Raw genomic sequence first — 72,089 nt, 5'->3', positions numbered from 1 at the left:
AACATAATTTACTAACCTTCTTCAAGCTTCAAGTGATCGAATGTTTTTGCCCCATTTCTTCCTTTCAATCCGGCCAAGAAGACAAAGATAAAGCTTTGTTTTCTTCACCCAAATTTTCACTTATTTCTTTATTCATTAATTCATTTTTGTATACTAAAATGTTAATAAACAAATTAAAAGAAAATGCATATTATATGAGTTAATCATTATCATGGCTGGCCACTATCTCTAAATGGTTAATTAGACATGCAAGTCCACTTTTTTAACAACATGCATTAATAGGCCACTTTTACATTTTCCTATCACATTTCACAATTGTCTCACATAAGTCCCAACTAATAAATTTCACTTACAAATGACAAAATTAAAGTATGAAACTTTCACACATGCATATTCACATATAATAAACATAGAATATGACGGTTAATTATTTTTAAGACTCGGTTTTGTGGTCTCGAAACCACTTTCCGACTAGGGTCAAATTAGGGCTGTCACAGTCTAGGTAAAACTCATAATCCAGTCAATGAATTTTCTAATTTAGATATTCCAATTGCCAAAAGAAAAAGTGTTAGAAATATTGTCAAATATCCCATGTCTAACTTTGTATCCTATAAAGCCTTGTCTTCAACATTCTCAACCTTTGTTTCGTGTCTCGATACTTACAAATACCCAAAAATGTGAAAGATGCTTTACAGGTTCCTGAGTGGAAGAAGGCTATTTTAGAGGAGATACGCACTTTTGAAAAAATAGGTACATGGGAAACAATGGAATTACCTGTAGGGAAAAAAAAAGTGGGCTGTAAATAGGTGTTCACAACCAAATTCAAACCAGATGGATCTTTAGATAGATACAAAGCCCGGTTGGTGGCTAAAGGGTACACTCAAACATATGGGATAGATTATCTTGAAACGTTTGCTTTAGTGACCAAATTAAATTCCGTTAGAGTTCTTTTATCAATTGTTGTTAATCTTGATTGGTCTTTACAGCAGTTAGATGTGAAGAATGCTTTCCTAAATGGAAAACTTGAAGAATAAGTTTACATGGATCCTTTTCCAGGTTTTGAAAAAAAAATTAGAACTTGAGTATGTAAACTCAAGAAATCTTTGTATGGTCTGAAATAGTCTCCTCGAGCTTGGTTTGAACGATTCACTCAAGTTGTTAAAAAACAAGGTTACTCACAAGGGCTAGCTGATCACACAATGTTCTATCGACATTCACAAAAAGGTAGAATAGCAGTTATTATAGTTTATGTCGATGATATCATTCTTACAGGAGATGATGTGGATGAAATAAGGCGTCTCAAAGAGCATCTCGCATTGGAGTTTGAGATTAAAGACTTCGGTCCTTTGAAATACTTTTTTGGAATGGAAGTTGCTCAATCAAAGAAGGGTCTTGTGGTCTCTCAAAAAAAAATATGTGATTGATCTTTTAAAAGAGGCTTGGATGAGTGGTTGCCGCCCAGCTGACATACCAATTGATCCAAATGTAAAATTCCAAAATAAATAAGGTCGATTAGTTGATAAAGGGCAGTACCAAAGATTAGTTGGTAAGTTAATTTACTTATCACATACAAGGCCAGACATAGCTTTTGCAGTGAGCTTAGTGAGTCAATTTATGCACTCTCCAATGGAGGAACATGAAGAAGCAGTGTTTCGAATTCTAAGATACTTGAAGAGTTCACCGGGAAAGGGCTTATTCTTCAAGAAATCCGAACAAAGAGGAATTGAAGCTTATGCAGATGCAGATTGGGCAGGCTCAATAACAGATAGAAGATCTACATCAGGATACTGTACATTTGTTTGGGGAAACTTTCTGACTTGGCGAAGCAAAAAACAAAGTGTTGTAGCAAGAAGTAGTGTAGAGGCTGAGTTTAGATAAATGGCTCAAGGAATTTGTGAAATGATATGGTTAAAAAGAATTATGGAAAAGCTGAGGAAACCAATAACTTCACCAATGAAGTTGTACTGTGATAACAAAGCTGCCATTAGTATTGCTCACAACCCAGTCCAACATGACAGAACTAAACATGTTGAGATTGATAGACACTTTATCAAGGAGAAGATTGAAGAAGGCCAAGTGTGCATGCCGTTTGTTCCTTCAAAACAACAGATTGTTGACATACTCACCAAAGGACTCTCTAAGACAAACTTTGATTTTCTTGTAAGCAGGTTAGGCATGATTGATATATATGCACCAACTTGAGGGAGGGTGTTGAAATATGTATATATTTTAAATTTATTTAGGTAGATAAATCTTATTTAGGTAGATAAGTTTTATTCATATTCTAGGACTTTTTTTATTTTGTCTTTTAGTAGTTTATTAGAATAAGGGAACTATTTTCCCAATTAGGATTAGGACTCTTTTCTCTATTTAAGTTCAATTCTTCAGTTAATAATATAGAACAGTTTTATTAAAAGCTCTCTTGAAAACTTTCACATACCACTAAATGGAATAAAGCTAAATGAGCTTCAAATATGAAAATCCCAACCCTAAACCTCTTGTTCCCCCCTCCCCCCAAAAAAATATAATGTGGATACTGATGCACCAGGCATTTCTGGTCTATATATTTTAGTTGCATCATGCTCTAGTTGAAACTGATTTAAATATATTTCGGAGCCCATTATGTACACCGGATAATCATCCACTAAAAGTGGTGGAAGATATTGTGTATATGTTGGTGGATAAGTATACTGATCTGTAGGTATACAATTTGACTGGAGCATGCCACACCTAAACACATATTGGGGGGCAATCATTTCTATTTGCAGCAGTAAATATGATTTCTCAGGCTCTATATACCACACTTGATAATCTTCAGATACACTACCCCTTATTGGAATTCGATCCAGAATTCGATGTTGTCAGTTATTCCACATTTCAATCCAATGCCTATGTACGATAAGCCAATTCATGTCCTTATTACCGCGCATAACAGTTTTGTATAAATTGTCCGTATTCTTTAAAAATCTAGGCAAACACTATTAAAACTCAAACTATGACATTACTTTATCTTTAGGATGCCACTCAACAATATGAAAAACAAATTATTGGTGCAAAAATGAACCACAAATGTCGATTTACAAATGCTCTTTTTGGGATGGGAATCACCATCTCATGCTATGTATGCAACATTCATATAAACTACAAACAATTATAAAAACTTATTAAATTTGACAACCATTTATCATACTTCTATATAATTCCATTATATGAAGTAATTAATCAAATAGTTACTTCTTCTATAGAAAATACATCTATTTGACGCAGATAAACCCGAAAGCTAGTGCTTTTACCATTATTAGGGGTGAGCAAAACTCGATTCGACTTTAAAAAATTGAAAAAATTTGATTTTCGAGTTAAACGAATCGAGTTATTCGAATTAATCGAATTATTCGAGTCAACTCGAATCTTTTTTTGGAATTTCGAGTTCAAATCGAGTTTGGTTTTTAAATTCGAATAAACCAAATACCAAATTATAATATTTTATATTTTTACCCCAAACTCCCAAACCTATTTACTTTCCCCTAAAACTTTTACTCTTTCCCACTTTCTCCTAAAAACTTTTACTCCTCTCTCATCCCACCTCTCTTCTACCCCAAACCCATTCCCCCCTTCCAAAAAAAAAAAATTACTCTCCCTATTTACTTTCCCCCCAAAATTTTACTCCTCAACCCCAAAACTTTTTATTTCCCCTAATTAAAATTTTAATTCTCACATTTTACCCTCAAATCAAAATTAGAATCATTCAAAAAATCTCTAAACCTAAATAATAATACTTTTATTTATATCTACTATTTATATTATTAAATTATATGTCACATTTTTACTATTTATATTATTGAATTTTTAATCATATTGAATCTTTATAATTTTTATTAAAATTGATTTATTGATGATGCTATAAAATATTCATGTTAAAATTTTATGTTGGTATGAATTTCACATTTTATCTTTAAGATAACTTTTATTAAAAAGCATATTTTTACATTTTATATATTTTTAATTTCAAAATACATAGTGACAAGAATCAGAAGATAATTGAAGCAAATAAGCAAGCAAATAAGCTAACCCGTATATAAAAGATTAATAAATTAATTATGAGGGGATGAAAGTTAATAAAAAATTTGATTATGGTGGGTGATAGTGATTATAAGGACCCAAAATCTTTTTTTTAATTTAACCCAAACAAATATATTCGATTCGATTTGATTCAAATTCCATCTCACTCGATTTGATTCGAGAAAATTTTAAATCGAGTTAGGATGATAAAATAGGATTCGTCAACTCGATTAACTTAAAATCTTTTCATTCGATTCGATTTGAACAAACACTTACCACTAATCATCGTAACGTTTATCAAGCTTCTGCATATTCAATAACAATGCAATTTTAGGTTAGTTTTACAATTTGAAATTAAATACATGAATATTTTATTTTTGATATTAAAAAATTATCATATCTGCACTACAACAAAACAAGCATACCGCAACACTTTTTTTTACCTAAGGCGACACAAAAAAGGTTTGTATAGGTTTCGCGACGCTTCTCTCAACGCTTTTAAAAAGATTGTCTATAATACAGTTGGCGTAGGCTTCACGACACTTTTGAAAAAGCATCGGCATTAGTCAACATAAGCTGACCCTTATTGAAAGGTTAGGAAAGACCTAGTCAATACCAACCTTTAAAAAGGGTTGGGATAGGCCTAGTTAAGGCCAACCTTTGAAAAAGGTTGTGATAGACATGTCTAAGGCAACCTTAAAAAGGTTGGGATAGACCAGTCTAAGATAACTTTTTAAAAAAAGTTGGGATAGACCTTGTCTAAGGCAACATTTAAAAAAAATTGTGATAAACCTTGTCTAAGGCAACCTTTAAAAATGATTGGGATAGAATCGTCTAAGGCAACCTTAAATAGGTTAGTATAGACCTTGTCTAAGGCAACATTTAAAAAGGGTAGGATAGACCTTATCTAAGGCAACCTTTTAAAAAAGTTGGATAAACCTTATCTAAGGCAACCTTTAAAAAAGGTTGGGATAGATCTGTCTAAGGCAACCTTAAAAAAAGGTTGGGATAGACTTGTCTAAGGCAACCTTAATAAAAGGTTGGGATAGACTTGTCTAAAAGCAACCTTAAAAAGGTTGGGATAGATTCGTCTAAGGTAACCTTAAAAAGGTTGGGATAAATCTTGTCTAAGGCAACTTTTAGAAAAGGTTAGGATTGACCTGTCTAAGACAACGTTAAAAATATTGCATAGACTTGTTTACAACAACCCTAAAAAGGTTGGGATAGACCTTTTCTAAGGCAACTTAAAAAAAAGTTCGGATAAACTCGTCTAAAGCAACCTTAAAAAGGTTAGGGTAAACCTGTCTAAGGCAAACTTAAAAAAGGTTGGGATAGATCTTTGTCTCATGTCCAATGTTTTTTTACGACGTTTTCCCCGATTTTTAAGAGCCTATTTTGGTGAAATATGATAAAATTTGTATGTATTGGGTTTGGAAAAGTTTGAGTCAATATTAATTGAACAATTAATTAACATAAAATGATCATATAAATACAAAATTACCATTGAATAATGCAATTAGTAATTTATATACAAAATCCTAATAAAAGTAGTCAACAAGTTGCGAACATGTTGTCAACCTATTTCACATGACATCAAAAAATTATATAAAATTCTAATAGAAGCAGTCAACACGTTGCAAACATATTGTCAACTTGATTCCTATAACACCAAAAAATTATGGGACAACTACATTCATCAACCACTATAACACACACACACATATATATATATATATATATAATACATAATATGCAGTATGACTCATTCATCATCATCCGAACTGAAGGTTTTATCATCAAGTCTGCTAATTGAAATTCAACTGCAAAAATAACAATGTACATTTTCTATTTATACGAGTTAGATGAGAAACAACATGAACAAATGGGAAGAATATTTTAATATTAACCAAAAAACCATAAATTGAAGCTAAATAAATAATTTTCATCAGTACATCCACTAATAATTAGTTGATAAAGAAATGAAGACATCAAATAAAAACCTAGCATTCAGTTACAACAATCAATGTCTATTAAACCATTAACAAACTTATTGACAATCTAGTTATAAAATAGTCACCTTACTATGCTTACTATGAAAAACCTTGTACTTACTTGACATTCCCTTTGCCATACACTCATTGGTGAGAGCCTTATACATTTTCTCACGAGCATCCATCATATCCATGAACTTTGCCTCTCGAATTTCAGTTAATCTCATAAATCTTTCTTCTACTTCAGCTATCAAACAAGCTTCTTGCTCCACGGCCTCCGTATGAAATTGAGATTCTGCTTCCTCGAGTAGAGTTTTCTCTCGAACTACTTGTTCGACTTAAATTGTTTGTATTTGCTCAACATGTTTAGCGTTCATCTCTTCAATCAATGTACTGATGGCCGATGTAGATTGGCTTCCTCGAGTGACTGACCCATAGCCAAACAACCTAGATTTAGTCATCCCACGTCCATATCCCAACATTTTTCCATCCTTGTCAAGGCCAAACACTTGTGTATAGACCTCATTTTCTAATGCAATATTATCTTGAGGTGCAAAAGAACTCTTAGGTGTTGGCATAGAGTCTTTAACCATCTTGCATGCTTCATCCTACAATTCTCTTTAATTAGAAAAATCTATTTAAAAAAATAAAATTGATGATGTCAAAATAAATATAAATAAATAATACCCATTTGTTTCTTACATAAACTTGTTCTGTTGCCTCACTGCTCAATTTGTCACTTCCATCTTTTTGCAAATGTTAAAATCTAAACTGCTCCAAACGCGAGGGTTCGCGGCCTTCCTTCTCAGCCTATTATACAACAAAACTATAGTTGTTAACAATATTCACCAATGAGCGCAGGATAATTAATATAAGTTACATATTGATTAATATGTAATACTTACAAATTGTGTATTGAGGGTCGCATATCCTGTACTACCAGAAGTGTGTGCATAACCCACCTTTGTTCGAGATTCCTGATTATGCCTATTGTTTAAATTAATGAGAAAAAAATATGAGAGTAATAGGAAAGCTAAGTTTATTATGCCTTATTCAACAAATCACACATTTATGCACCCTGTACTTTGATTATACCGTAAGTGGAAGCAGGAAAAATAAGACATTTAGTCTAATAAAAGTGCATACCGCAGTTTGCAGTATTCCTCATCATCCACTAGCCACTTCCATTGATCATCATGCACACCATGAGGATTATTTTCGTATATTTCTTCAATCGGTCGACCTTCTTGGACCATCTCTTTGTAGTATCTAGTTTTCAAAGTCGATTTAAACTCCTTCCGGAGTTTTCCAACATGTGAGAGGATGTCAGAGTCCTCCACCTTACCTTGGAGATCAAATTTTTCCTACACATATAACAAAATAATGTAACAAGTACTCATTACATACAATTTCAAATAATGCAAAATTATTGCAATACATTAAATTAGAAAATGATTATGTACGATATACATGAACAATTCTCGATATGTTTTCTAACACATATTTAGAAATTTGTTTCCAATGTTTTGTATTCAAAGGACAGATAGAACCAGTCCTTGCAATTGTACCGAGAAATTCAGCCAATTTGGACGTTTCCTTCCCAATAAGCTAGCCATATTGGTTGGCATCTACTACTATACGAGTTCCAAGTTGATGATTCCATATATCTTTCATGTTTGTAGGCCCTCACTTTCTCTTAGTACCCTCAGTAGCCTCTGTCAAAAGTAACAATTATATTTTAGATATGAAAATTGAAAAAAAAATATGTATCAATATGAAAAAATAAATATGATGCAGGAAAATGTGAAGAGAAAAGAAAAGAATTTAAAATGTTGGATGGAGCTAGATTTTCTTTTATATAACATAAAATATATCTTTCCTTTTTCTAAAATTTTTGGAATTAAAATTAAATTTACAAATTTGAGGACTAAATTTATTGAAATTTTTAGGATTCGAACTATAATGATAGATTTTGTAAACATTTAAGGTTAAATCATTGAACATTTTATATTTAAAATCAAATTAATAGAATGTATAAACGTTAGATGACTAAATTTGTAATTAGAACAATAAAAAAAGCCCACATCAACTTCCTGTCACTAATGAAAGAGTGATCAAAATATTTAATTTCGAAAAATTTAGTAACTAAACCAGAAAAATTAATAGTTTAGTGATTAAAATAGAACGAAAGAAACAATTTGGTGACCACTTTTTTTAATTTACCCATTAAAATATATAACAGTAAGGGCACTTGAAAAAGAACAAAAATGATAAGGTGATGAAACATATTTGGAATATTTTTTTAAAGCGAGGATTACAAATAAAATTATAAGTTGGCAGTTCCTGTAAGGCTTCAGAATTGGTAGTTTAGTTACAAAGTTTGTTACAAGCTTGTTACTCGAGCAGTTGTATCAAACTTTCAATACACATTATTTTCATTAAACACCAAAACTTATCGTTTCATTAAACTCTCAGGCTAAAAATGCAGTGGTCAACTAAATATTTGAGATAAAATCTCTTTTATTTCTCTCAAGCCAAACATTTGTGAAACAATCAAACACCAGACAATCAAAACTAGCCCTATTCCAAATCCTGCCCACTAAAGAATAGCTAAATCTGTTGAAAAACAAAGAGAAATGTAAAAACCCATCATGTTTAACAAAGCAAATAAATGGTTCGAAAATTGTGAAAAAGTATAGTGCAATAGAAGACAAAGAGGAATCCATGAAGGAAAGAAAACAAAACAAAAAATCCGTACAATAATGGAGTGCAAAAGAAACACAGTGACAAAATTGTAGCAAATAGAAATATCAGTGGGGCAAAAAACCAAACACAAAGTTAAATTCAACTTAATCAGAGAAAGAATAAATACTAGTAGCAGGTAATAAACTAGTTTAAAACCAGAGAAATAATAAGTGAGAAGGCAATAGAGGTACCAAGCGGAGTTGCAAGTACTTCTTCTGCTGATTGAGTTGGAGTTTCATCTCCCGTGCTTTGATTATCGGTAGTAGCACTTCACAAGGTGTTCGAACCTATCGAAGAACCCCTCGAAGAGAATCGTATATCTTTTAATGTTTGCCTTTTGCCAATCATTTTCCTAGAAAACAAAGTGGTAATGGTTAACGATGAAGCACCCAACAGAGCACCGGAAAAGTCATGGGTTTTGAGGAGGAGGAAAAATCGGGAAAAATATGAATTTTCAACTTACTATTGCTGGGAAACTTGAAACCTACTGTAAATTTGGATCAAGGTTTGCTTCTTTATTTACTTACATTTTATTGTAGCTTTTAGGGTTTGGCCGACAATTTCAAAGTCAAAAGATGGAGAATGTCCATTCCATTGGCTTTTATATATTTTGAAAATAATCACAGCATTTTATTAAAAGCAGGGCCGAATCAAACCCAATAAACCAAAAAACAAGCAAAATAAACAAAAAGACCAAATAAGCCCCCCAAAAAAAACAGCCCCAGCAAATATCCAGCAAAACGACAAAAGGGAAGCAAATATTTGAATATTTGCATAAATTTATATTCTATTCTATTTTCAAAATAATAACCTAAAATTTGATTTTTATAAATAAATTAAAATTAACAAATAACACATCAAACATAAACAAATAATATATTACGAGCTTTTGTAAAACATGTGTATCCAAATATACCTGGATAATTAACTGCACATCATTGATATCTAATCCTCTTGCCGCCACATTTGTAGCCACTAATGTCATGAACTTGCCTGACCGAAACCCATTTAAGGTGACCTCACGTTGCGCTTGCTGTATGTCCCCATGCAAAGCTCGAGATCCAGACAACAAACTAGCCAGCTCCGAAGCAGAATCTTTTGTCTCAATGAATATAATAGTACGTCCACTACTGAATTATAGCCAAATCATCAACCGGAATCTAAATTTTCAATTGAAATTACTTTAAAACTACAAACTGACCTGCTATAACAATGAATAATATCTGGGATCAACTGTGATCTTGCAGACTTAGAACAGGGTAAGACAATATGCTTAACACTGGTACTAGCCTTCATCTTCTCTTTACCAACAAGATCAACAGTCTTCTTGTTTTAAGAAATCTTGCTGCAATCTGGCAATGAAAAAGAATAAAATTCATGATAAAAAATGAAAAGGAAGAAATCCAAGTTAACATTTTTATTTCAGATAATAAAATACTACAACACATGAACAATTAAGAAACATACACCCTTCACCCAGTCTGGCAAGGTCATAAATATATTCAAGTGCATATATATATGAGTGATTTTAGCAAAAGTAAAAGAATTAAACTCTTAAAAATAGCTTGCATATTTACGGTCATTCTCTACATATTTACGGTCATTCTTAACTTCATTTTCATTTTCATTAAAATAAATCCAGTACTGATAATGAAGCTTATGTGTTGAATAAGACTATATTTGTGGCTTCTAATAGTATATAATTTCATAATTTCTATAACCCAAAATGTCTTCAAATATAAAAATGAACATACATGATGTTATTATAATATGAATGTAATCTTCATCTAAGTGTTCTATTTCTTTTGGGCAATTCATTCTACTATACTACATAAAAATGTCAATTACACTAAATCTTTGCACTTCAAAACATCGTTCTCGTTCAAATTAAAACTAAAATTATTAAGTTACAATATGATGATCACACTGCAGATATTCATCATCTTCTACAAGGGTTTCAACACTTAGATTGAACAAATCTCTTGGCTTTATTCCAATAACATGGAACCATCCTTCACTCTTGCCATCCTCGACATAAAATACTTGTTTCGCTTGAGAAGCCAATATGTATAGATCGTCCTAATCATAATTCTCTGTATGGATAAGCTCAGAAAATTTCACCATAATAAAACCATTTGCATCCTTCTTCATACTCCTAAGAGATTTAATATTCACCTAATCACATCTAAGCATGATAACGCAAAACCTTTCATAATAGTTTAGCTTGATAATTTCAATGCAATTGCCATAATAGTTTCTCCCGTCAGCAAAAACCATCACGTCACTATTTTGTGTCTTACGATGTTGCTCAAGTTTTTTAGTATGGACCCTAAAACCATTAATTATAAGCCTATCATATGTGGAAATCATCTTATGTGGTCCTCGAGCAAGAGCAATTACATCAGCATCAACTTGTTCAACTTCCATATTTGGAATCTAACCATATAGTGGGAAATTAATTAACTATTATTCTATGATCAAATTTCTACAATGTTCCCTCATTACATAAATAATACGATAAATTATTTTAATAGTGACAATTTACCTATTTCACAAGCCATCTTGGAAACTTTTCAACCAACCATTTGTCCTCTGTGCGTTTACTAATTTGAATGCCACCATAAACAGCTCACTCAGACTCCAAAAATTCCCTATAATATATTCAGTATTTTGTGAAAAATGTTGTCAAAATGTATACAAATTAAGAAATATTACTTTATTTGTCTATTGGTTAAGAAAAAGAATCGAATGACAAGATTTTCCTCAAAAAACTCATTGACAGTATGGTGATAACTTATCGCTATGCAATAGAACATAACGGTTTGCTCGTGCAAAAGATCGCATGTCCAATATCTTCGTGTTCATGGTGCCAATTGGACGTCCTCTAGAATAGAAAAATTATCGTTTTTGAATATTCCCATCATTCCTCGGAGGACAGGAAAATATAGTCTCCACATCAGAAAAATAACGGGAGCAAAATGTAAGACATTCTGAAACTATATACCCTTCAGCAATGGAACCTTCGAGATAAGCCCTATTTCGCACCGAAGCTTTCAATCCCATAAGATACCTACATCACATATATTTATTTTTACATACTTATTATATTCTATATTAAAATAATAAAAATAAAATATTGTGAAATATTATTGATATATTTCATATACCTTTCGATCGGGTACATCCACCTGTATTGAACAAGTCCACCAAGCTTAGCCTCTATCGGCAGATGAATAATCAAATGAATCATGATTATGAAGAAACTTGGAGGAAATATTTTCTCCATTTCACAAAATGTTAATACGACTTGCATTTGAAGTTGACCAACTTCGTGTGGATCAAGACTTTTTACACATAATCTCTTGAAGAAATCTGATAGATTTGTAATAACACTTAGCACCTTCTTTTCTACAACTCCTCTTAAGCATATAGGAAGCAAATCTTACATGAGAATATGACTGTCATGACTTTTAAGGTTGTTCAACTTGTGCTCTTTCAAATTCACGCATCTAGATATGTTTGATGCATAATCATAGAATACCTTCAAGTTCTTCACAATAGAAAGAAAAATATCTCTTTCCTTTGATGCAAAAATGTAACACGCTTGTGGTAGGTACTCTTTCCCATTTCTCATTTTTGGATGAAGATAACTTCGGATGCCAATATCTTGTAGGTCATTGCATGCCTTGATATTATCTTTACGACCGCGTAAGAGATTAAGAAGGGTGCCAACGACATTGTCACATACGTTCTTCTCGATGTGCATGACATCCAAGTTATGTTGAAGTAGATTGTAACACCAATAAGGCAAGTAAAAAAATATGCTCCTCTTCTTCCATAAAGTCTCGTCTTGATTTATGAGATTTGCTTCATCTTTCTCTACCACCAATTCTTCAAAGTTAAACAAATCACACCCCTCATCTACATCAAGTTCTACCGACCTTTCATCTAGTTCTTCTTTATCCCTCTTTCAGGCTTTTCCATAAATAAAATTGACACCTTCAAATTCCCTTAAGATATCTTCCCCAGATCGTGGTATAAGAGCTACCCCATACCCTATAGTGCCACAAATTCACGACTCTATTTTCAAAATGTGTGTTCAGCTAATAACCATCGACAATGACCCATATAACAGAACTTCCGACCATACCGTAGCCATCGAGATTTAGTTTTTTTAGCACATACTGGGCAAGCAATCCGACTTTTTGTACTCTACCTTAAAAGACTAGCGTAAGCTGGGAAATCATTGATTGTCCAAAGAAGACAAGCTCGTAAAGTGAAAGATTCGAAAGCTGATGAATCAAAAGCATCAACTCCTATCCACAATTGTTTCAAATCTTTAATTAAAGGCTGCATGTAGACATCAATGTCATTGCCAGGTCCTTTTTCACCAGGGATAACCATTGAGAGTACCATTGATGATTGTTTCATGCATGCCCAAGGTTCCAAATTATAAGGAATAAGAAGTACGGGCCATGTATTGTGACTTTTACTCATTGTTCAGAATAGATTGAATCCATCGCTAGTCAAACCTAGCCTAACATTGCAAGGATCAGATGCAAAATGAAGAAACATCTTATCAAATGCATCCCAGGCAGAACTATCGGCTGGATGTCTCAATATACCATCTTTGGTTTGTCCTTCTTTATGCCATCTCATGGATTGTGATGTCTTGGAGGATTGAAATAATCTTTTAAGTCTAGGAATCAAAGGAAAGTATTGTAATACCTTGGCAGGCTTAGGATGGTGACCAATGGTGGATTAATAGGTCCCAAGAATGAAATTCAATGTTATGCCCACAAATGAACATACTTAAGCAAGTGACAAAGTCATTAATTTTAAAATTGATATTTCGACACATCTCTCGGAAAAGGAATGCTAATATTGCTACTCTCAGCTCATCCGAAGCATGTGGTTTGAATCACCTAACAATTTTAGGTACATAAGGTGTACCAACTCGGCAATTTTGATTGGCATCAACATATCTCCAATAATGTATATAATATACATGTTTGTGTTGTATACATATGATTCTCATCAGCTACACATGGAGAAAGGTTTTGGAAAGTTTACTCCAACAATTTTATTTTCAAACAACCGCTACTCACTTGATCATTTAGTGGTATCGTGCTAAACATCTGGAGGCAAAATCATACCAGGATTAAGTTTTGAATTGGTGGTTACTGGTTCACCATCATTTGGAAGCCCTAGCTAAAACGCAACGGCTTATAAGGTAATTGTGCACTCTCCACATGATAAATGAAAAGTGTACATTTCTAATGTCCATCACTCTAGCAATGCACACAACAACAACGAGTTCAAATCAAAACTAGTAATTTTAGCAATATGATCAAATCCAACAACTCATTTATAGCAATTGGTGCATGATAGGGCTCATAAGAATTCAATCGTAGAACACAACCTTTATTTTGTTAATTTTTTATAAAAGTATTTCATCAAACAATTTTTATTATATAAGGTTATTTACGTATTATTCATAAGAACAAAAATTTTATTACCATATTTAAACATTCCATATATATTGTACGACATTATATCTTAGAAACAAAGATGATCATGATAATACCATTTTTAAATCAGTAAATTTGTAACAAATAATTTATTAAAATATTTGAAAATACACATAATCTGAAATTAAATTTCTAACTTAACATATATTCAAGTAATATACATCTACTATTATGAGTTTGAAAAAATAATATTGGAATATTAAGCATATTAACTATTTACTTTAATATTAATAATGTACCTAACAAAATATTGAATATGTACTTTAAAGTTAATTATTTATTAAATATATAAAATAATCTCATAACTCACACTACAAATTAAGATATAGGCATGCAAAATGTAATAATATATTTTAAATAATCCACGGAAAATGTATTAATAAATCTAAAATAATTACTATCTACATATCCTCTATAAATTAGATATTAAAATAAATAACCCAACATTCATCTTAAAAATTATTTTCCTAATAAATGAACATTAATATTAAAATAAAACATTTCAACAATAACACAATCATCATTACAAAAAAATATAAACAATCAAACCCGTATTATATTTTATTACGTTTATTAAAACAATACAAATATTCTTAAAATATAAAATATAAACTAAAAAATAAAGAATACTTTCTATGTTCACTTACTTGCTAATTAATTGAATGAAAAATAATAATAAAATAAATTTAAATAATAAAATGACCAGCTGAGGTTAAGGGTTGGGAACTGTTGTTAGGGGAATGGAGACATTAAAAAAAAATTACCTATTTCTAATCAAGAACTTTTTAGATAAAAGTCTTATTAGAGATGTAGGGATATTTAAAGGTGGATTAGATAGGCGATGACGGTGAAATTAAATATTATAGCGTTGTTGTAGCCTGAAATAAAAAGTAAGCTAAATGCGTTGCACCACTCATCTAAATCTACCCTAAATGTATTTTTGATTGAGGTTGGAGATTATTTATTTTTACCATTTCACACGTGTAAAAAATATTAATTGAAATGATTAAAAGGTTAATTATTTTTATCATTTCACTCTTTTTGAAATTACTTTGTTACTTCTTTGCACTAAACTGTTTTAAATATATATATATATATATATATATATATATATATATATTGAATTTTGTTATATGGAGTAATTGTAGAACTATCACTTGACACAACAGTTTTACTGAATCTTGACACATAACATGTTGATTTCATAAAATTTTATTTTAAAATATTATATAAGAGAAAAATTACGATATTTTTGAAATAATTAATAACACGTAATAATTTTCTAAATTTTTTTATTTAGATATTTTTACAAAGACACTAAACTAAAATATCAATACTGATGAAGAGAAAACAAAGTTATTTTCTTACAAATTCCATCATCTCCTTTCCCCTTCACTCGTGAACCATCTTCTCCAACCAACATAATTCTTGAAATAAAAGCCAAGCAAATTTGTTTTCAGTGGATTGAAGGGACTTTGTTTGTCGTTGCTTTTCAAAATGCTTTTGGGGTCAAATGTAAAAGCAATTTGCTTTACTTTTCGAAGAATATTTTTTTTACCTTAGATGAAAATTTTAGCCCGTATTTATAATACAATATATTTTATGTAATATATATTTAGTATACAATTATTTCTTTATTGAAATTTATTTCAATATTATATATTTAAATTTGTAATAGTTATATTTTAATATTTAAAATATAAATTATATATTCAAATTAAACACTACAACTAATATTAGTTTGTTAAAAATATTTAAAATTTATATTTAATATATCAAAATATTAATAATGAATTACAATAATTTTTTTATATTCTTATTAAAATATCATAAAATTAACGAATTTAAATATTATTTAAATATATATTACTTCACAATATCGTCAAGATTTGATCCAGAGTAATAATCAGAGTTCTTGTCCAACATCTAGATGGCATAAATTTAAACATTTTCATCTCTTCCCCTCTCCAACATTTAAAGAAAATTATTACATCATGCATTGAAATTTTGAAAAAAAGCATAAACAATAATCATAATGCAGAATGCTAGTGCAAAATAAGAGAGTAGTTGAGAATAATACCACAGATCTATTAACATGGGGAAATGGCAAGACATTAGGCATGGTGGTGGGAAACAATGACAACATTTCCAATTAGTAGAGAAATGAATGCTACTACCAATTCTCCTTAGCAATCTTTGCCTTCTCAAGTATAAATTTACCTTCCTTGTACTTCTGCGATGCCTCGTAAGCTCGCTCGTATTTCCAACCTAACAACTCACCGCAATCACCACAGTAAATATCCGCAACTGTGTGGAGACCCGTTATGAGATGCCTGTCTGCTTTTGCTCCTACTCTTATATTCATTGCATGCGAAAACAAAAATGCTCGCCCACTTCTTCCCTAACAACAAAACCAATGTACTTTACTCCCCTAAGCTCCAACACCAAATTTTCCAATATTATGGTTGAATCAAAGCATAATGAAGAAAACTCTTAAAAAACCTGACTTCACATATTTAGAATTTAATTTCTCACTTTTATTTCAAGCAATTTAGTTCCTTTATTTTCTGATTTAAAAATACATGTCTAATTATTGACAATGTTAAAATTCTTCATGTTATTTACACTTATTACAATATCATTTTTTTAATTACATGGTTACTGAGTATTTCTTTTATTTTAAAATATTATATCAAAAATTTAATAAAAATTTTTAACAACATTAAAAACTGAATTTAAATTTTAAGACTTGGAAAAAGTAAAAAAAAAATTAAATTCTTTGAAATAAAAATACAAGATTAAAATTTAAATATACCAACACTATTCCAGCCTATTTCTAACTACTTTATGAAGTGCTTCAATCCGATGATCATGGTTTTCATCTATGCTGAGAACTATAGTTACTATATCCGGATGACATAATTTCTCCTGAGTTTTTAGGATTCAATATTCATATCCCACACTCAATTCAACCAAATCCAAATAACATAGTCTCTCAGTTATGCAGAAATCTATGCCCAATATAAAAGGGAAACTACCAGTCTACTAAAATTTCGAAAAGACACATTCAGAACCTTGTAGTGCTGTACCTGAAAAGACTTGGAAATGATATCGTCGTGGAGAGAAACATGATTTCGACAATTATAGCAGCTGTACAATCGTGGACCCAAGGATTCAGCCATTGATCAACAATTTGGAGGCTTCGACACCCAGGAATTTAGACCTAAACAAGCTAACTTGATCAAAATTTGAAAAGATAGGGAGTCTTCACCCAAAAGTCTAAAACAGTGCAATTAAAGTATTTTTAAGAAATTAATTTAGGCATTTGCGTGCAAGATTAAACCACAGTAGACTGCAAGGAGAGAGAAGATACTATTAATTCGGATTAAAGAAATGGATCTGACAAAGACAGGATGGGTATTAATAACTACAATAAGAACAAAGCTACCCCATTTCAAGAAAAATAAACAAAAATGGATGAGGATCTGAGGTGTAAAATGAAAAGATGGTCCTTCTTTATTTATTTCCTCTTGAGTTTAAAATCTGAGAAATGTTCAAATTCTTTTCTTCAGAGTGTGAAAGAAAGCTAGAATTTTCAATAGTTACTCAAGATTCTTGAGAAATTATTTCTTATAATTAATTGCATTTGATCTGGATAATACAATTTCATTCGTAATTAACACTAACCTGACCTTTTAGAGCGACAGTGGGGCTTCATGGAAGAAAATGAAAAGGGAGGATTTCGATTTTTAAGATTTACTTGTTTCCTGAAAATATTCTCGAGTCAAACATAATTACACTTTGTAGTGTCATGTTGAAGAAAAGGGTCGCCATAGGTGACACGCGCGCCAACGTAAAGCGTGATATGCGCAACAAACGTTAGCTCCGGTTCGGTTTGATTTTGATTTTTAATTTGTTTGAATCGTTTATCCTAATTTGCTTAGGTTTGATTTGGTTGTTGATTTTTCACATTTATTTCTAGTTTTGAAATTTTAGATTTATTTTGATAGAATAAAATTTGTTTTAATTTTTAATATTATATTGTAAATTTTCAAAATATTTTTAAAAATAAATCTTTAAGAAATTTTAAAATTTTTCCTCTATTTTAAATATAAAATATTTATTCTATATAAATAAAAATAACATTAATTATATATTAAATACAAAGTAGAATTCAATTTGGTTTTGGGTAACAACAGTTTTTAAATTTGGATTCCATAAATTATCCAAACAATTTGGTTCGAGTTGATTTTTTGTTTTTTTATTTCTCAAACGTAACTAAATGGAATATTTTACTATGTTTTTTTTTAATAATCTCATTATAGGTTCTTATCATTTTTTTTTACGTGATACTTAGAACTACCCATAACCCCTCCCTAACCCATAAATAGGAGGATAATACGCTTCGGCACACTTAAACTCACGTCCTCTTATATTGGCAACAATGCCCACGCCTATCAAGCTAAGACTATTGTAGAGGCCCAATTTTGTCCGACCTAACAAAACCAAACAAACCAAAAGATCAAAAAAAAAAAACAAATAAACAAAAATAAAAACAAGTTCATTTATTAAAAGTCCAGTCCATTTACAAACCCAAATACTACCCAAATACAAAACCTAAATACCCAATTACCTAAGCCCAAGCCCAAATTCCCCAAACCTAAAATAGAAAACCTTAATTCCTTTAAGCCTCCAGCTATCGCCGCTCCTATGCCTTTGCCATTTTAGCAGGTGCACCGCATGAGGTTTGCCCTTATTTCACCGAAATGGTAAGGCGTTGCTTCTCAGCAGACGACAAAGAAACCTAAAGGTTTCATCATTTTTTTTCTAAGTTTTTTTTAGGGGGCATTGACCCCATATTCGGGTTCTACACAAAAAAAAAGGGTGTTAAAAGAAGACTTTTTTGGTGATCTCCGGCCATTGGAAGGGGCGGTCTCCGTTGCCAATGATCGGTGGCCACGGCGGAGACCCACCGTTCTTAAGGCCGGACGAAGAAGAGGGTTTCAAAGAAAAAACAGAGAGAATTTTTTTTAAAATTGAAACCAAATGATTTTTTTAGGATTTTTTAATTTATATAGGCCCTCGTTTTGGGCTTGGCTTCAAATGTCCAAAACAACCTCGTTTTGGCACAACCCGAAGATTCGACTCAAATAGCCCCAAGATCTAAGTGTTTTTTTAAAAGTTTGGAAAAATTGCTTCCTAGACCCTTCCGCTTTTTTCCTTTTTTTTTATTTCATCCTATACTCATTTTTTATTTATTTTATTTTCTTACATTTTGGTCCCTTGACCTACTGTTGACCTAGTGAGGGTGACACGTGTATCGGGGTTGGGAAAATAGCAACCTAGGTCCCTATACTTTTCTATTTTGTTTTGATTTAATCCTTTATTTTTTTTGTTTTCTTGCAATTTGAACTTTAAAAATTTTTAGGGTTTCAATTCAGTCCTTTATTTTTGGATTCAATCCCTTTGCTTTTTGTTATTTAAATTCTAGCATGTTTAATTTATTTTTTCCTTTAAATTATTTTATTTACATTTTACCTTCAAATTTCCGATTATTTCCTTTTGGTATTTTGTTTTAAAATGTTGATACCATTAATACTATAAAGTGCTTATTGTTGCTAATTAATATTATTCTTTGCTAAAATTTGCTCAAAAGTTAATAATATATGAACATAACTACGTCATTAACATGCCTTTTCACCATTATTATTAGTGAATAGTATTATTAATTGGATAAAATTTTCTTATGATTATTATTTTTTATCATAATGTGGTTATCTTATTTACTATTTATGTTTTTATTTTATCATAATTTTGCATTTGTCATCATATTGTAAATGTTGCTACATATATCCATTTGATATAATATGTTTGAATAGACTCACACATCACTTTAGTGTAATGCTGGTTTTCGCACAACACTTAAATAATTAAAACCGAGGCAGTGTTCTTTATTTGTGGATTTAGGAAGTTGTGTACCTAACTTAGGGGGTATGATTTATTCTTTGAACTGAAATAATCGAACGTCCTTATCTAATGTAAAAAAATAGGGTTTAAATTTAAGCAATGAGTATTCTTCTTTTCGATGATTTAAAATATAGTGCCCCCAACTTACGAGACATGACTTCTCGATCGACCCGAAATAAGAAAGCTTCCTCCATAAAGTTTAATATAGATATGACACTTTCAATGCCATCAAATCACATCATTTAAAAAGGGATAGCGTTTTAAATTCTCTTCGAATTATCAATTTTCAATGCTAAGACATCAAGTAATCAACTAGGTACCAATTTTTGGCGTTATGAGGGTGTTAATCCTTCCTTGTACGTAATCGACTCTCAAACTGATTTTCTAGATTTTGTTAGCCGAAAATTATCGTTTTAGTAAATTTGACCTTTTATTGAAATGATTAAGTTTCAAGGTGATCCAATCACACCTAATAAAAATGATTGGTGGAGACTTCGTTTTTATTTTAAAATAAAAGTCGAGCTATAAAAAAAAAGGGTTTTGACACCTTGGTGACTCCATCGAGTAATAATAAAAGAGTCAAGCTGCGAGTTGATTGCTTTTCGATTCTTTTTTTGGAAATTGAGAATTCGGTTTAATTTAATTTGTAGTCCTTTCTTGCATTTCATCATTCATTCATGTTCTTGCTTCGGTTGTAAAAAAATGTTTACGAATATTCTTGTTAATAATCTTGGGTCATTTTGATCTAGACATATGATCCTATTTTTTGTTAAGTTGAGGTTTAAGAATTAGTCTTTGTATGTTTTCACATATATTACATAATAATTGTTCTATTACGCCCTTCTTAAATGGGAGTGAGAAACTATTTCTTCCAAGAAGTCTTCACTTTCGTGTAGGATAGTGGATTGCTTTCGGGATATATTTGTACCTATGTTTTCGTGAGGTCTTCACCTCCGTAACAGACATAGGGAAATGTATTCCCCTGAACTGAACTAGATCCATATGAAAGCTTAATTGGTGAGGATTGAGGAATCTACAGGTTCGGATACCTTTACCTTAGAACCAAACTGCATCTAAGAGCCTGCCCTAAGAAGAACCATGTCAAACCTTTAGCCGTTACCTGAATAGATTACAAAGAAGAAATGTTTTAATTGTTTCTTTTCTTTGTATTCAAGCTTTATACAAAATATACTGACTTGTTTCATTTTGTTTTGACTGTAATTGTATTACATTTTCATTTTAGAAGAAATATGTTGATCCGTGTTTAGTTGCTAAATAGAGAGTTTGTCATGGAAAAAGGTGTTTCTTGATAAAGTGGTAGTATTCGTTTTATGTAAAGAAACTTATTTTCTAGTAAAGTTGTTCTAATGGAATTGAACTAGAATCAGTGTCTTTTTGCATGCATATTTTTCATTCATTACATGCATTAAATTTCATGAAAACCAAAGCGTGCCAAGTCTAAAACTCTAATATAGAGTTTGATAGACAACAAAGAGTTGGAATTCTTTGAAGATATCGAAGGTTTGGAGGGGAAAGATGTTTGTACCTCTAAAGAGGGAACTGAATAAGAGAACCTATCAAGAATTTGTTCCTATATCCTCAGAAGTGTTCTGAACAGCTAGACTGTGGAGGAGATCCCTGTAGTTTTTAGGACCATTTTAGAGTAATATTTAGAACATACCTATGGCTCTGAGCCTGAGAACAATATATGGATCTTTTTGTGAAAAATGCAAATGTCCACAATTTTTTATTTCAATGAAAATAATGTATCTTTGTGTCCCACTGACAACTATTCTTCTATTTTTTTCATTTCATTCATTCTCATACCACACAGATAATTATTCTTAAATTTATTTATTCTTTGAGTTTTATTTTATTCCTTTTGATCAGGATGTGTCCAGAAGAACCTTAAGATTTTGAAGATGATCGAGATTGTAACTTGTCTCTTGATTTGTTAATGATAGTAAAGTAATACGAGAAACTGATTCTACCTCACAAAGAGTCAGTGGGAATTATGAACTTAGGGGATAAATAAGAAAAAAAGAGAGGTGAAAACCGGAACTTACATCACTGAAGAGACAAGGCGAGACCTAGTTGAATTGCTCCAAGAATTCAAAATGTCTTTGCATGGTCATATCAAGACATGATTGGTCTAAGTACTGATATCGTGGTACATAGGCTTCCAATAAAAGAAGAATGCAAGCCAGTTCAACAAAAACTTAGTAGGATGAGGTCAGACGTACTGTTGAAAATAAAAGAAGAGGTCAAGAAACAATTTGACGCAGGTTTCCTACAAATGGTCAAATATTCTGAGTGGGTAGCCAATATAGTCCCTGTCCCTAAAAAAGATGGAAAAGTATGAATATGTGTAGATTACAGGGATTTAAACAAAGCTAGCGCGAAGGATTATTTCCCATTGTCTCACATCGATACCCTAGTGGGCAACACGACAGGTCATTCACTGTTCTCCTTCATGGATGGTTTCTCTGGATACAATCAAATAAAGATACATTTTGAAGATATGGAGAAGACCACTTTCGTAACAATATGAGGAACATTTTGTTATAAAATGATGTCATTCCAACTGAAAAATGCGAGAGCAATGTATTAAAGAGGCACGATAACTTTGTTTCATGATATGATACACAAATAAATTAAGGTTTATGTAGATGATATGATCACTAAATCCCGAACAGAGAGCGAGCACGTGAAAATCTTGAGAAAATTATTTTTTAGGTTGAGAAAACTCTAGCTAAATTTGAATCTAGGAAAATGAACTTTCGGGGCCACGTCGGGTAAATTGCAGGGATTTGTAGTTAGCAAAACAGGGATTGAGATTGACCTAGATAAATTTAATGCTATACATGAGTTACCGCTGTCACGTACACAAAAAGAAGTTCGAGGTTTCTTAGGGAGATTAAATTACATTACCCGGTTCATTTCGTAACTAACTGAGAAATGTGACCTCATATTCCGTCTCCTTAAGAAACATGATCCAAATGTATGGGATGATGAATGCCAGAAGACTTCCAACAAGGTCAAACGCTACTTGTCCAGTACCCTAATACTGATGCCACCTAGCCCAGATAAACCACTGATATTGTACTTGGCAGTATTTAGAAATTCTACGGGATACGTACTTGCCAACATGATGAGTCAAGAAGGAAAGAAAGAGTGATATATTACCTCAGCAAGAAGTTCACTGAATGTGAGAGAATATATTTGCCAATTAAGAAGTTGTATTGTGCTTTAATTTGAACAACCCGGAGGCTAAGACAATACATGTTGTACCATACGACTTGGCTCATCTCGAAAATAGACCCTTTAAAGTACATGATGGAATCAACCGCATTGAATGAAAGAATGGCTCGATGATAAATTTTTCTCTCTGAATTTGATATACTCTATGTAAACCAAAAGGCAGTAAAAGAAAGTGCAATAGCAGATTTCCTAGCTAGCAGAACTCCAAAGAATTACAAGCCTTTAAATTTCAAATTTCAAAAATAAAGATCTAATGTATGTTGTGACCATTGAAAAAGGTGCTTTAGGAGAATATCCCTGGAAGTTGAATTCTGATGTCACCTCAAACGCTATGGGTAACGAAATTGGGGTAGTCTTGGTATCCAAAGACGGATATCATTATCCTTTCACCAATAAACTTGATTTTGATTACACAAATAACATGGCGGAATACGAAGCGTGCATCATGGGATTGAAAAAGTAGAGTAACTAAGGAATTGAAAAAGTGGATTACTTGACAAAGAGAAGCACCAGAGAAGTGAAGATTTAACGGGACCAGACAGAATTGGTCCACTTTTAAGGTCTTTATTTAATTCCCGTTACATGACAATGAGCAAAGAAGGGCAACTGTAGAGGCCCAATTTCGTCCAACCCAACAAAAACAAACAAACCAAAAGACCAAAAATAAAAAAAAATAAAGAAAAATAAAAACAAGTCCATTTATTAAAAGTCCAGCCCATTTACAAACCCAAATACAAAACCTAAATACCCAATTACCTCAGCCCAAACCAAATCCTCTAAACCTAAAATAGAGAACCCTAAGCCTCTAGTCGCTGTCGTCGTTTCTCTACCTTTTCCACGTCAGCAAACGTGCTGCCTGAAGTCTGCCCTTCTTTCACCGAAATGGCAAGGCGTGGCTCCCCAGCGCCTTTGACCTTGCCACGAATACCTGCAAAAAAAGAAAAAAAAACAAAAGCAGAGATCAGAGGATAGAGGACAAAATAGAGAAGCAGTGAAAGGAAAAAAAAAAAGAAAGAAAAAATATTTTGTAATTGATTTGGCTATAAAAGCCAAACAAAAACTCTTTGTAATTTTTACAGAAGAAATCAAATACAAAAAAGAAGAAGAAGAAAACAACAAAGTTTTTTAAAGAAAAACAAAAGCAGTATATTTATTTTGCCTTTTTACTTTTCAAATAAAATAAAATAAAATAAAAAGTTTAAATTTTTACCTGCGACGTTTCATCTCACCGCCGACGTAGGTGACCTCCCCCGATTCGAAAGGTCTTCGAACCCCTTAGGGTTCGTCGAGGACCTCATCGGACGAGAAAGAAATCGAAAGGTTTAATCGTTTTTTAGAGAAAATTGTTTTTTAGGGGGTTTTGACCCCAGATTTGGGTTCTATATAAAAAAAGGTGTTAAAAGGGGACTTTTTTTTATCTCCGGCCACCAAAGGCAGTGGTCTCCATCGCCAATTACCGGTGCCACGGCGAAAACCCACCACTATCTTCAGGGCCGGATGAAGAAGAGGGTTTCAGAGAAAAAAAAAGAATTAATTTTTTTTAAATTGAAACCAAATATTTTTTTTATGATTTTTTGATGTATATAGGCCCTTAAAACGACGTTACCTTGGGCTTGGCTTCATACGTCCAAAACAACGTCGTTTTGGCACGACTCGAAGATCTGACCCAAATAACCCTAAGATTCGCGTGTTTTTTTAAGGGTTGGGGAAATTGCTTCCTAGACCCTTCCACTTTTTCCCTTATTTTTTTAATTTCATCCTATAATCATTTTTTATTTATTTTATTTTTACTTTTTTATTTATTTTCTTACATTTTAGTCCCCTGACCTACTATTGACCCACCGAGGGTGACACGTGCATTAGGGCTGGAGAAAGTACCACCCTAGGCCCATCTACTTTTCTATTTTGTTTTTATTTAATCTTTTATTTATTTTTTTTGCTTTCTTGCAATTCAAACTTCAAAATTTTTTAGGGTTTCAATTTTGTCCTTTATTTTTGGATTTAGTCCCTCTGCTTTCTATTATTTAAATTCCAGCATGTTTAATTTTTTTTATTTTTTGCCCTTTAAATTATGAAATTTATATTTTACCCTCAAATTTCCGATTATTTCCTTTGTCTTTTATTTTGAAATGTTGATACCATTAATACTATTAATTGCTTATTGTTGCTAATTAATATTATTTTTGCTAAAATTTGCTCAAAAGTTAATAATATATGAACATAATCACGTCATTAACATGCCTTTTGTATTATGTCATCACCATTATTCTTAGTCAATAGTATTATTAATTCGATAAAATTTTCTTATGCTTATTTTTTATTATCATAATTTGGTTATCTTATCCTACTATTTATGTTATTATTTTATCATAATTTTGCATTTTCATCATATTGTAAATGTTGCTACATACATCCATTTGATATATTATGTTCAAATAGACTCACACATCACTTTAGTGTAATATTGGTTTTCGCAAAACACGTAAATAATTAAAATCGAGGCGATGTTCTTTATTTATGGATTCAGGAAGTTGTTCCCCTAACTTACGGGGTATGATTTATTCTTTGAACCAAAATAATCAAACGTTCTTATCTAACGTAAAAAAATAGGGTTTAAATTTAAGCAATGAGTATTCTTCTTTTCGATGATTTGAAATATTGTGCCCTCAACTTACGAGACATGACTTCTCGATCGACTTGAAATAAGAAAACTTCCTCCATAAAGTTCAATATAGATATGACACTTTCAATGCCATCAAATCACATCATGTAAAAAGGGATCGTGTTTTAAATTCTCTTCCAATTCTCAATTTCCGATGCTAAGACATCAAGTAATTAACTAGATACCAATTTTGGGCGTTATAAGGGTGCTAATCTTTCTTCATACGTAATCGACTCCCGAACTCATTTCTTGGATTTTGTAGGCCGAAAATTATCATTGTAGTAAATCTGACCTTTTATTGAAATGATTAAGTTTCAAAGTGATCCAATCACACCTAATAAAAAGGATTGGTGACTCAATTTTCATTTTAAAATAAAAGTTGAACTATAAAAAAAGGGGTTTCGACAATTGTATTGACATTACTATGGGTTTTTTTTTAAGTTTTGTTAGATTATTAGTTTTGTGTTTAATACAATACACGAGTTGTTCATGTGTTTTATAAAACCATTATTATTTAAATAACAATATATTAATTAAAATTATTGATGACTATTTAGAAGATATAAACAACTTAAAAAATAGGCTTAACCCAAAAATTGATATCTAAATTGTCATTTTTCCCACATTAGTACCTAATCTATTTTTTTTCACGAAATTGGTACCTCCATTAGTCTAACCATCAAGTTTATTAAAAAGAAGGTTTTGCCCACAAATTAGCACTTAAACGATACTCATTTTCTTAAGTTGTTACCTAATTTTTTTTGTCTCAAATGGTACCTAATTATTCAAGGTAAATTAGCAATATATGCCATTTTTAGAAAATAATTAGAGTTTTAAGTCGATTTTTTTATATTTGGGGAAATAAACCAATTTTAGAGAGAGAATCAGAAAACATGTCTAGCAAAATGACTTTTCAGCTAAAGTGGTAGAAAGTGCGTTCTACAGGGTGTGCTTTCAGCATCCCTGCTACCATCTCAATTAAAAACTTTTTCCCAATGGTAAAAAAGTCCAATGGCAAAATTTTTTCCAATGATTAAGTGCATCTACTTTTTTTTTTCTATATAAACCCAAACCATTTTCTTCCTTTTGTATTCCAATCCCATTCTCCTTGTTCTCTCAATTCATTTATTCTCTCAATTCTCTCAACTTTTTAGTTTTCAATTTTTCATTCAATTTCTCTCAAAATATTGTTATTTTAATTTTTTTATTTTGTAATTTCTTTGTTTTTAATTAATTTTTCTAATGCCAATTCCATTTATTCGTTTGGATGACAAACACATTTTCGGCATCCAATTACAAATGGTAAGAAAATATTATTAAAATTTTTAATCTTAATTAAGTTCATTATTAAGTTCTTAACATTATTAATTTTATAATTTTTTACTTTTATATAATCAAGCCAAAGATTGGATTTTATAGACGTACATACACAATTTAACTAAGAGGGAACCGCATGTTATTGAACAACACTTATAAGAGGCGGGATTCTTGCACGTGTCTTGTGTGATCGGAGGGACTAAATTGGATCCTGCAGTTATCAATACTTTGTTTTGAAAAGATGAAGATTCAAGATACACACGTTTCATCTTTCATACATTGAGTGTACAATTACACTTGAGAACTTAACTTTACAACTCAGTTTATCAGTGGATGAGACAGTGGTTATAGGGGCAATGGGCATAATTGGAACATGCAAGTGACTTCATTATCCTTGAATTGAACTACTGGGATCATGACTTAGTTTTCACGACTTTCTCAAAGGAGAAGGCGAAAATGATTGTGAGTATTCCTTTACCTTTGACCCCTCAAATTGATAAGTTAATTTGGTCTGGATAGCATTTTGGAGTTTATTATGTGAGAACTGGCTATAAAGCTTTGGTTGAGCCATTAAATTTGGATATAATTGAGTTCAACACTTACAAACAGATTTGGAATTTAAATTTCTCACCAAAAGTTCGTATTTTACTATGGAAATTTGCTTGCAATTTTATTCATACACTACATAATTTACATTTTGGACGAATTTTATTTGAGAATCGATGCCCTCGTTGTCAAAATTATAGCGAATCTATTTGCATGTTAGTTGTAACTATTATTTTGCGAAAAAGGTTTGGTTAAAATTAAAGGTTCAATTGCTTGATGATGTTGCGGATGCAAATTTTTTCGAGTGGTTATAGTGGCTTTTTGAACATGCAAACAGGAAAAGAAAAGAAGACATAACTATTACAATTTGGGCCTTTTGATTTACGCAAAATAAACTCATTTAGGAAAAGGAATTGCAAAGTGTTGATGAGGTTGTTACCTTCATTCGTGGATACGGGCAAGAGTATCAGGATCTGGCCTCAATTTTAAAGCACCCAAACCCCTCAGCAATGGTTTGATGGGCCCTTCCATCTCTATCTTGGGTTAAGGTGAATGTTGGTATAGGTTACTCGATTCCAAACCAAAAAGTAGTATCAGATATCATTATCCGAGTTGAAATGAGTCAAATAATAGGTTATTCTTTTAGAATTCTTAACCTATTTAGCTTGATGTTTATGGCTGAAATAGTAACGATTTTTCGTGGTCTCCAATTTGCTCAAGAAATAGGCTTTTTGCATGTTTTTTTGGAAATCAATTCAAGGGCTGTTATACTAAAATTACAGTCAAAAGAGGATGACTATTCTTAAATTTGGTCGGTTACCTAAAATGTGAAAGCATTATCTCGAAGCTTCTCAACATGTCATTTTAACTTCATCCCTAGAGGAGGAAACATTATTGCACATGCAATGGTAGCAGAGGGTTTGAAAAACACAAAGGATTGGTTCTGGGTTGAAGATACGCGTTTTAACCAAATCAGATAATCATTTGGTAAATTTTGTAATATTATTGATGAGAAGTCTACTTAAGCCCATAGATGAAATTCTTTAATTTGCAAATCATTACTTTTGTATCATCAGACACAAAGTTTTCTAATTGCACCATATAAATGTATGATCAATGTTACCATTGAGAAACCATTAACTTAATATTCATCTGATGTAGCTTAAGGTCAAAATATTCCACTAAAGCTATTATAACCCTTTCTCTAGTGGACTTTTTAATGACATTCATTCTTGAGGTTGTTGAGTTTGTTCTTCTGGAACAATTACCTCATCTTGAATAGAGAGTTGTTTAACATTGTCTTATTGAGGTTCTAGATTCACTTCTTAATCAATGATAGGTATGAGAGTCTAAACATCATCAAAAGTGATAGTAGGAACTGAGTTAGAATCCAATTCCTCCTCAAAAGCAATGTTTCTAACCTTATTTCTCCCCCCAAACTCAACATCCTCAAAGAATGTTGCAATTCTTGTCTCAAAAATATTCCTAATTGTGGGATCATAAAATTCATAGCCCTTAGATTGCTCAGAATTTCCTTTAACCCTTAACTTTACAAACATCAAAAAAGTCATAAGTGATGTCATTTCAACCTTATCGTTTTTAGCAAAACGTTTCTCAATTTCATCAAGGAAACCTTGGCCTGAGTAATCTTTTCAGATTCTATGGCCTTAAAGGCTTCTAAAATGTTGTGCTTCATGATCATTAGACTCGTGCAATTTGAACGATTCCATCTCTCAAAATCCCTTTTAACATAGGGGGTGCTTTCCGCAGTGAGAGGTGCGAGTAGTTTTTCCTTTAGTGCAAGGTCTATGTTCATATAGCCAAGCACTATAAGTAAGTGCCTTTTCCATTCATTGAAATTAGCCCCATTAAGTATGGGTATAGAATTTATATTAGCAAATATTGTGGTAATAGAATATGAATTAGCTGAATATAGAACAAAAAATAAATAAAAATAAGCTCACATCAATATTCATAGTAAACAATAAATTCAGATAATGGCTAATCCCATCTCAAGATATCAAACACAACATTAATATCAAGTCTTTGGACAGTAATATTAACAGTAAGCGGTACTCTTGTTGTAGCAATCAAACATTGACAATAAACTATGTCAAACAATGAATTAATCTTTGGACTAACTTATTGCTCACATAAAATACCTTATAATTGTCACACATTTATCACCACAGATGTCGTTGTAATTCTGCCAAATATTAACTTACCTTTGGGTAAATTAATAAACGCATGAATCACAAAAACATATAATCATCTTAATATTTCAAATAAACTAATCTACACAAAAGAGGTCACTTTGGCGGTATTTTGTTTCAACTAATTTATTTAAAATATTAGACATCCTTAATTAAAAGCCAAAATCTGAATTTATTTGTTTCAAAATATTTACCTTAATTTCATCTTTCAATCAAATTAAAAGATAATAATAAATATTTATATATATATATATATATTTATCCCAAAACAACATACAATGATGTTGGCAAATATAATAATAGTTGAATAAATCATAAACCATAAACAACTTCACATAAGACTTCAAATTTAAACCAAAATAATTTGAATAAAGATAAACCTCATCTTAAGATATCGGACACTCCATTAATATTTCATCTTTGGACAAAATATTAATTTGCAAGTGATATCTTGGTGTAGTAATCAAACATTGACAATAAGAGCATGTCGAATAATAAATCTTCCTTTGGGCCAATTTATTACTCACATGTAAAACCGAATAACCGTCACATGTTTATCACCATAGTTGCACATGTAATATTATTAACCTTCACTTGGGCCAATTAACATAACTTAAGTACATGCACACAAACTTTTATATTTTAAAACAAAATAATTTATACAAAAAAAAATCATCACTTTGGTGACTTTTTGCTTCAATTAAGTTATTTTAAAATATATATAAACATACCAATATTCAAATTTAAATTTTCCCAATAGTCAAATGTCAAAACTATTTTTTTTTATTGCTTTATAGACTCTAAAATAACCCAAAATAAGTTTGTCTTAATAATGCAATAAAAAAACCGAAAACCTTAATTTTTTTGACTACTTCCTCTCTTTTTTTTTTGTTCCAAAATCATATATCAAAATCAAACAGAAATAATGTAGTGGTTCAAAGCCAAATAATTAACAAACACATGTATTCATAATTTTGGCATGGATGAAAACACCAAAACAATTCACGCATATACATGTATTCATAATCAAATAGAAAAACTTACCCTGAATTTACCATGTAAATCCAAAGTTGTATTTATAATTAAACAGATATTCACATAAATATTTAAAAATATTTTCAAGCCAATAAATCTCAAAAAAAAAAACAAAATCATAATAGTTGGCATATCCCACAATTCATACAATAAACCATATCATCATAATTTAACCAAATATTTGGAATCATAAGATGCTAGATCTTAAGATTATATAACCAAATTTAAAACCAAAATATTTAAATATGTATATAGTTGACATGAATTTGCACCAAAGCACCCATAAAATTGAATATATAACCATAACAAAATAAAAATAAAATAATTAACTTCAATGATATCCATCAAAACTTAATTTCACCAATTAAATTATAAAAGATATCTTATTGAATAATGGTTAAACGTCTGTTCACACAAACTATAATAATGCATTAATCCTCAAAATCATTGATATGCATATAATATATATACACACACAAATATAAAAATAATCTTGGCTTGCCTTGCATATTTTATGTAAACTCAAATTTATATCATAAAACTTCTTTATATGCAAAAAACTTAAAAAAATCCATAACCACAAATTATAAGAAAAATCCCAAATTATATAAAAGTCTTTATATAGGCAACTACATATGAAAATTCATAGCCACCATATTTAAAATAATCCCAAATATTTTAATTTTAGTGATTCCATAAAGACTAAAACTTACATAAAATAATTATAAAAGAAACCAAAAGTAATCATTCGTATATATGAATTGAATTCAATGGTGAATATAATTCATCATAAATAAATATAAAGGATGATGATTCCATATATGTTCAACTACAAACAGAAAATTTAAAATAAATAGTGCGAAAAAAATATATATTACCAACATTCATTTATTCGATTATCAAGTGAATTAACTTTCAAAACCAATTATATAACTCAATTGAAATTCTTCAATTGTAAAAAGTTGTAAGTCTGTAATTTTAAATTAATAATGACTTTAACCAAAAATTATAAAATAATTGTGTGAAAAGAAGATAAACAAATCTCACAAATCAATTTTTATCAAATAAATAAATGAACATTAATCTTTGAATAGCATATGCAAATATTAAACTAGATTATATTTATAAAATCATAAAACTTTATTTAAAGAATCAAAACCCAAAATTTATCAGAATCTCAAAGATTCAACATAATATATAATTAAAATATAAAATCTATAAAATTTCATGAATCAATTATTCAAATGAGGAACCTAAATCAATTCTCAATGATTCGATATGACAAGGCTTTGATACCACTTGTTAGAATTTATAAAGTAAATCTACAATATAACTTAATAAACCAGGATCTGTTATGTCAAATCATTAAGAATAAATCAAGAACAAAACTAGATGCGAAAGCGTACCTGAATCCATGGATTCCTTGAAACTTTCTGGGATTTGGGGATTTGATCTTCCAAATTAGCACACAAGAAATTTAGAGAATATCTGCTCTCTCTTTCCTAATGATGGAATATTAGAAAAGATATCTTGTGTATAATTTGGGGACCATAACCCTAATATTTATAACCTTAACATATTAGTTCTAATCAAATTCTAATTAGCCCATCATTAATTAGAATTTGATAATTAGAATTTGATTAGAAGAGTATCTACACATATTTGACCTATACTTTATTTAATAATTAAAAGCCCAATAAAATTCTAACCAAATTAGATCACTTTTAATTTGAGCTAACCTATCATGATAGTAAATAATAACATATAATTATCCTTATTATATATGTGATGTCTAAATTTTCTAACAGCAATGGCGGCAGAGGGTTTGAAAAGCACAAAGGACCAGTTCTGGGTATCTGGGTTCTATTCTTTGGATTGAGGATTTCATTTATTTATCAAAAGATAATTTCAATCTCCCTTTCTGACTCGCTTTCCATTGATGGATTTTAATTTTCAAGATGGGTTTGACCGTTTGGTCTCTTTCCTAGCTTGAAAGGGTTTCCTTGAAGAGTTTTAGTTTTCCTTTTAGTTCCTTTTGAGAATTATTTTCTTTCTTAATTATCATTCTTTTATTAGTTGTTTCAGATGTATTTAATGAATACTTGTTCTCATACCCCAATTAAATCTCTTAATTTTAATTTAGGTAAATTATTTTGATCTTTTAATTTTACTTTTATTTTTACACATGTCATTGTTTTATTAATTACAAATACTTATTTACTAAACAAAAATATATGGGATTAGAACTCTTTTAATCTACTAAATTTTTTAAAAAAATTCTTAACAGCAAAAGAATCATTTTTAAAAAAAAAATCGAATTCCACATCTATTTTTTGAACAAAATATTTTAAAATTTGCAGAGACATTTTTCATCCACTAATCATATAGAAATAAAAAAAGTTTTAAATATTGTTGGTTAATAACATATAAAGAGAGCAGACCTTTGTTGTTTTAAGCTTCTTTGTTTAATTAATTTTAGAGAAACGAGTTTGAATGGAATGTTACAAATGTTACAACTTCTTTAGCATGCAATTATTGTAAAATATATTCTATTTTAAAAATAAAATTAAATAGTGGATTAATTAAAATAAATTCATCATAAAATCTTAAGAATGGAACTTTGATGGGGGGTATAATACAACATTGTAACATGGTTGGTTTATGAGATCCGTCCAGGCTGCTCCACCTCAACTCCCACATGACAGGATTCCTTTAGGACTCCATAAATCCTGGCACCCACTACACTCTAACTTAACCTATAATTACAACAATTTTATGATCATTTACCTTATTCAGAGGGTTTTTTTCATCTCCTTAAAATAGATAATACTATAAATTCTTTTTAAAAATTATAATAAGGTGAGATTGTAATTGAACTCATCTACTAAAAATTAATAAATTAACTCTTATATATTTTGAAATCTACAAATTAATCTTTTAATAAATTTTATCATTAAGCGATAACATAGCACGTTAATTTAAATGGTTAATCATTAGTTTGACCTCTAGTTAAAATATAATTTTAATTTTTAAAAAATTCTTAACAATAATTTTAAAAAACTAAAATTTATCCTTTTACAAATCTGGGCAAAAAAATTAAAAATAAAACTTGCATTTTAAAATCATGAAATCTTGAAAAATTACAAATCTGGAAATATTAACAAAAAAAAAAACCATAGTATTGCTTCATCTTTTTCATTGTGGAACTGCTATTAGGGTTTTTTAATCATTTCATATTCTTTCACCTTCTCCTATAGCTAGTCTTTATAATCTACCACAGAAAAAAGTTGAAACCTTCTCTTCTTTAGGTTTTTTTACTTCACGAAATTCTCTTGGAAATCCAAATACGCAGTTTTAAGTCTTTAAACTTAAATCAAATTTGAAAATATTTAGTGGGTCTTTTAGATTGGGGCCTCATTTTTGTTGAAAACAACATAAATCATTTCATTTATTTTAATTAATAATTTTCGTAAAACATAAAAACATTTTCTAAATTAAAAAAAAAAAATCCCCTCAATCCCATATATTTTGTTTTACAGCTTAGTTGGTAATAACTTTTTGACACTAACAACTGCAAATCAGAAAGCATCCATACTTATTTGTATATATTTGGCTTTCTTTCCCATTCAGCAATAAACTTGAAATCAAAGGCCAATGTCTTTGATTTGTCCAAAACACTTCAAACATTAAAAAACGAAATTCTTACACAAAAACAACCATTCAATCTCTGTGTCAACATGCCATTAACCTATAGTTTTATAAGAAATAAATAAAAGATTTGGCAAAAATAATTAGTTGTTGATTGGTCCACATCATTGATTAACAAATAAATTTTAATCATGTCAATTTTTTTAGTACATTTTAAAAAAATAAAATATTATTTTAATTATAATCTAAAATTAAATTAATAATTAATTATTTAATAAATAAAATTAATAAAAATTAATTTACATATTTTAAAATATATAAAATTTATTATTATTTTTTTAAATAAGGAGATGGAAATACATCCCACCCCTATAGATGATTCCCAGTACTTTTACCCAAGTGGTGGCGAAAATAAATTCACGTTTGACACCTATGATAAAACAATTACTCGGTTTCACTTTTCGCGGTAAAACAACAACATTCGGCTTACTTCTAATTGCAACTTGTCCAACTCAATATCCACTTTTAACACTCTCCTCACCCACCCTAATATATCACACTCGCTATCTTACACTGTACGTTGTCCCTTACGTGGCCTGTCCTTTGGAGCGAGTACCTTTTACTTTTTAAGGTCCAGAGAGTTGAGAATAGTAGCTTCATAATTTCCACATAATAAAAAAGGCTCCTTTCCTCTCTCTCTTTCTCTTCTCTTGTTCCTTCAATCTACCAAAGAGGATTGCCTGTCTTTGGATCCTTCAAAATTAGAGTTGTATTTGACAAAAACAAAGAAGAAAAAAAATGGAGAGATTGCCTTCTGATATTTGTCTTAAGATTTTCTGTTTCTTGGATCATCAGAACCTTGCTTCTGCCCTACAAGGTTAGCCTACTAAATCAACCCACGATTTTATTTTTCTTTTTTGGGGCTTAGATTGATTTTATCTCAAATTCAAGATGAGAGGTTTGCTTGATTTCCTGAATTGTGTATCAAGCGCCTAAATTTGTGGTTTTCTATTTTTCTGGGTTATGAAATTCAAATTAAAGCATTGGGAATTGGGGTTGTAAAGTTTGCAGGAAATGGAAATTGTTGGGTTCGGATAACAAGCTATGGTGTAACCTATTCAGAGAAAGATGGGGAGTGGATGAAGCTGCATTTTTTGCCCCTCAACCCTTAGAATCCACATCTTGGAAACATGTTTACGAGACACAAGACCGATGTGATCGGATTGGATTGTAAGTTATAGTAAAACCTTTAATCTAATCCATTTATGGGCATTCGTAATTAAAAATAAATGATGATATGTATGTGTGTTGGGGGTAGGGGGCTGAAGATAATCAAAGAAGGGGGAGATTACTTTCTTGTACATCAAGGTAAAATCCAACGCTACCTGGGTTCAAGGATTAAAAGGAAAGGGGTGAAAGAGTGTGAGTCCAGCACAACATCGAATCATGTGGAGGAACCCTGTCGAGGGATTCTGGATAGAATACTCTTCTTCTTGGGCGACCTTGAAGCTGCTTCTGCTGATGCCAAACGTGGTAGGCTGCTCTGACTCTCTCCCAACCTCATCCACACTTGTACTAGTTTTTCTCCTCTATGTACGTAATGTTATTATTACTCTTTTCTTTTAGTTAATCTATTGATGTTTAAACTCAAATTTAGCTATCTTAAATTAGTTTAAACTAGAGCACTTCAATCCTAAACCTGAACCAACCTATGACGCCAGGTTTACATAGGATCCATACATATTCAACTTATTTGCTGTTACTGTATTCAAACTCAATGTGCAGATGGGATTTCTGGTGTAAATTAAATATTATTGATGAGATCATTACTGGAAAAATGAACAGTACAATGTTGAATGCTCATACGAATCATGAAAACCACAGTGCAATAACCATAAAATTTTAGGTTAAATTGCAAATTTAATCACTTATGGATTGTTTCAAGTTATGTCTTAGTCACCAAAGTAAATTATGATATAATTACTAACATTGTGGAAACTTAATATAATCGCTGAGTTGTTAGCTGCTATTAACTAAGTAACAATGTGGCAAATTATATCATTATTTCAGATATAAAAAAAATTAGGGAAATTTTCACAATTTCTTTTTTTTTTGTTTTTTCTTTTTGAGCAGTCTAATCATTTTTTTTCTTTGATTTGGATACACATTCGATCTCTAAATTTGACACATTTTCTTAAATGGGTACTTATGGTAGTACTATGATATTGTCGAAAACCTTTTTAAGGTATTGTCTAACAGAAAATATAGGTAAGAAATTGGTGTTAGCCAGCGAGTGTATTGGTTTTTCAAAATGTTTGCATCTGTGAGAGATTTAAGGGCAGGCAAGGTTAGGAGGCCTTATTCCAGAACACAATAGGGATGACAAAGTGGCTTAGCCTAATGCAAAAAAGCAGTGCAAATACATTTATAATAATCTTGTTTTTCCAAATAAAGGGATAGAATTATGGAGGCATAACCGGTAAGTTTTTTTTTTTTTTGTTTTAACATTTAATATGAAATAAGAGCAAGTTGAATTGCTAAAACCGAAAATTCTCTTTACCTGAAAATCCAGATTATGAATGTCTATAATTTTTTTGGTTAAGCCAAATGAAATACCTTCAACACTCACTTACCTATATACCATAAAATCTACATTAGAATGGTCGAAACATACTGAAATCTTAATTAAAATGTGATACTAATTAATACTGGGGCAATACGTACCACCTACCAAACAATTCTCATTTGCTTCATCCAACACCATCTCTCCACTGCATTTGTCCCTACTGCCCTCCGCTGTCATCGCGGAACTTATCTAACCACTATCTCAATGTAACCAAACCACCTGGAATTAGTATTAATTATTAAAGAACGATTATTATTTGGTGGCTTTGTAAAAAAAAAAAAAACTAATAATAAATTAATGTCTTGTAATAAGAAGACATAAGGGTTATCCGGTTTTATAACTCCTTTCATTTTATATTAGAATATGATTTAATATTTGTTACAAAAGTTGTAATATTGTTTTTAATTATAATTAGTTTATTTTTTAATTCTTTAATGAAATTTCTATAGAAATGTTTTTAAGTGATTTAACTCAAATAATTTTATATGTATTATAATATTTCTAAAAATATGTTTTTAAACTTAAAATAATTCTAATTATTCAAAATTTTGAATTTTAAATAATTTAATTTTAATATTTAAAAATCATAAATTTGTAAATGATGATTTTCAAATTTAAAATTTTGCAACCCAAATCTAAATCTAAATTTTAACTCTCAAGTGTTAACTTAAAATTTTGAGGTAAGCTATTAGGATCATCACCCAACTTTTGAATTGGTTCTATTTTAGTCATTCAATTTTTAAAATTTTTAATTTTATTATCAATGTTCAACTTTTAGTCGCCCATAGTTAAATATTTAATGGAAAGTGGACGTGGGTATTTTATTGGGTTAATAACAACTTTAATCTTTTAATGTTTATACATTTTATCAATTTAGTTTTAAATTTAAAAATTCAATAAATTTAACCTCCAATATTTACAAAATTTGTTATTTAATTTTAATTCCAAAACATTCAATAATTTTAGTCTTGAACGTTTATAAAATTTATCAATTTAATTATAATTCTAAAAGTTAAAAAAAGGGAAAAATGTTTTTGGATAAAAATGATAAATATGATTTTAAAAATCCAAAATATTTTTAAAAATGCTTTGAAATTTCTCTTCTTCTAAGGTTTATGTTCTCATCATATATCCCATCTTCATTCCTCTGCTTTGAAATCCCTTTAATTTTGTCCCTTTTCTTTTGAAAATCTATGATATTGATATGTGCTCTTCTTCTAGGGTTTATGTTCTCATTATATATCCTACACCCATCTCCCCTGCTTTGAAATTTGTTTAATTTTGGCTTTTTGTTATATCACAACCCAATTCCGAGTCCCTTTTCTTTCCTTTATTATTTTCTTTTCCAAATTGTATAAAGTTTCTTAATATAAATTCATTTTTGATAAAATTATTTAAAAGTGAATTTAATTCTAATTATAAAGTTTAAAAATGCTTTTAGATTTTCTAATTCATTTTTATCCAAAAAGATATTTTAAATATTTTTCCTCTTTTTAATTTTTAGAATTACGATTAGATTGATTAATTTTGTAAATATTTGAGGTCAAATTCATTATTATTTTTTAAATTTAGAACAATATGATAAATTTTGTAAACATTGAGGGTTAAATTTGTTAAATTTTTAGATTTAAAATTAAATTGATAAAATTTATAAATATTAGAGGATTAAATTTATTATTAGGCTAATAAAAAACTCACACCAGCTTCCCATCCAGTATTTAACAGTGTAGACTAAAATTTAAAGTCATAAAAATATTGGTGATGAAATTGAATTTTTTTTTAAATTGAGTGACCAAAATAGAACTTACCCGAAAGCTGGGGACCACCCAGAGAAGTTATCCATTTTTTTACCAATACCATTGTGCAGTCCAGGATTAGCCCATACAAAACAAGTAAAAATCACCCGTCCCGAGTTCTCTGCCCCAACTCAAAATTAGCCTCTCTTTTTTCTTTTTCTCGCTACTCGAGTATGTTTTTTTTTTTATTTATTTATTTTATTTTAATTATTAATGGTAGGAATTAAAATTAATACAATTTGCTGATTAAATTTTAATTAAGTGAATATTAATATTGTTGTTATAAGAAAGGTGAATTTAAATGCATTGAAACACATTATTATTTTATTTAAAATTAAAATAAATTATAAATAATTTTAGATATTATATAAAAAATAAAAATAAAAATCGTAATAATACATAAGGAATACATTTTAATTTTTTAGGGACCTCTTAAATGTTGAACCCTAATCATTAAATTCGTCCACCAAATCAGAATGAGATTAACTGTGGCTCACACATTCAACAACAACCTATTTGACCAAGTCTTCAATTTTCTTCCCTTGAAGTGGGGTTCAATGGAAATCTAGAGGTGACAGAGAATAGAAACTTGTTCAAACTTTTTAACTCCATTGCACAACCTTCAAATCTATAACTATAATGAAGTCAAATAATATGATAAACACCTTCCCACCGCCAATATTTTCTTCACTTTGCCCATTCCGACCTTAACTACTTAACAATAATCCATATTCCGGCACCTTCAACTCCTCAATCACATTAATCAATAACAAAATTCGACTTGTACAATTATTATAATAAATAAATATCTACCTACGAAAATCTGTTTTCATAAAATATTTTTAGACATCATAAATTTATAAATTAAAATTTATTTTTCTCTAATCTTCGACATTATATGAAAATTAATTTGAATCTAAAGTATATTCTTTTACTCATTTATGGGTATTGATCTACTATATCAATTGTCGAAACGTTACTTAAAGACTTAACAACTTAATGACTTGAATGAAATCAATCGAATAGTTAAATGATTTTCATAACTAAAAAAAAAAAAAAAGTGTAATTCAACCTATTCAAACTGATGAAATTCTTTGGCTTCTAGAAAAATGCATACAAAATGGTTGAAACGGAGAAAGATGAGCTGTGCTCTGCCTAATAAATGAATTCAGCAAAGGAGGGAAAGAAAGAAACAGAGAAGTGCGCTTACCAAGGAAAAAAGAAAACAAAAAAAAAAGAAGAAGAAGCTTAATTTAGTTATCCCTGGAAAGGGTGTTTTACAAAAACCAAAATGAAAAAATAAAAAAAAATGTTTGATTGATTCAAGAAATTTTGTCATTTGGTTACAATACAAGCTCTTAATTTGAGCCATCTTTATCAGCTGAACCAAGATCCAAGGGCTCATCTTTTCTTCTACTTCCCATCTTTAACAATCCATATAGTTTTCGAAAATCTCTAACTGAATGTTCCCTGCTAAACAATCCCCCTTGTTCACCACCCCCGATATCCTCTGCCCCGTCGCCGCTCACTCTTCTGCTTTTAGCACCCGCATTTGTTTGCATTGCGCTAATCACTGATTTCAACGCTCGAGTTGGCGAGCTCCTGTTAGAAATCATGATCTCCCCAATCTCAGCAGGGCTTAAACTAGCTCCTCCCTGGAATATCTCTTCAAGCTGAGGGAATAGTTTGTGTTCCTTCACACCCAAGTAATTGTTTGCCAAATGCTTGAAACAAGGGAAATCACATAATGGAAACTGTATATGAACATCAATCCTCCCAGGCCTCAACAACGCTTCATCAACCTCATCTTTGCTGTTCATTGTAAATACCATCACCCTTTCTTCCCCACAGCAAGATATGATTCCATCCATGAAGTTCAATATCCCTCTCAAGCTCACATTCTTGGATTTCTCCATTAAGAAACGATCAAGATCTTCAACTACGATCATGGACTTACTCGTACTTTGTAGTAACAGCATCTTCAAATCAGAATCGTCTGAAACTTTTGACAAATCGATGTCGTACACATCGAAGTTGAGGAATCTAGCCATGGCCGCTACAAAGCTGGATTTTCCGGTTCCGGATGGGCCATATAGAAGATAACTCCGTTTCCAAACACGGCCTAGCCTCTGATAAAACTGCTTGGACTTGAGGAACATTTCGAGATCAGCTTTGAGCTTGTTCTTCAAATCAACGTCCATTACAAGAGTATCAAACGACGCCGGATGGTTAAACGGAACCGATCTCCACCGCCCATTCTTACCTGATGATGGGATGTCAACGTTCATCCGCAACTTAATCTCTTTCTTCCTTTGACAAATATCACCAGCAACAGACAATATGTGCTGCAGATAAGGACGTAGAATTCTACGCTTATCATTCTTCCTGAGCCTCAATACCAACACCTTTGCTCCACCATTTTCAGATTTCTCGAGGGTCCAGGAGACTCTGGCGCCGAGGAACACGTCCCGAATGGTCTGGTCGGTGTCGAGGTGAAGAAGGATATCGTTGGACTTGGAACCAGTGAAAAGGTTGGTGAAATCAGAGTCTTCTAAGGAAGGGAGAGAATTGAGATAGGTTGAAACCTTGACATACAGCTCGTTTTCCTGGAAAAGATGGTTGAACTGCGGGACTCTATACAATTGGTGAACATGAAGCCAATCTTCCAAACACTGGAATTTTTTGAGGAGGATGAGTAACAAGGATGTTTTGAACAAAAACCGGAGAATCAGAAACAAACCCACAAGTAGAAAGGGTATGAGGATCATCATGTTTACCATCTGGGATGAAAGATGGTATTGGAAGGAGAAGAAGCTAACATGGAGATGATTTAAAAGGGGAGAAATGGAGATGTCATTTATTGGGGGCTGCTTGGTAAGTCGGCTTGAGCCGGCAAAGAGAAACTTGAATGTTAGGGGTCAAAGACACGAGGAGCACAGAGTTTTGGACTGATGACTCTATAAGGGGGAATAATATAAATGAAATTTGGCATTCAATTTCAATGTTATTGACTACTAGAAATGGGCTTTGATTTTTCCGTGAAGTTTGGTTGCAATTTTATTTTATATTCACTAATTCCCCTAATTTCTGCATTGTTTGTTTTGTTGTTTAAGGAGACAGAATATCCGACTTCTTAAATGGACTGTTTCCATTTTGGGTCAACTATTTTACAAGTTATTCATGCAAGCCTCTAAATTTCCAAACTAATTAAATAAAAATCAAACCACACCTCTTAATAACATATTTCAACCACATTGTATTACTTTCAAACTTAACATATACATTTAAAATACGCATTATGGTTTTTTCTCCCTATTTTCATTTAAAACAATATAATTTGAAACTTAAGATATTCATTTTAAAAAAATTTAACCTTTTTTTTTACTTTACTAACATCACATATGCCTAGACCGCTTCATTAGTAATTAATTAATATTTTAAAATTTTTAGAAGATCTATTAATTTTTTTAAATTTTATACACTTTTTAATAATTATCATTATGCCTTTTAAAAAACTCTTATTTAAACACATTAAAAAGGTTTAATCAATTATTTGAAAAGAGTTTACCTTTATTTGGGAGCATCCAAAAAAAAATAATAACATTTATTTGACCATTTCAAAAATAAAAATTTATCCAAGCAATCCCTAAAAAATTTAATTAACCACGATTTAAACATTTAATAATCCTTCTTATTTTAATAAATTTTTCCTCAATTTAAACATTTAAGATTTTTTTTGCTGCCTGTTGCTTAATGGCAACATTTTGGCATGGAAAGTTTTAAATTTAATAAATGGAATTGATAAAATGATAGATATCTTTATAATATGTTTAAATAAATAATAAAAGAATCACTGAAGTTAGGTGAGATGGTAAGGGTCTCTTTTACCTTAATTAGTAGTCAAAGGTTTGATCTGTTCTAAATATGAAACAGCTTTAAAATTCGTGGTCAGCAACTCCTCCTTAATAAACCTGCAGGATACACAAAATTAGTTACTGGACTCGTTTTAATATATACCTTAAAAAATAAAATAATAATAATAATAAAAAAAGATTTTGAAGTTTTCAAAGAGGGAATTAAAAAAGAGAGGCGGGAAGTACGGGGAATGTGCGGGTTCAAAGCCAAGCCACAAAGTCAATTGGCTTTTCCTCTCAGTAGTTTCGAACAAGTAACCTTCTTTCTTATTCTTTTATCACTTATAGTAAAAAGCCCAAAATTGTCAAATGTTCATTCTTTGTTTATTTAAGTTATCCATATCCAATACAAACAGGTGAATAATAATAATAATAATAATAATAATAATAAAAAACAAATTTCAGTAATATTTATATTGAATATTTCTCAAAGGAGCTATCCCCTAGATACCAAATTGCATTTGCCCCAAAACTCATCTTAATCAATGCCAAATGATTTACCAATTACTTAGGTATTTATGGTGGTTCAAAGAAACAACAAATTATTGTGCTTCACAAACCTGCATTTATATAAAGCTTACATGGCAATCATTCCTGGCTGTTGGAACCTAACCGAGATGAGTGAAACATGCATTGCAACTCGCAAACATCATATCAACAAAGTAAGAATCTGAAAAGAACCTAATAATGATGAGTTAAACATGCATTCAAACTTACATTATTGCTTTCACATTAAAACATGGGAGCTTGAATCCCCACTACCTAACCCCAGAATGATTACACCCATCTTCTTCTTTCAGATCAAGCAACAAAAAGTAGAATGCAAAAAAACCAAACCCATGTTAAATGTGGTCCACCCTATAACATCCCAAATATCAACTAGAATTTAACATACTACAAGTTACAACTACAAGATTTCTCTGCTAACTTTGGCAAAAGCTTCATTGTAATCGCAGCATCTGAAATTATAGGGTGAGGAATGGGGGCCAGGCACCAAAAAGGTAAATGGAAAGATACTTTTGATATTTGGGATGCTATATGGTGGACCACATTTGAGGTGGTTGTAACTTTTACTATAAATCTTGTGATAAATCCTTTCCAAATCTGCCATCACATGCTTTATATAAGCTGTCACCTCAAATGTTTTTTCCCCTCACTGTCACTTCAAATGTTAACAAGTAGACATGCCAAGAAAAAAAATTCTAATTTTGTGGGCAGGGTATTACAGAACACAAGATTGTGTTGGTGTAGCAGAATTTGAGTATATAGATGAGAATTTCAGGCATCCTGGGAATCTGATTGAAGGCTAAAAGAAACTACAAGCTTGGAGAGTTCATTACTTGCAGCTTGGACCTGATACTCATCTGAATCCCTCTGCCTTGACTGTCCAGATCACCGTGAACTTAACCGACTATATTCATTTGAAGCAACCCCAGTCTTCCTTGAAGTAGGGGCTTTCTCCAAATCAGTATGTGATAAGTCTTACTCCAGATTATTAAGGTTTAATATTCCTGAGTAAGATTATTCAAAAAACTATTAAAACTGTACTTACTCCAGATGGTTTTCCTTTCTTCTCCTCAACTACTAAGTCTCCTGCTTTTTTTAAGCAGTTAACTTTTAAAGTTTTTATTTTAATAATATATATTTATCAAATTAAACATTAAAAATGTGAAATTTTATTCTTGTTCATACAACATTAGAAAGTTGGAAATAAGAATATGCCGAACTTCGACATTTGAAATCTCAATGTTGCAATAATGTCGCAATATCGAGCCTAATGGAAATAGATTGGGAAACTCATACTTAAAGAAGGCCACATTAGCTTTTGAGCTTAACTTATCTCTTAATCAAGTATTGATAATGATCAAGAATTAGAAAGAATAGACTATAAGAAAATGTAAAAGCCCAAAAACTCCCAAAAGGACAAAAATAGAATAGGAAAGGGAGTTAACCTAGCTTACAATCTATGAGGGATATAAATACCACATTTTCAAAACATAGATGGGGGGGTTGCTGGGTGCAAAAAGAACAGAACATCAATTTTCAGAAGGAACACGTTGGAGAAGAAGAAGATCCGATGAAGGAAGAAAGAGAGAAGAAACAACTAGAGGAAAACCTAAATTATCAAAATACCTAAATTTAATACAATAAATATTACAATAAATACAGTACAACAATTTCATTACAAAAATACTAAATAGTTTTGTCCACATCACATTTTTGCTATATTATTACAGGATATAATAAATTTATTTATACTGATTTAATAATTAACAAAATAAAAATATCTCATAAATTCTAACTCAAAAGGTCTTATATTTTACCTACATAAAAAATAAAAAATTTATATTAAAATAATAGAAACTATCAAAAAAATAAAACTAATTAGACTATATGCTGTTATGTGCATCTAATAATAACCCCCAAAAAATAATGCCTATCAAAAATATAATAGAAACATCTCATCAATTCTAACTCAATAGTCTCGTCTTTTACCTACATAAAAAAAAAAAAATGTTAAGATAACATAAATTATCTCAACATAATAAACCTAATGGGACTAATGTTGTTATTTGAATCAAATAAAAACATAAAAAAGAATTAAAAATCAAACATAAACATACCTGCACAATTTCTAAAATAAATCAAACAACCTTTTTTCTTATCGAAATAATACCTTACAAAAAAAATCAAAATATGAAGTATAACATTTCTAAAATAAATAAAAAAATAATAGAAAAATAACATTTATAACCTATAAAAACCCTAAACTAAACAAATAATGTATAAATACTAAAAAATATCTCTCTTAATTTTTTAAACCCTCTACAAAAATCCCTTAATTCCATTTTTTTCAAATCCTAAACATATTCAACAAATCCTTTTTTTAAACCCCAAATTAACCCTAAACTAAGAACCTAATTGTTTTTCATTTTCTCCTTTGTTTTTCCTTTCCTTCTCTTCTTTTATCTTCTCTACTATTCTTTTTTTTTCCCTTCCAATTCTCTTCTCTATTTTGCTACTCTTCTCTCCTTCTCTTTTTTCTTGTTCGTTCTCTTCTTCTTCTTCTTCTTCTTCTTCTTCTTCTTTATTCTATTTTTTCTCACATTGGGGGACCATTATAAGGTCCCCCAAAACTCATTTTCACGAGACCCATAACCCTTATGGGTCTCGTCCCATTTCACAGATGCAGCAGAGCAAGGGGCACGTCCCATCCCATCGCAACAGAATGATGTCGCCTGTCAAGTAGGCTTGACCAACTTTCTTGGGTTGTGTGGTGTGTACGGGTTATATGGGTTAACAATGGGTTATACGGGTTGTATTTTTATTTTTAGTATTGCCTACCAGCTACCTTCCTTCCCTTAAAAAATATTATTATTTTTTAATAATAGAAACCTTACACTGTCAGAAAAAGTGTGGTGGTGCCACCTATCCACCACCCTCCTCCAGCATGGGCATACTATTGCCGTAAATAATTTGGGGGAAACCTATCTTAGATCTTTTTTAGTTTTTATATTAAATAGGTAAAAAAAAAGTGATTTATTCTCAATTTCGGGCTTTAAAATAGCTCAAAAACATAAACTAATTCTTCCGATCATTATTTAGAAATCCATGTTAATTTGCAAATGAATCATTTCTCATTTCCATTTATATTTTGAGAAAACCACATTCATTTCTAAATTATTTCATTTCTCCATTCTGGAGAAAACTAAAAAGCATTTTTGAATGTTTTTCATTTCTCCATTTCTATTCATTTTGTTCATTTTGATTCAAACACACAGTTCATTTCTGGTTTTAACGAACTAGCGGAAGGACCACTTGGACATATGCAATTGAGGTTCAAATGATTTATAATTAAGTTTAAGCTTTTCGCCTGTTAATATAAACTTATTTAGTTACGAAGTCATTCCGCTATAATATCATGATTGAGCTCTCCCCGACGACATACTATTATGAAAGCAACTTGATTAGTGTTCATCCAATGACCTTGTCATAAGTATGTTACCCTCATAGGATATCCTTAATCTTTTTGGGATAATATCCATTCTCCCAACATGATCCTATATTATCTCATGGTAACCATTACATCTTCCTTCATGAAAAGTCAGTTACTGTCAAATAGTAATCAAGTCATTCATCATAAAGACGAACGACTCGTGGCCACTTTTACTTTTTGTCAACCATGTAATGCCAATGAGAGTATATCATTTACTTATATCTCGGGTTATGGATTCTACTATTGTGAATGAAGCCACATACTGCATAAGTCGTACAATCAACACACCAACTTTCGGTTCCTTATCTATTCAAACTTAGGCTTTTACTTACATCAAAGTGTACGAGTTATGCATACGCAATCTTTCATCCACTTAGGATTTAGGTATGCCACACTATAAACGTCACAAGTGAATAAATTCATAATCAAATTCAAGATCTATTTTTCTTGGGTCCAGTCTGATGTATTGTTAATCCAGTCAGTCACATTTATGTCTCTATCTTCTGGAAATCATCCGTTCCGATGCTCAAGACAAAGCATCTCCCCCATTAGACTTGATAGACGACATATTAGTCTTTCAATTGGTTTGTTCATTTCTGATTATACTAATGACATGTTTAGGTTCGTCTAGTAATATAAGTTGTCTTTCTGTATTACGATTAGACCATGTAATACCGTTTAATATTTGTTAAACATTAGACAACCAGTGAGCAACATTTGCTTCTATTTTCCTTAGCGTGCAAAAACCATGTGAGAAAAATATACAAAGTATTAATGTAATTTATGAATAATTTTATTAATCAATCAGTTGGAAAAATTATAAGTGTACTTAGATGAAAATACTACACTTTGGGCACCGGATCCAACATTTGGAAGGTTAATAAGGTATTGCTTGATATAATTAAAGGTCCTCATTCTTTTTTAACTCCAATGGTTAAGCAAACGCAATAGAAATTTAATAAATATTGGATTAAGTATTCTTGGATATTGTCATGTGTTGAAATTTTAGATCCTCGTTACAAGCTAAATTATGTGGAGTATTGCTTTACTACAATATATGGTACTCATGCTTCAAAATTTGTGTAAACCATTCTTAGCAATTTTAAACTCTTGTTTGTTGAGTATATTAAGAACTCCAAATCCTCGTCTTCATCTTTAGCCAGAAGTTCCAATGTTTCTGATAATGATCTTGTTGATTCTAATTTACATCAACTCAATGTTAATAGGGCTAATTTGGGAGGAGATTTTGATGAGAGTGATGATTATAAATGATACTTAAGTGACTTAGGTACTAAAAGTGAAAAGTCACAGTTGGACATTTATTTGGAAAAACCAGAGTTTGAGTTGAATAGCCAAATAGATGTATTGGATTATTGAAACAAAAGTTCAATTCAAAATCGTGAGCTTTCATTATTGGCTCGTGATCTTTTGGCAATTCCAATATTGATTATAGCTTTTGAGTCGACTTTTAGCGTGAGGAAGAAAATTATCACACCTTTGAGGAATTCACATAAACCAAAAATGGTTCACACCTTTTCAATGGGTAATTATTATTCTCGTTTTATTTTTATAAATTTATAAAATTTTATCAATTTGATTATCAAACTATTTATTCTTATTTTACATTAGAAATTGATTGCAAGAATGATAAGATTGATGATGACAATGATTCTTTGATTCTTTTCTAGGTATATAATTTACCTTATAATTTATAACTTGTTATACAAATATGTTGATTGCTTAATACATATATAGATATTTTGGTTGGTTAATTACATTTTGTAGGTTATTTTTGGCGTTGTTTTGGGTGTTGTTCTGCCGTCGCTTTTAATTTTGTATAGATATTGTAGAACCTTTGTTTTATCTTTTATTTTGCTACTAATTTGAGACCCACGATGAGATTTTAATATTTCGTCTTTGTTTTCTATTCGTCAACTCGTAATCATCCAATTATTGGATTTCATGTTTCTGTTTACATTAGTGGGTAAATTGAGTTAATTGCTAATTCTAAAAAGTTGTGATTAATGGACGTAAAACTTGAATGGTGCATGTTTAATTTCTTTGATTTTAAATGTGTAATGATATAAACATATATTGTTACCGTGTATAATCCCCTAGGAATGGTGCTTGCAATTATATTCTTGACATTAATTTGGCATAAACATATGTTAAATTAGTAATAGGATTGAACATAGTGACTTCGAGAGAAGCCTATAAATTGTCGTATTGCTGCAGCATTGCCGCAACATCACTACTAGTAATTGCATGTTAGGAGGAAATAATTATTCTGACTCTTCAATTCATTGCCATTAACTTGTGTTACTGTTTTTAAATTGCTACATATTTATTTGAATTCAATCAAATTTTTATTTAATTTCTAAATTGTCATTTGTTAATTTTACAATTTATGTTTTAAAATCAATCTTGGTGGAGACAATAATTCTAAAGCAATTGTCTACACTTACCTGTCACAAAAATAATCCGCGAGAGTATCTCCTGTGATCAGGGATTCCAATCTCAAAAGGCTGAGTATTGCTTCATCCAGTTCTGAAGGGCTATGTTTGCCATTGCTTCATGATCTGTATTGCGACGCTGTCTCAAAAAACTATCAACCTCATCAATAAATATAATAGCAGGCTGGAGTTTATAGGCCAGGCTAAATACGGCAGCCACTGCAAAAGTAGAAAAGGAAATAAATATTACAAACTGTGACATAACAAACAAACTAAAATTTATGGTCCATATATCCATTAGAAAGGCATATGAAAGGATATTTAATTGAATAGAAAAAGACCAGCAAACTACTATTACCTATGCAATGAAAATTTTCATCATCTTTTTTGGACAGTGATTGGATATTGGAGTTACAAGTAATATTTAGATGACAAAACCATATTTGGGGCCTCAACTAACAAAATGTAAAAATGAAACTATCTCAGTGCAGCCTTAGGATGGTCGAATCAGTTAAACTTCTATTAAAATATTTCATTTTACCTTGTCACGCACCTTCTCACATTTCTACAAGAGTTTGACTCAATAGAACAAACCCAAAAAAGATTACAATCCAATTCCATACTGTATAACCATATGAATTCAGGTATTATCAGAATGACACTTACCCAGTTTCTGTGCATCACCAAACCACTTGCTCATCAGATTTGATATCCTCACATTGATAAAAATAGCTCAGACTCCTTTGCAATGGCTTTAGCAAGCATGGTCTTTCCCTTCCCTGGGCGTCCATATAACAAAACCCCTTTCTGAGGACCAAGAAGCCTTCCATGTGAAAACAGCTCTGGTCTTCGTAAGGAAAGGATCACTAGTTCATAGAGAGCCTGCTTGATGGCTTCCAATCCTCCAATAGACTCAAATTCAGCATCAATAAGATCAGGATTTATCACATCACATTCTATTACATCCTGTTAAAATGAGATATATATAGTCATGTAGAAACCATAGAAGTTAACAATTAGGATTCTATTTCAAAGCTATACCTCATTCATCATTCTATATTTTGGATTACTGAATACACCATGCATGGATTCTAAAGTATATATCGGTAGGCATGCATTATGATATTGATAAAAATAATAAAAACGACGAAACCTATAGCAAATTACAGACATGGAAATGAAATACACTAATGTCTGCAACAAAGGCATTAAGAGCACATGCTCATGAGCTAACATTCCAGTGTCTGCATATCTAAGCAGGGAACCGTGACTGGCTGGTTAACTATTCTTCAATGAATTATTTGTTAATTGCAACCTTTATGGTAATTTTGAAGTAGGTAAGGAAATCATGTTTTATTTGTATCCAGAATAGTTGTAGTAGTTGTTTTGTGTGTCGCTGGGTAGTTGATGTCATATGTTTTTTAATTTTTCCTACTGAAGACGCATTATTTTACATTTATATATAACCACGATCCGCTGACTATTGATATTTGGTCAACTATGAATCCGATTTAGCAACTGTGGAATGCAAGCAAAATTGAAGATACCCTAATACGCCTTAGCAAAGCTTTAATGACTTGAATGTTCAAAATTCAGATAAATATATTGATTTCCATTTACAAATTCCACTAACCATACTCTATACAATCCATCAGTACTCAAATTTATCTATCATGCGCTTTCCATTTCCGAAAGTAACAAATATATATTTAAGTAAAATTGCACAGTTAATCTCTATATTTTTTTTCCTTTTTTAGCAATTTAAAATTTCCTTTTCTTGTAGTGAGAGTTCGATGTTGAACGATGGTGGTCGAAAATGGTTGCACTGTTTGGAGGTGGCGAGGGTAGCGAGAGAATAAAAGAAATATGGAGGTGTGGTGGTCAATAAATTTGGATGTTGGTTTCGTGATTTTAGAAAAAGAAATTTATAACTTACTATAATTCTTTTTCTCAACTCATAAATAGAAGAATAATGCGTTTCAACGCGCTCAAACTCACTTATTTATACATGAATAATAATATTTACATCAATCGAGTTAAAACTCAATCGACAAATTTATATTTTTGATGAATTTTACACTCTCTTCATGGTGACATATATATTTTGAATGTTGATGTTTTAATAGCCCTTACACTCAAAACAGGGGCATATATATTTGAATATTTATTTATCATGGCCTTACACTCAATTAGTAACCGAATATGTTTTAATACTGATCTTTTATATATATACATGTTTTTTGACCATCACCGCATTATAATCTGTGAATAATGATATTGGATTTGATATATAATAAATTAGATTATTGATATATTAGTATTCTTCTTTTATATTCATAATGTTAATTTCGTAAATTAATTTTTAGGCTCAATGGGTTATAAGTTTTAAATTTTTTGTGAAAAATCAATTAAATCCTTTTACAAAAACATACTTAATTAAATTTTTAAACTTTTAAATTGTATTAATTAAGTTCTTTGATCAATAATACCGTTATAATGTTGACATAGCACTTCATATTAGCAATGGTTGAGAGTCACGTCAACCACCAAATTATAAAAATAAAAAAATTCAAAAGAAATATATATATTTTTATTTTAACCAGTTTCATTTGTTTCAAATTTTAATTTTTAAAAGTTAAATATTTTTAAAAGATTATAAATTTGTAAAAATATTATTATAAAAATTAAAATTAAGAAAAACTATTTAAAATTTAAAGTCTAGAAATTCAGAATAAATATGAACATATGATTATCTAAATTTAATGTGAAATTGGACAACATGTATAGATTCATTCAAGACGATTTTTAAAGTATATGATGTTTAAAAATATAAAAAATTTATTTTAATAAATAAAAAATAAAAAAATTTAATATTAGCCGAAGTCTGACATCCATAATGTCTGGAGTTATTCACTAAATAGCATGAGAATCACATAATTCATTGGAAGAATGTATTATACATGAACATCTCGAAGGTAATACTATGACAAAAATAGGCAAAATTTTGAACTAATACACATATCAGTATCACTTGAAAGGTGCGACCATAGTCTGAAAAGTGACAGAATCCAACACACTAATATTGTCATTAATATATTCACATTTTCAAAAAAAAAAAAAAAAAACTTTACATGTATATTAATAAATTTTAAATTTATTTGCTAAAATAATTTTTTATTTTTATATATCTAAAAGTAAGGTTTTTTTACGTATATAATATAAAAAAATAAAAATATTTAAAATGATGCATTACCCTAATTAATTACGTGAATGGGGTGTTTGGGGTTAGGGAAGATGGTGCATAAGCGACACCATCTTAAGTTCTGACACAAACAACTGACAGTTTAAAAAAATATTTTTTTTAAATGGTGCAGCCTTATTGATAAGCGACACCAAAATATTTTTCTCATACGATTCTAATACATAAATTAAATGAGTTTGGGTGATGATGCCTATGAGAAAGGCGGCACCAATTATTATCCTATTGTTTAGAAAGAATTGAATAAAGTCACAGAGTAATCAATCATCCAAATTTATATAATTACCTTATTGATATCATAATGATTCATGAAGAACCATTGTGTTTGTTTAAAAGTTAAGAAACTAATTATATATAACATAACCCCACTGCATATTTAAAGTTTTTTAACTGACCCATACGCAAATAGCATACAATACTGTTGTACATATTACTGGAAATTTGAAGAACAAAATTGTTGTTTATGTACATATAGAAACAAATTACCTTCAATGCAAGCTCCTCAAAGCGTTGCTCCACGTTTACTCTTGTTTTAGCAGTGCATTCAAGAAACATGGATCCAATAGGACAATTAGTGCCTTCTTTCCCCTGGGCACTACCATCCAAACTTGTATGGAAAAATATTTTGGTCCGGCCTATCAAAAAAGTTATACCATTAAAAAATTATTTTTTTAAATTGTCAGTTGGTTGTGTTAGAACTTAGAGGTGGTGCTACTTATACATCACCCTCCATTACACCATTCTTTAAATTAATCAGGGTGGTGTACTATTTTAAATATTTTATATATATTTTATACTATGTACGTAAAAAGTCTAAAAGTAACTATTAGAATTAAAACATTGACACACATATAATATATTTTTAAGAAAACTAATTTTAATATCTTTTAAATTTTATATAATTTAGAAAAATTATCTTTAATGAATCTGAACATATTGTTGTCCAAGTTTTGATTAATTTTAATAATGTTTTTACAAATATATAAAATTTAAAAAATTATTTTTACTTTTTTTTAAATTTTAAAAGATTTACGTTTTGAAATGAATGAACCTGGACACCAATTTGTCCAAGTTCGTTCCTATAAAAAAATAAAAATATATATGTTTCTTAATTTTTTTAATTTTTTTAATTTTTGCTGATGTGGTAGCTGAAGTGACATTGTTTCGTCAGTAACTATTGTTGACATGGAGTACCATGTTAGCATCGTTAGCGGCCACGTCACCGCTATAACGATCAAAGACGAAAAATGGTGGTCAAAGAGCTTAATTGATGCAGTTTGAAAGTTTGAGGGCTTAATTGAATGCGTTTTCATAGAAGGACTTAATTGATTTTTTCACGAAATTTTTGGGCTTATATACCCTTTAGCCTAATTTTTATTAATTATTAAAATTAATTTTAACATTATTAATTATTATCACATATAAAAATTATATTTATTTAATTAAAAAACTTGGATATTTATTATTTTTAATTTATCCAATTATATTTAATGATTTTATAGATTTATAAATTTATTAATTAATAATATATTTTGTTATTTTTAACTAGAATTTTTAAAAGATATGACCAAATTAATTAATTTTATATTAATATACTATCATATTTATTAATATTCAATCAATATTAATGGTATTCTAAGGATGTTGGAAAACTTTGACTGATGGTGATAGTAGCAATACTTCGAATGAGGATAAAACCACCAAAATGGTTAGGTTTAAGGATGTGGATACGAATATGAGTAGTGAGATGGCCGTAGACTTATCCCTTGCGCCGATGATGTTCTGGAGGGATAAAGTGTTACAGAAAGGATCATCCGGTTCTATATGTAAAGAGGAGATTGAATTTTAGGAGGGTGATATCACGAGAACTATGGTTAATGGGATATTAGTAATAAACTTTTCTGAAAGGATAAAGCAAATTCTGGTAAGGGATATGGCGACCACGGTGGTGGTGAAATTATTGGGAACGAATTTAGTGTATTCTACTATTCATAACAGGATCTTTAGTCTATAGAAATCATCACGTTCGTTTCAACTTATGGATGTTGAAAATAACCAATTTCTGGTCAAATTCCAGAGAAGGCTACGAGAAGGTTCTCACTCAGGGTCCATGAATTGTTTTCGGCCAGTACCTCAAGGTTCAGCCATGGACTTCGGACTTTAATCCCCTTCAACCGTTCCTTAGTACTGTTATGGCTTAGATTTGACTACCTGGACTACCAGGGGTCCTTTACAAACGCTAAATCTTGGAAGATATAGGAGGATTAGTATGCAAAGTTGTGAAGCTTGATTTCAAAACAGATAGTGGGTCGAGGGGCGGTTTGCCCAAATGATAGTATTCATCAACTTGGAAAAACCGCTAGTCTTTCAAATTCTTGTGAATGACACGATAGAAGAGGATTGAATATGAATCCTTGTCGGTAGTGTGCTTTTCATATGGCTAGTATGGGCATGTGTGAGATCTTTTCCATTTTGATGGATCTGTGATGGGTTGCGACGGAGACAAGGAGGAAATAACGGTGGCTTTACCTGAGAAGGAGAAATCCGTGGAGGCGTCAGAATCCTTCGGACCATAGATGCTCGTCGAAAGGAAATCTCGACGTAATTCAATATCAAACGACAATAAAACTGCAAAAAATCAGGCCAAAGAGGATGATGTTCCTGATTGAATGCCTTATCTTCTTTAGATTCAGATAGAGCCGAAAATGGTGTAATATATACAAATTTTTCGGGGATCAATTTTCAAAAGGGTGAGTTTTTGAAGAGGAAGGAACAGGTAAAAACAATTAGGGATAACCCTCACAATATTAGGTTGGTAATGCAGGGTCTATCATTTCCAAGCAAAGTGGGCTAGGTAGTTGATATTAGACCTAGGAAAGTTCATGGGGCAAAGTTGACGGCTAGTATTAGGCCAGGATTGGAAGGTTGTCATATGGGCCTTAGGGCCTCTGGCAATAATTCTAGGCTGAAACTTGGGTCATCTTCAAAATCTAATGTAGGAGGTCCTTCCAGTCTGTTGAAAGATTGTGCGATGGTGGATCTCACATCACCGATTAACTTTATAGAATTAAATGTGGAAAATGGAAATTTAGTGACTTCTCCAATTTTTATTGAATTAAATACACCAATAATCTCGGTAAATGGTAAGGAGATAGTGAAGTCGATGGTCTTTAGCTCACATTTTAATCTGACTTTTGAAGGCCCGATTGAATCGACGATGAAAATTAATCCAAGTATTCTTGATCCCAAAAGACATTCAGTTATCTCCTTTAAAAAAAATGTTATTCCCAATTCTCGTAAGGATTTGGAAAATGTTACAAATGGGGTTGAGGTCATCCGATTTCTAAAAGACGGGGCTTAGGGGGAGGGGAAAGGTGTTGCTGTCTGTAATGGCAAGCCTTTTAGTAAAATTATTCAAGATTGCGGAGGTCAGTTTGAAAATTCTAGCAATACGAGAGCCCTTTTGTCAAACTCAATGAATTCCATGGTCAAGCTTATACACTCCTAAGTCGAGAACAAAACCGAGAAAGAGGCGTTGCATAATGTTGAAAACCGTCAATAGAAACCCAACTTACCTGAGCATTAAAGGTCAGATATTTTCTTTCTTTTATATTATGAATTTAAATATATTTTTCGTGGAATTGCTAGGGGTGTGCTAGTAGCAGGTTTCATTGTATCTTTTGTAAGTAAAATAGGGAATTTAAACCAGATATTGTGGGTCTTTTAAAAATGAGAGTTAGTGATGGGAAAGCTGGTTCGATTATTGCTAGGCTCGGGTTCCATTTCTCTCATTGTACGGAGGCAATTAGATTTTCTGGGGGTATATGGATTGAATGGAAAGAGGTAATTTGTGTTCAGATACTCCAGAGCCATCCCCAATTTATTTTTTTCAGGTTTCTGACAGCTCCTTTCAGCGAAATTTTTTTGTTGCGTTTGTTTATGGTAGTCCTGATAGTCAGAAACGAAGATATCTTTGGGGAAAATTGAAGATGGCCATTCCAGGTAATGGGTCTCCGTAGATGGCAATAGGTGATTTTAATGCTCTTTTATCTTCTTATGAAAAAAAAGGTGGCCAAGTTAGTGGTAGTAAATGCTCCATTTTTTTGGATATTTTGGAGTATGCTAAGTTGAATGATTTGGGATTTAAGGGTTCTCCTTTTACATGGAATCGAGGTGGAGTTTTTGAATGTCTTGATAGAGCTATTGGTAACGATGAATGGGTTGTTGTTTTATTTTTTAGCAGGATGGGTTAAGCACCCGGATTTCTCTTAGTTTGTTAAGTAAAAGTGGAGTTTTAATAGTTGTATGGTAAATTCACTTTCTTATTTTACGAATCAAATCAAAAGTTGATATAAGAATGTTTATGTGCACATCGGGCATCGTAAGAAAAGGTTGATTCAGGAACTCACTAAGATTCAGAAGGTTCTAGATTATCCACTGATTATCTATATGAGTTAGAAATGGCAATGCGTACAGAGTTGGAAAATGTTCTTCATCATGAGGAATTACTTTGGAAACAAAATACGAGATGTGATTGGCTTTTGTTGGGAGACAGGAATACTAGATTTTTCCATTGCTAAACGATTCAAATGAGAAAACAGAATCCAATTACGACATTAAAGAATAATGCAAAGGAATGGATTCTTGATGAAGATGAATTATAGAATGAAGCAGTTAAGTTTTTTTCAGAACTTGTATGGAGAGAAAATGGGGCTGATGAGGAACCTACCTTCTAGTTTGTTTCTGAAACTTGAAGGTGGGGAGATTCAGTTCTTAAGTAAACCAGTCTCTGATGAGAAAATAAAGACTACTTTGTTTGACATGGCCTTTTAAAGACTCTGGGTAGTGATGACTTTTATGTTCTTTTCTTTCGAAGTCAATGGGATTGAGTTGGTGCTTTAGTTTACTCATGGGTTAAGAAGATTTTTGAAGGGGAGTGTTGATTTGGATCTGAATAACAGCTTAAAAATTTTGGCCTATAAGTTTGTTTTCGATTCTTTACAAGTTAATTAAGAAAGTTATAGCTAATATGTTTAAAGTTATCTTCCTAAGAATTATTGGCCAAGAGCAAATAGGGTTTATTGCAAGCAGAACTACCATAAACAATATTATCGTTACACAGGAAGTAATTCACTCTATGAAATTAAATAGAAAAATAGAAAATGGTTGGCTGTTAAAATTGATCTTGAGAAAATCTATGATCGAGTGTGATAGGAATTCATTGATACCTTCCTCAAGGCTGCTGGTATTCCTAACTTACTTCGTAATGTTATTATGTCCTCCAATACAACTTTTGCCATACAGATTTTGTGGAATAGAACTCAAACCAGAAGTTTCACCCGATTAGAGGCGTTTAACAGGTATGCCCATTTTCTCCTTCCCTATTTGTTTTTGTAACACCCATAACCCGTATTCGATGCCGGAATAGGTTTTAGAGTATTACTAGAGTTTACAGATAAATCAAGCCAGAAATACTATTCACATTCGACAATAACTATATAGTCCCTTTAATGGACCCTCGAGGCCCAATATGAACAGTAGAAACGATTTGGGACTAAATCGAAAACCCTAAGAATTTTTCACGAATTTACAAAATTTTCCTTATGTACAGTGCCCACACGCCCATGTGGTCTACGAGCACACCCGTGTGATCATGCCGTGTGTGAAACACCCCTACCGGTATTCGTCGCTAGATTAGGGTTATGAGGCATTGTAACACCCCTATCCCGTAACCGTCGCCAGAATAGGTAAGGGGCATTATCGGACTTGTAACTCATGTCAGAAAAGTAAAATTTTGAACTTTTTCTTGAAATAAAGATCGTTCATTTAAATAAGTACTAAGCACAGCCAGAGGTAAAATTTAAACTTCACTAAGTAAACATTCAAAAGATGCCACTTTCGCATGGCTTATATACATTAACCAAAAATATTCTTCCGCCACTAGTCTATTCTATACATGCCATAAAATAATTCTAAACATAACAGTAACAAGCAGTGGATAGTGATAGTGTGACTAGTTGCTGACGATCCCCGAGCCTGTAGCTTCGCAATGAGATCTATAAAACAGAGGAAACAGAGTAAACGGAGTAAGCATTACAATGCTTAGTAAGTTTTAAGTAGTGTCAACAGATAACAATCAAATTATAACATAGTTGTTCGTATATTTTTTTTCACTCTTCATTCGGGCATGCCATCCCTTTACCGAATATGCACATCTCATCATATACAATAGGTAGATAAACTTTCACATAAAAGTAAGCTCATGTGACATAGATGTATTGTATGATTTCACATAACCTCTCACACTGATCCGATGTCACATAATCACAGGAATAGTCTCATAGATTGCTCTCGTATGCATCACATAACTACCTTATGATTTAGTTCAAATCAAGCTCACATATAAACTTGGAGTACATACTTGTTTAACCTTTCGCATTGAATATATTTATAAGCAATTCTTATTACGAAATCTTATAGCTTTAACCTCTACTTGGATTATCGGCGAGACCTTTAGCTTAGACGAAATCTCCACACGAAGTTATCGGGTCTTACCCGGACAAAATCTCCACACGTAGTCATCGGGTCTTACCCGGACATAATCTCCACACGTAGTCATCGGGTCTTACCCGGAATATATTTCCAAGTTTCATGTACATTTAATCACATGTTACAACATTCACATCGACTGTCATATTTGTAATTCATTTGCCTCATCAAATATCTAATAATACACACCTTTCACATTGGTCGTTCGGCCACAATATACGCACATCGCCTACATATTTCACACTAGCCATTCGGCTTTACCACATATACATATCTCATATATATATATTTCACATTGACCATTCAGCTTTACCACATATGCATATCTCATACATATTTCACATTAGCCATTCGGCTTTACCACATATACATTTCTCATACATATTTCACATTAGCCATTCGGCTTTACCACATATATGCATGTTCATATTCACCACATTGGCCATTCGGCCTTATCACACATATGCATGCTCACATTCATCACATTGGCCATTCGTCCTTATCACATATATGCATGTTCACATTCATCACATTGGCCATTCGGCCTTATCTCATATATGCACATTCACATTCATCACATAAAATCCTAAATCAAAATATAAATTTTCATGTATCCACATCACAATTATCCAAATATACTTCACATACCACATATACTATCATGTATACACTTTGTCTTGGCCGAATCTACATCAATCATTTTCCAATGAATAATTCAATTTCACGCCATACTATCATTTCATATTCGAATACTCATAAACTTACAATTTCACAAATTTTAATATCAAAGATCCATCTAACACTCATATGTCGTTTTACAATATCACGATTTAGAATTCACGTATGGGTTTAATCAATAGCTTATGAGCAACTAAAACAAGTTTTATCCATGTTTACAACAAAATCACATATCCACTATGAGCTGTTTTCCTGAGCAGTAGTCACTAAATTAGTTATAACTGGAGCTACAAAACTCCAAATCACTTGCCGTTAATTTTCCCTGAATATAGACTCGTATATCTTCCATCCATAAAATTTCCAGAATTTTAGGTTTGGCCAATCAATACCAGATTTTTCTTAAAGTTTCCCCTGTTTCACTGTTTGACTAATCTGACCACTCTTCACTACGAATCAAATTTTTCATTGTACAGAATTCATAATGTGTTATATTTGATTTCATTTGAAACTAGACTCATTAAGGAGTCTAAGAATGTAAATCTTATCTTATAACCATTTTTGTACAAATTATAATGATTTTCCAAAAACAGAACAGGGGATTTCAGAGTCATTCTGACACTATCCCACACAACTTTAAATATCTCTTTATAGGAAATTTCTTTGCTTCCACGGTCTCTTTTATAAGAAACTAGACTAACTAAGCTTGATTACATATTTTATTCAGCCTATAATTCCACACCAACAATTTATAGTGATTTTCTAAAATCACGTTACTGCTGCTGTCCAAAGCAAATTATTACAATTTGCTCTTAAATTTCCAAGTCCAAACACTTATGAACTTACCATTTGAGTTTAAGACATATCATGGCCACATCATATCTTATTAAATCAACTCATTATGTCCTATTATGATTGAATTTACTCAACGTTTAATCACTTAAAACTTACCTCGGAAGTGGTCGACGATTAGATGTCCACGGCTATTCGTTTACTTTCTCTTTTCCACTATCCGACTTTGATCCTCTTTGCTCTTAAGCTTAAGTAAAACAATAGATTTGCTTAAGTACTTAACTAATATTATTCACTTAACAATCACATTTGGCAATCACATATCATTTAATCTTTGATTGACCAATTTAACACATACCAAAATCCAATCATACATCTAACCTTTATCTCAATACCAAACCGAGTTATAAGATCATACATTATACTAAGCATATCATTAAACATACCTATTCAATTTAGCTAATTTCATAGCCGATTAATCACCTTACCCCACATTACTCAATGCGAATATTAACCCAACATCACAAGCATAATCACCATGAAACTTACCTTAATACACATTTTATCCCATTGCCGAATACATATATACATATCATCAAACAAATCAACTAGTTTAGCATTCAAATTCTTCTAACCATTCCTCAATCATTTACTCAATGAACAACAATCCAAGCACATCAAAGCATAGTCGAATGTATCATTCTTCTTAAATTCAAAAATAAATGCATGGGCTAACTTCAAAATCGATTTAACAACTCAACTTTATAAACACATATTCGGCTAGGAAGAAAGATTGATAATTTAACAACCTTAGCTTAACATATAATTTGTTGTGACACATCTTTAAGCATTCTTTTATTCCATCAACTCAAAACACATTCATCACTCTCAATAACTAAACTCATATTCGGCAATGGCCTCCAATATAGTGACCGATTCTTCTCAACTAGCACCTAGTGTACACACATGATCATTTGTTTGATTCAAGCACCTATCCACCAAAATTCATCCAAATTAACAAGAACAACAACCACATTCTTTGTTATCTACCATGACCGAAACCCATATTCATTCACCAAATATCAAAAATTTATCATCAATTTGACATATAAGGACATAACCAAATGTTTCTTGCAACACAAACTCAAAAATTAACACATGGGTCATGTTATGAGCACCAAAACAAACTCAACTTCACAAAAATTCCAAAAGAATCACATGATATCATACCTTAATTACCCCCACACAAGATGGTCGAATGCCTTAGGTGTGCTTTCTTCCATTTCTTGGTTAATTTCGGCTTGAGAGAGGTAGGAGAAGAAGATGAACATTTTTTTTCTTTTCTTTTGTTTTCTTCCTTCAATTCACGGCAATGGAGGGGGGGCATGGATGAGACAACTTTGTTTTCATCACCCCTCTCTTTTCATTACTTTATTACTAACCTCTTATTTTACTCTTTCTAACATAACACACTAACACAACATGTTTCCAACATGTTTCACCCCATAGCATGGCCGGCCACTAGCTCTAATTTTGGGTAATTTGACATGCAAACCCATCATTTTCATAACATGCATTAATAGGCCACTTTACATTTGCCTAGCACATTTCTAAATTTTCTCACATAAGTCCTATTTAATAAAATTCACTTACAATTAACAAAATTCAAACATGAAATTTTCACACATGCATATATACATATAATAAGCATCAACTATGACGGTTAATTATTTTTATGACTCGATTTTGTGGTCCTGAAACCACTTTTTGACTAGGGTCAAATTAAGGGTGTCACAGGCATTACTGATCAAAAACAGAATTCCAAACATTGACATATACACATGAACAAGTTCCTAAAATCAGTTAAAATTTATTTCATGAACTGACATAACACTTATATATTTGAAACATTTCATATCATACTTATTCATACATTCATATCATTCACATGCAATAAAATGTATTATAACATTCAAATACTAAAAACATTTATAGACTTCAGCAAGCGAGTATGGTATAACCTAAATGATTATTCAACTATTATAAATACATGAGTATACACCGACTTTCCAAATTAACGCTAATGATATCATTACTCAACCCAAACTCAAATATCATTCAAATATGTAATATCAAATGAATTTATACTTAATATCAATGACAACACATTATAGAAATAAATATCCTAATAAATAATTTCAGCATGACTAATCCAATTTGTATTGAATATTTAATTACAAAGAAAACAATCACATAAGTCACATAGTTCGCTAAACATTTCAGCATGTTAATACCATGAAATAAATCATTTATGAAACTAATCTTTAAAACTTAATGAATGTTTTATCTTAGTGACCGAATATTCACAACTATATATATAAACTTCATACTTATCAAAGAACATAAATCTTAACCGGATTTCCAATAACCATATTTTAAATCATTTTATCTTATAAGCATATAATTCAAATGATACATCAAACCACTTCAATACATGCCTAATCACAAATGCCGAACCATATATAGCTCAAAAATAAATATTCATGTCTCCTATCTCATAACCAAATGGCCTTAATTCATTTACATTAATTTGACTAACATATATACTTATATTAATAGCGTAAATATTGCCATATCAAATAGTTACCATATCATGACAAGATTATTTCATGTTCGAACATAATAGTCAACCTGTATTTGCCAAAACAAATATAATTCATTAACTTAATACAACCACCTCAATCACATATAACCTATTCTATGAATACCTTAGCCGAGTCACCCATACATTCATTCAAAATCATTAACCATTTCCAAAACATAAAAATACCTATCATGAACAACATCACTTAACCAAAACGGTTTCAAGCACATCCAAACATAACTGAAATCAAACATAGAAATTAAGCCATTTTCGCATGGCCTTTATACAAAATCAAAATCAACATTTCAAAAATATGTTCTAGCCTATACATGCCATAGTTCAGGTTTAACTATATAATTACCGAAACGGTGGATAGTGTGATGAACTTTGCTGACGATCCTCGAGCTCGTAACTTGATCCAAAATCTATAAAACGGAAACACACATATACACAGAGTAAGCTTTTATAGCTTAGTAAGTCATAAGCAAATAAACAATCTAAAATATATAATCAATTTATTTTAAACTAACCAAATTATAATAACATTATCATTCCTTAAATTCAAGCTACAAATTTCATATATAATATGTTTCATACTCAATTTTCCACCTTGACCGAATGCTCAAGTAATCAAATTTACCAAATGTTATTCAATTTTCATAGTCAAAATGTCATTAAATGACCAAATATACATATGCTCAAATACAAAAACTCAAGGATCAATATATAACATCTTATACATATATTACTTATTTGGCTGAATATACATACTATAATCACATATGTCTTTCATTTGCATCAAATGTAATTTATAAGAAATAATCAAGTTATTCACTTACCTTAAATCAAATAAGTAACAAGCTAGCTCATACCTGGCCAATTAGCTCGTTTTACACATTCGATCATAATTATAGTTGCCCGATGAACCATTCGGAATTAGATAGGACACTCGGATAATCACACATATCGTACAATGCCAACGTCCCAGACGTGGTCTTACATGTAATCACATATCGATGCCACTGTCCCAGACAGGGTCTTACCGCACACATATATTGGAATCACATATCGATGCCATGGTCTTACTCGCACACATAAGTCGGAATCCTATGTCATAACATATGTATCCTAACTATTCCTAAGGTTCATACGGGGCTTTCAGACATCGTAACTCGATCGAAACGAACACGTGAACATGGTTACCAAGCTTATATACATTCAAAATTTGCAATTAAATATTCTCACATTTCATTTCACATATATAATTTGCATTTAATTAAAATTAAGTACATCTATTTTCTTATAAACTTACCTCGAACAATGAAAAATCAGTACGGATCGGCTAGTCGACAACTTTAGTTTTCCCTTGATCTAAATCTGATTTTCTCTTTTCTTTATCTAAATTAATATAAATTAAACTTATTAAATCAATTATTCAATCAAATTCATCCAAAAACACACAAATGGGCAAATTACACTTTTACCCCTGATATTTCACATTTTTCACAATTTAGTCCCTATTACAAAAAACACAAAATATGCAAAATCTCACAACATAGTTAGGCCGAACCTTCCTTATATACATACAAGTCCTTACGTTTCATTTATTTCACATTTTATTCCCTCAAATTATTATTTTTGCAATTTAACCTTAATTACTTAAATTCATTAAAAATTCCAATACAAAACATATTAATCCAAAACATATCTTCCAAAATTCATCATCAAACATCACAAAACACAAATATTCATCAATGGCATAACTCAAAATATTCATCAAAATCAGAAATTCTAGCATGGGTCGGATAGTATTCGAAACAACGATCTCAAAAACATAAAAATTATCAAAAACCGAAACCAAACTAACCTTGAATTTGAATCAACAATGGCCGAATACCTAACTTGTCTTTCTTCTCTTTTATTTTCAGCAAGAACAAATATAAACACTAATATATGGATTTTTTTTATGATAAGTTTATAATATAATAACTTATTAACTAATTTACCTAATTAACCTTTGATTTAAAATATAAAATCATATTATAATAAGGCCATTACCGTCCATTGCATGTTATCATGGGCTAATTACCACATAAATACCTCCATTTAGAAAGACAAACACATTTCAGCCTTTACACATTAAACCATTAAATTTTCACTTTACGCGATTAAGTCTTTTTATTTAATTGAGCACCTAAACGACAAAATTAAATCACGAAAATTTCACGAATATAAAATCACACAAAATAAACACAGAAAATAATTTTTTAAATATTTTTATAACTCGAATTCGTGGTCTCAAAACCACCATTCCCATTAGGGTCTAAATTGGGCTGTTACAGTGTGGCTTACACGACCATGAAACATGCCCATGTATTAGGCTGTGTGGCTACACACGTCCTTGTCTTTAACCCGTGTAACTCTCTGACTTATAAGGCATGAAAAAATTTAGGTCACACGGCCAAGTCACATGCCTATGTGTTAGGCCGTGTGGTTAATTTAATTTTCATAAAGTAGGTGCAGTTTTCACACGGCCATGTAACACGCCAGTGTCTATGGCTGTGTCACCCACACGGTTGAGACACACACCCGTCTCTTTGCTCGTGTGCTCAATTCTGAGCATTCTATTTCTCATTTTTAAGGTGCAGGGGACACACAGCCCAAACACATAATCATATGCCAGGCTGTTTGTCACACACGGTCAAGGCACACGCCCGTGTATCTACCCGTGTGGACGAAAATAGGCCATTTTATGGCCACTTTTCTCACCCTTTACACATTCAACCTGGATTCAATGCTTTCATATACCAATATACTCCAAATCAACAACCAATTCAAGTCAATAACTCATATAGTAAGCCAAATTTATAACTACACTACTTATTTATGTAAACTTACTATGTTATTTCATTCATTAACCATCATTATATACTAATAAATACAAACACATAAACTAATTTATATGTATTAAAGTCATTCATAACCATATTTCAAGTTTACTTTATTTAATTCCATCCTTACATGCCATATAAACCTTAAGTTGCAATACAAAATCTACCGATGAAATCTGGATAGTGTGACTCGATGTGATGATCTGATCCTCTGAACTCTTATTAATTTACAAAGAACACTAACATACAAAAGTAAGCTTATGAAAGCTTAGTAAGCTCATCGGCTCAAAACATAAATCTTACCAAATTACAATAACAATTCAATAACAAGTTTTTCACTAAATTTTCCTGTCATACACAATTTCAAATGATGAATTCACTGGATTAAGCTCAATATTAATAACTAATTAAATCTCAACACTTAATTTTGAGTAACACTTACCATTACTTTTCAAATTAGGGAATGTCTTATAGAATTGAGTACGTCATTAGCATAATGCCACATTCCACTTTGGTTTTGCACACATTTTACCATGGCTTTGCCATGATCACACACTTTATCACATTGCCATAACCTAACTATAGTCTTACACTTGCATACATATATAACTGCCATGATTCAATCATGGTCTTACGTTCAAATTCACAGTGCCATAGCTCCGCTATGATCTCACATTTCACACTTTGCAATGGTTTAACCATGGTCTTATCTATCAATTCAACACTGATCACTGAATGAACGTACTCAGTCTTGCATTTCCCTTAATTCAAACTTTCAATTCGATTTTCACATCATTACAATTATTATAATTCAATAGCAAAAATACAAATTATAAAGGTTGTATTATTCGCAAAATTTACATTTGAACATAAAAATTTCAGCCATATGAACTTACCTGGACCAATTTGTAAAATTATGGAAATTTAAAGACTAATCGGTAATTTTTTCTTTTCCACGTTTGTCTTTGGGCTCTCGATCTATAATGTAAAATTTTTCATTCATTAGCATATAATTCAATTCTAACTCACTTCACAATTTCTGGCCTTAAATTTTCAAAATTATATTTTTACCCTAAATTTTATAATTTTTACAAATTAGTCCCTGCTTAATTAACCCATCAATTGAGCTAATTCTTCTTAATTTACACTTTATCTAACTATTTTAAGATACTAAATAGCCTTTGAAATTCATAATTTCAACATCAACCCCTAATTCTCAACATTTTCACAATTAAGTCCTAAAAGCAATTTCTACTAAAATCTCTTAACAAATTCATCATATAATGAATTAAAATCTTCAAATCCATGATAATTTATCTTAAACATACAACACTTATCTATGGAAACTTTCAATTTCACTTATAGAATAAAAAACTAATGAATTCTATAGTTGGATCTAATTATAAAAGTCACAAAAACATAAAAAATTTCAAAGAAAAAGCAAGAATTGAACTCACATGGTGAAAAAATATAAAAAAATAGCTTATTCCAGACCTCCTATGGTGTTTTTACTGAAGAGAAATGGTGATTTCTCTAGATTTTTCAATTTAGTCTTTTTTTTATTTAGTTAATTTGTAAAATTTCCAATTTTGCCCTTATTTCACCTTATTTTCTTGATGATTTTCTTGCCCAAACTGTCCAGCCCATATAATTTGGGTCTAATTGCCTTTAAATCCCTCCTTATTAATCACTTAAGATATTTAATCACTATATAACAAATTTTGCACCTTTTCAATTTAGTCCTTTTTAATTAATTAACTACCAAAACATTAAAATTTTCTAACAAAACTTTGATACTAACTCAATAACACTCTATAAATATTTTTAAAAATATTTATGACTCGGTTTATAGATTCAAGGTCTCGATACCTCGTGTTTGACCTATTTGACCTAACAAATTCTTTTAATTCACATAATTCTCTAAAAAAAATGTTTCTAAATTCACACTTGACTCATTAATTTCAATTTACTAAATATTCAAACTTACTTGTCGAATTTAGTGATCTCGAATCACTATTCCTGACTCCATTGAAATTTAGGCTGTTACAGTTTTGTGCATGAATTGGCCCAGACATAGTATCCTCTCGAAAATTAATTCCGGACAATGGGCTCCTATTTGAATGTCTCGCTCCGGTCCCTCACTTTCTCATCTATTATTTTTAGACGATCTTATTATTTTCTTTCAAGCTAAGGAAATTCAAGCTAGAATATTGAAAGAAGTGTTAAACAATTTCTATAATTACTTGGTCATAGGATCAACGCTCATAAGACTAATATTTACTTCTCAAATGGAGTTGACGGCGGTTTTCCGGAGAGCCTATGTAATATCCTTGGGTTTCAAAAAGTTCAGAATCTGAGAAAATATTTGAGAATACTTCTCTTTCATAATAGAGTAACTCTCAACACTTTACGTTTTGTTGTCGATAAGGCTTAGAGAAGATTGCAAAGCTGGGATGTTAAGAAGTTGTTGTTAGCAAGGAGGGCCACTCTGGCTCAGTCAGTATTGATGTTGATTCCTAGTTACTTCATGCAGTCAATAATGATTCCCAAAGGACTTTGTGAGGAAATCGAACGAATGATGAGACAGTTCATTTGAGAGGCTTTTAGTGGTGGAAAAAAGTTGGCTTTGGTTGATTGGGATAATGCTTGTCAACCGTGAAACCATGATGGACTAGGATTTCAAAAGTTGTAAGATCACAACACATCCTTTATGATGAATTTGGGTTTCAGTATTACAGTCGATTCGTAAGCTTTTTGGGTTTAGGCCTTACAGAGCAAGTATAGAATTCCAAATGAATTATCAGAAATGCTTTCGCGGGGAAGATGTTCATTTTTTTTGGAAGCCCTAACAAGGACCTGGAAACTTATTAGAGAAAACTTACTTTGGTTAGTAGGATATGGGAATAAAATCAAATGTTAGTACGTCTCATGGATTCCAAATGTGAGGCATTTAGCTAACTTAATTCTCTGTCATTATACTTTTGATATGGATTGCCTGCTGAGTGATATGGTTATAGGTAATGGTGAGTGGAACATTGATGTCTTCTGATTTTAGTTGCCAAAAGATATAATCTGAAAGATTGTAGGGATTCCACCTTCTCATTTGATAGTAGGGGTTGATAGGATCATTTTGGGGGGGTAACTCGACTAGTTGTTTTTCACTCAAGAGTGCTCAAGGGAGATTACGGGAAGGATCGTGTAACTCAAAAGATCTAAGGTGGCATATTCCTTAGAAATTTCAAGGGCCCTAATGGGTTAGTTTTTCATATAGCTTATTTTCAAATACCGATTGCTTACTAAGGAGGAAATGGTTCGCAGGGGCTTAAGTCATGATTTGACTTGTGGGGTTGGTGGTTATGTTTCTGAAGATGTTCTCCATGTTCTTAGGGATTATACTACATCAATGAATATTTGGGATCTTTTAATTCCAGTTGAATGGTATAATAGGTTCTATTCAAGTAGTTTGCAAGAATAACTTGTTTTAAACTTGTAGATTCAATAGGATTGGTGCTTGGAAAATGTGGACTAGCAATGTCTCTTTGGGATTATTCCGTGGCACATTTGGGAGTGTAACATTCCGGTTTAGACCCTAGTTGGAATAGTAGTTTCGGGACCACAAATCCAAGTTATAAAAATATTTAAATATTATTTTTCGTGCTGATGATGATGTGCGAATTAGCATGTGTGAAAGTTTCGTATTAAAATTTAATCGTTTGTATGCTTAATTTGCAAAAAGGACCTAATCGCATAAAATGTAAAAGTGGCATTCTATATGTTAAATGTGCCTATTTATTATGGTTTATTAAACCAAAGGTCTTTATGATGTTATTATGCTATTAATATTGAGAATGGACATAAATGAGCTTAATATCATGAAATTTGATGGTTTATAATTAAGGATAAAATGGTAAATTGTGAATTAATGTTAATATTAATTAAAACAAACAAATTGGTGGCCATTTTATCATAATCTTAACCGAAAATACAAAAGAAAAAGAAAGAAAAAGCCCAAGCTAGGGTTCAACACTCATTTTGCTCAATTAAGGTCAAGAAAAGAGGAAGTTGGACTTAGAACGAGGAAAGTCAAAAGTTATAGAGTAGACAATCTGAATCGACAATACTGAGTACAAGGTAAGTTCGTACGGGATAAATAATGTTACAATTTATATTTTAATGCTTTGATAATGTTTAAATTGTATATATTTAACTATGGTGTGAGTATGATGATAAATAGACTATTTTCGACACTAAGTGTGCGATTTGAAATAGCTTCGGCTATAAATAGCACTAAGTGTGCGAATTAGAATAGCTTCGGTTATATGTTCCACTGGTGTGCAATCTTGAGATAGTTTCGGTTTAATATGATGGCACTAAGTGTGCGATATTTTATAACTTCGGCTAGATTATTGGTACTAAGTATGCGATGTTCTTGTACGTGGAAAAATGATCTAATGAAATAGTGTATCGAGCATTGAAGTGATAATATAATAGTTAAGTAATAATGTAATAGTTAAGTACGAGTTTGTGCAGGTATGTAATGAATATTTATAGTTAACGATATGGTGTATGAGATAGATGAACCTATGTGGTCGATAATATTGTGTATGAGTTATGTGCAAGGATATGTGAACTAAGCAAATAGTATGAAATGAGAAATGGTAATGAATGAGGTTGAATAGTGATATGAATTGAACTATGTGTTAGCTAATATGTCTTATAGCTTCTAAATGTTGAGTTAAATGTATTATACCACGAACTTACTAAGCTCTAAGCTTACTGTGTGAAATGTCCTTTGTCTTATAGTGTTATAAAGCTAGCTCGGATTCGGGAATCATCAGCGACTCACTCGCACTATTGGACATCTATTTTGGTACTATTTTGAGAGTTGTATATATGGTATATGGCATGTATAGGCTAGGAGTATTTAGATATATTTTTTGGTGTATATATTATGCCATGTGATATGGCTAGTTTGAGTTAAAACTTATGGTTGATATTGATATATGTTATGTGATACAAATATGCCATTATGATGTGCATTTGGTTGGCCAAAGGAAATGGTCAATTTGACAAGGTTTTGGCATGAGATGTGTTTGTATATTTGGAATTTATGGAACATATGTTGTGATATGATTTTAGTTTAGATTTAGTATGATTTGGTTGATGAGTTGAGAATGAAAATTGGCTGAAATTGTGTTGGAAATATGCTTGGCTTGGTGCTTGTAGGTTTGACCCAAATGAAGTGGCAAATTAGCTATGCAAATGACCTATTTTTGTCCACACGGGCAGAGACACACGCGTGTGTCTCAGTCGTGTACAACATACAGTCATGTTGCACGACCGTGTGTCCCCTGGTGTACCTTACATTTGTAAGTCAGGCTTGACCACGGCCAAGGCACATGGGCGTGTGGCTAGCTGTGTGACCCAAGTCAGGCTCGATCATGGCCAAGGCACACGGACATGTGGCTAGCTGTGTGACCCAATTCATTGCCGACCACGGCTAAGGCACACGGGCGTG

General features: G+C 31.2%; 3 protein-coding genes and 1 pseudogene across 4 annotated transcripts; 1 reads left to right on the top strand and 3 right to left on the bottom strand.

The window, feature by feature from the left end:
• Positions 1-16,238: 16,238 nt before the first annotated feature.
• On the bottom strand, positions 16,239-18,137 carry LOC108482335 (protein yippee-like At4g27745). 2 transcript variants are annotated; one of them, XM_017785456.2, is made up of 3 exons: positions 18,014-18,137; positions 17,416-17,549; positions 16,239-16,727 (listed from the first exon to the last, which is right to left on the bottom strand). In XM_017785456.2, exons 2-3 carry the CDS (start codon positions 17,506-17,508, stop codon positions 16,500-16,502), a joined length of 321 nt encoding a protein of 106 aa, XP_017640945.1. In that variant the 5' UTR covers positions 17,509-17,549; positions 18,014-18,137; the 3' UTR covers positions 16,239-16,499. The 2 variants fall into 2 exon arrangements, with proteins under 2 accessions (XP_017640945.1, XP_017640946.1); XM_017785457.2 differs by having other exon boundaries at positions 18,019-18,135.
• Positions 18,138-35,614: 17,477 nt separating this feature from the next.
• Positions 35,615-36,813, top strand: LOC108482078 (uncharacterized). Its single transcript, XM_053028119.1, has 3 exons — positions 35,615-35,852; positions 36,040-36,205; positions 36,294-36,813. Exons 1-3 carry the CDS (start codon positions 35,774-35,776, stop codon positions 36,520-36,522), a joined length of 474 nt encoding a protein of 157 aa, XP_052884079.1. The 5' UTR covers positions 35,615-35,773; the 3' UTR covers positions 36,523-36,813.
• A 3,807-nt stretch (positions 36,814-40,620) lies between these two features.
• On the bottom strand, positions 40,621-42,308 carry LOC108482161 (AAA-ATPase At2g46620-like). Its single transcript, XM_017785274.2, has one exon. The coding sequence runs from the start codon at positions 42,175-42,177 to the stop codon at positions 40,756-40,758; it is 1,422 nt and encodes a 473-aa protein (XP_017640763.1). The 5' UTR covers positions 42,178-42,308; the 3' UTR covers positions 40,621-40,755.
• A 7,356-nt stretch (positions 42,309-49,664) lies between these two features.
• Positions 49,665-53,575, bottom strand: LOC108481446 (outer mitochondrial transmembrane helix translocase-like; annotated as a pseudogene).
• Between the last annotated feature and the right edge of the window lie 18,514 nt (positions 53,576-72,089).

Source organism: Gossypium arboreum, chromosome 1 (assembly GCF_025698485.1).
Source record: "Gossypium arboreum isolate Shixiya-1 chromosome 1, ASM2569848v2, whole genome shotgun sequence".
NCBI classification, from domain to species: Eukaryota; Viridiplantae; Streptophyta; class Magnoliopsida; order Malvales; family Malvaceae; genus Gossypium; species Gossypium arboreum.
The sequence above is the reverse complement of the archived record's forward strand: the minus strand, read 5'-3'. Positions and strand labels throughout refer to the sequence as shown.

Bases quoted from the DNA above. Each gene is read 5' to 3' on its own strand.
- LOC108482335 (XM_017785456.2), bottom strand. From the start codon at position 17,508: ATGGCTGAATCCTTGGGTCCACGATTGTACAGCTGCTATAATTGTCGA. The intron at 16,728-17,415 runs GTACAGCACTAC...TTTTGTTGTTAG, and splicing joins TCATTTCCAAGTCTTTTCAG to GGAAGAAGTGGGCGAGCATT.
- LOC108482078 (XM_053028119.1), top strand. From the start codon at position 35,774: ATGGAGAGATTGCCTTCTGATATTTGTCTTAAGATTTTCTGTTTCTTG. The intron at 35,853-36,039 runs GTTAGCCTACTA...GGGGTTGTAAAG, and splicing joins CCTTGCTTCTGCCCTACAAG to TTTGCAGGAAATGGAAATTG. The intron at 36,206-36,293 runs GTAAGTTATAGT...TGTTGGGGGTAG, and splicing joins CGATGTGATCGGATTGGATT to GGGGCTGAAGATAATCAAAG.
- LOC108482161 (XM_017785274.2), bottom strand. From the start codon at position 42,177: ATGGTAAACATGATGATCCTCATACCCTTTCTACTTGTGGGTTTGTTT.